Genomic DNA, 72089 nt, shown 5'->3' with positions numbered 1-72089 from the left:
CGGTGGCCATCTCCATCATCCCGACGGACACCATGATGAAGAGGGAGTAGTCCACCCTCGGCGCTGAGGGTTCGTACCAGTAGCTATGTGCTTAATCTCTCGCTCTCTCTCTCTCGTGTTCTTGAGATGTCACGATCTTGATGTATCACGGGCTTTGTTAATATAGTTGAAACATATGGTGTTTTCCCCTCTCTATCTTGTTGTGAATTGAGTTTTCCCTTTGAGATTTCGTTCTTATCGGATTGAATACCTTTATGGATTTGAGAGCACTTGATGTATGTCTTGCTATGAATACCCATGGTGATAATGGGGTATCATATAGATTCACTTGATATGTGTTTTGGCACTCAACTTGCATATTCCAGAGGTGACATTGGGGTAATCTATGCATAGGGGTCGATGCATGTTCTCGTCTTTATTTCTCCGGTAGAAATCTTGGGGTACTCTTGGAGGTTCTTTGTGTTGGATTGAGTATTATGAATCTGAAATTGTTGGATGCATATCGTATAATCAACTCACGGATACCATTGGAGTATCTAGCTGACATTAGAGTTGGTTGATGTGTATCATATGGTGTTATTTTAGTACGAACTCTTGGTTAGATCGATCGAAAAGAATAGCTTGGTATTATTTTAGTACCAACTCTATGATAGATTGATTGGAAAGAATAGCTTTGAGGTGGTTTTGTACCCTACAAACAATTCCTTCTTATGTTCTCCGCTAAATAGGAACTTTGGAGTGATTCTTCCTGCTACCTCTTGAGCTTGCGTTGGTTTTTCCCTTGAAGAGGAAAGGGTGATGCAGCAAAGTAGAGTACATATTTCCCTCAGCTTTTGAGAACCAAGGTATCAATCCAATAGGAGGAAACGCAACAAGCCACCGAATACCTGCACAAACAAACACGCAACTTGCACCCAATGCGATAAAGGGGTTGTCAATCCCTTCATGGTTATTTATAAAGTGAGATCTGATATAGATGGATAAACGGTTAAGTAATATTATTGGTATTTTTGGTTTATGGAATGGAAAGTAAATGATTGCAAAGAAAGTAAATACGAAACTAGAATTATAGATCGGAAACGTATATGATGGAAAATAGACCTGGGGGCCATAGGTTTCACTAGAGGCTTCTCTCAAGATAGAAAATAATATGGTGGGTGAACAAATTACTATTGAGCAATTGATATAAAAGCGCAAAGTTATGATGATATTTAAGGAAATGATCATGAATATAGGCATCACGTCCGTGTCAAGTAGACCGAAACGATTCTGCATCTACTACTATTAGTCCACACATCGACCGCTATCCATCATGCATCTAGAGTATTAAGTTCATAAAGAACGGAGTAACGCATTAAGCAAGATGACATGATGCAGAGGAATTAACTCAAACAATATGATGAAAACCCCATATTTTTATCCTCAATGGCAACAATATAATATGTGTCAGTTCCCCTTCTGTCACTAGGTTCGAGCACTGCAAGATTGAACCCAAAGATAAGCACTTCTCCTATTGCAAGAAAAACCAATCTAGTTGGCCAAACCAAATCGATAGTTCGAAGAGACTTGCAAAGATGTCAAATCATGCATATAAGAATTCAGAGAATATTCAAATAATATTCATAGATAAGCTGATCATAAATCCACAATTCATCGAATTTCGACAAACACACCACAAAAGAGTATTACATCGAATAGATCTCCAAGAACATCGAGGATAACTTTGTATTGAGAATCAAAGAGAGAGAAGAAGCCATCTAGCTACTAGCTATGGGCCCGTAGGTCTATGGTAAACTACTCACACTTCATCAGAGAGGCAATGGTGTTGATGTACAAGCCCTCCATGATCGAATCCCCCTCTGGCGGGATGATGGAAAAGGCCCCTAGATGGGATCTCACGGGTACAGAAGGTGCGGCGGTGGAAAAGTGGTGTCATGGCTCCCCTAGAAGTTTTTGGGATATTTGAGAATATATAGGAGGAAGATCTAGGTCAGGGGGTCACCGAGGGGCCCACAAGGTCGGGGGGGCGCGCCCTCCACCCTTGTAGCCGCCTCGTGGCTCTTCTAACTTGCAATCCAAGTCTCATGGGTGTCTTCTGGTCCAAGAAAAATCATCACGGAAGTTTCATTCCCTTTGCACTCCGTTTGGTATTCCTTTTCTGCAGAACTCTATGACAAGAAAAAAACAGAAACTGGCACTGGGCTCTAGGTTAATAGGTTAGTCCAAAAAATCATATAAAATAGCATATTAATGCATATAAAACATCCAAAACAGATAATATAATAGCATGGAACAATCAAAAAGTATAGATACGTTGGAGACGTATCATTCTTCATCGCACGTTGAGGGATGGTTATATGATCCAATTATATTAGCATTTTTGAGAGATTGCACTAGCGAAAGTACGGACCCTAGGCCTCATTTTCAAGCATTTGCAATACCATTTGTGCTCCGTTTTATCAATTGCTACCTTGCTATTTTTTTATTGTTCCTATTACAAAAACCAATATCTACTATCATTACTATGCTTTTATCACCAGCTCTTCACCAAACTAGTGCACCTATACAAATTACCATTATATCTGGTGTGTTGGGGACACAAGAGACTTTCTGTTATTTGGTTGCAGGGTTGTTTGAGAGAGACCATCTTCATCCTACGCTTCCCATGGATTGATAAACCTTAGGTCATCCACTTGAGGGAAATTTGCTACTGGCCTACAAAACACTGTGCTTGGAGGCCCAACACGAGTCTACAAGAACAAGTTGTGTAGTGGACATCAGCCATTCACGCTTTACTCGCTATTTGACCTTTTTAGGCGACTCATTATGGCCAAAAATGATAAAGCCTACAATTGGGTCAGATGCCAAGTTTCAAAGCTTGTGCTTGATGATCTTGTAGATCACGGTCTGTTACCGGCTCAAGAAGTAATTGGCTGGCGAGCACCTGGAGCAGAAGAAACCCCTCAACCCGGTCCAGAAGAAATCGTTGTGTTTACTGATCATCTTTATAGAGGCTTCTCTCTTCTTGGGTCCAAATTCTTCCGAGACATCCTTAACTTCTACAACATTCATCCTCAAGATATTGCTCCCAATTCTATGACCAACCTGTGCCAATTCCATGTCTTTTGTGAGGTTTATCTTCAGACAGAAGCAACTATCCCTATCTTCAGGGAATTGTTGTACATCAAACCAGCAAACCAAATTTCTAGATGGTCCCAGCATAGATCTTGGTGGGGTTTCTATTCAGAGATGAAAAAGTTGTACCTTTCCAACAACCACTTTGCCAAGTGATCCCAAAGGATGGAACATGACTTGGTTTTATTGCAAGAAGACTGCTCCTGCTGGCAAAAATCCATTGCCGAGTTACTGACTTGATCGACTAAACCCCACTATAGTTTATCCTGGCTGGCCTTCTAAGGAAGAACGTCAAGAAGTCCGCCACATATATTCCAGATTAAGAGCCTAGTTAGCAAACGGCCTTACTGGAATTGATTTTACCCGATGTTGGATTGGTTGGAGAATTCATCCATTAAGTCGGAGGGGATACTTAATGTGCCAGTATGCCGACAGCTTAAACGGTGCACAACGCTTCAGCCAGATTGACTTGTCAACTGATGAGATAAACAAGGCTATGAAAATATTTCTAGGGGAGTCTCAAGAGGCATGCGACAAGACATGGCTTAATCCCTTTTATATTCAGAATCCGATGCCTCTTGTAAGCATAGTCATGTTTATTTATCTGGCTTATTGATTTTCATTTGAGTCAGACTCATTTACTGATCTTGTCAATCATGCATGCCGATTCCATATTTTGGAAAAGGAAGAAATCTACAGCACGCAAGTCTGTTCATGCTCCATCCCCTCGAGTTAATGAGTCAGTTGAAGGAGATAAGCCGGCCGCGGAAAATGAGTCGGAGGTAGACCTTGATTCACTTGGCCTTCTTTTTATGAAACTTGGTGATGCTTATTCTTCCCAGGATAACGCTGAAACAAGTCGGGCTAACAACATTGACGTAATTTCCATCTTGTCCGTCTCAGAAATCTTTGTTCTAGATAGACCAATAAAAGTCGTCGGGAAAGTGCCATTTTCTCACCCACACGCTAACTTAGATCCACAATTTATTTTGAAGAAGTTGCAGCACGCTCACATGTCAAAATGCCAAACTCGAAGCGGTTCCAGAGAACTCATGGCCGGTTTATCTGATGCACCATTCGCCCGCAAGCAACGTACCAAGGTGCCTCACAGTCCAACCTCATTTCTTCCATGAGTCGTCCTTATTAGAAAACATCTTAACCCGTCTAATTCAAATTACCAGGAGTCGCCACCATCATCTGGAGTCTCAAATGCTTCAAAGCTCCCGCCCTTTGTCATCAAGCAAGGGTAACTATGTCAAAAAATTCACATCTCTTCATGAGCATTTCTTTGTTTACTTCAGCATATTCAATGTGATTGCAGGGCCCAAGATAAGAAGAGATAAACTGGCGAATTATCTGTTGTCCCTACTGACACCGAGGCTCAAGATTTGCCACAGGATAACCCGAACATTCCGGTTACTCATTCAAACATGGATAACCCGGGGATGACTCCGGAGCCGGTTATAACTAACAAACCTCCTACAGATGAGGAGGCGACTATTATTGATGAGTAGGTCAGGCCAGACGAGCCGGTCGACAATCTCCAGCTGCCAAGTCCGACTCATGCTCCCAGCCCTCGTCACGAGGCTGAACATGTCAACCAGATGATGGTTGACAAGAGGTGGTCATTACTGGAGAAGGCCAAGGTGCTCTTGATGCCTCAACTATTTTGGCCAAAATCCCGGCCAAAGATGAGCCTGTCTATGAAGACAAAGGGAAGGCCAAATTGGAGCTGACTGGCTTTGATAATACGACCACTAAGAGCTTCATCATGAGTTTCTGACCCGACTGTCTGAAAGCCGAGACATTGGAGCGAACATAGTCAACATGTTGAGGAAAAAACATGAGGTATGAAATAACTCGCCTTTCCCATACTATATACATATATGCATAGCCCCCAAGTCTTAGATGTAGGAAAGCATAACTATGTGTATGACTTGTATGTAGTATCTTGAAACTTTTAGCTGTGGCCCCCAAGCATCGAGTTGTTACGAAAATAACAAGCTGGTTCTTTGAAAAATTGTCCTTTGTGAAAATGACAAGCCGGCTAATCTCTTTGATAAGACTGGGTCTTCCAATGATATGGAGTAAAAAATCTGAACTGTGTATCCCCCAAGGGCCGGGTGATCATGCAAATGATAAGCCGGATCTTCAAGTATAGACCCTTAGCTAATTAATGAAAAATAAACACCATGTAGCCCCCAAGGGCCGGCTTATATTCATGAGATGAGTCAGGTCTTCTTTTGATCTCCTTATTTCAAAAAGAAAATACTTGCATTAGCCCCCAAGTGCGACGTATGTTGCTTGCAACTGCTTGGGAATTAAAATTAGGGCAAATTTTCCTTCTGTAGCCCCCTAGCACCGGTTCGTGCATCCTCGCCGGCTCAGGACTTAAATGACTTGTAAATGAATTTTTTTCCTGTTTTTCGGGAGACTTTGAACACAGCCAAGTCACAGTTAACCAATGTAAATAAAGATTTTGATGCTGAGCAAACTTTGCGAATCAAGACGGAGTCGAGCCTGCAGTCCTTCATAGAAGACCTAGAGAAATTCAAGGCGGATTTGAGACTGAAAGAGCCGCCTTCGAGACTGAGAAGGCCGCCTTAATCAAGCATGTCGAGGATGCTAAGGGCTAGCTCAAGTCTGTTACTGAAGAGCTAGATGGGCTGAAACATCATATTGCCCAGATGACACAAGCTATTTTTGGTAAGTGATTCTGCAAATATGTATTAATAACTCGTCTGGTGACTCCTGATGTAATATGGAAATGTTGTAATCAGACTGTCCAAACTTTGCAGGTAGCATAAGTCATAATCTCCGCCAAGAACCCCTTTTGAAGTTAAATGTCATCTACACTTTCCTGGAGGAGCTGTAAAGCCTATTTACCATCGTGGTGTTGATGGGTGGAAATGAGCCACCTTGGTTCATAAGGGATGTTCTAAATCAACTCTCAACCATCCCCAAGCAAATAGTAGAGTTGAAGAAATCAGCCGCCCGAATGGGCGCAATGACGGCTCTAAGTCGGGCCAAAGCTTACGTGCCAGACATGGATCCTTCTGAGATGGCCGACGGGTTTCTAGAGTTCAACACGGATGGTAGTCAGTTTACTTCAAAAGATTATGCCCATTGCATGAAAGAAACTCGCGTCTTGGCGAGTCAACTAGTTAAGGATCTTGATCTAAAGAAGTATCAAGCGGCTTATGATGAAGAGAATGCACGGGTGAAGCCGCCAACATTTGAGCCTTTTGATCTAACTCTGGCATGGCATAAGCATATCTTTGCTCCTGATGTTGACCCATCAATTATCATGCAAGATGATGACGTCTTTCAAGCCTTAACAACTATCGTCTGGGATTTGAACAACCTTCAGATCGAAGATGAAGAAGAGCCGCCGCATGATAACCCAGAGACATGAACTGCTGGAGATCGCCAAGGTGTCAACCTGGACCAGGTCAACCCAAAGGGTACAGAGGCCGGCTTACAGGTAGATGACTCCAAAAAACTTAGTGACATTTGAACCCAACTGTGGCTATGTAATAGCCTAGTAAGACATTTTGCATAATCTGTGGTGCCTTCATGCATCTTGATACTTGAAAGTTATTTTGCAAAAAAAACTTGAACTGATGTGGTGTTATGTTGACCCGCCCAGTATCTTCTGAAATATCTTCTGTAAGTAAAGGTATGGATAGGCATATTTGTATGAGCCGCCCATAAGTGATGATCAGCATAACCCAGTGTGTTATTAACCGGCGGTTTATAGCCAATATCAGTTTGTGATCAATGGAAATAGTCCTATAAAACAAATAAGTTAAATAAGCACATGAATATAAATATTAAGTATGTTTTCGAGGCTCGATGAAAAGATCGGCTTTCGAGGCTCGAGTCTTGCTTCCATGAAGCTAGCTTGATAGCCTATGTTTTGTCCTAGCTTTCAGCTGTAGGCCGGCTCTCACATGACTTAAGCTGGCGTTTTAACTTTGACAAGTTCAGGGTCCTAATAGATTGATTGTGAAGAGTACGCCGGGTCATCTTGGTGGATGAGCATCAAGCAAACAGGCTGGTTTAACCATGTATTATAATGGCATATGCCGGGTCAAGAGGGATGTTAATAGCTACACTCAATGAGTTGGAAACCCCCAAGTGACATATGATGAAGAAATAAAGACTCATACACAATATATTGGATGGAACAACAGAGGCACCGAGTTTCGGGAATGCCAGCTTTATTAATATTGATCATAAAAGATATATAGAGAGGTATGTACAAAAGCTGGAGCCAATGGCTCTAAGTGTAGTAAGGATGGAGATGAGCAATGTTCCAAGGCATGTTGGTCCCCTCCTCAGATGTACGTGACTTCTTATGTTCATGTATGTCAATCAGATAATATGACCCGTTGTTGAGGTTTTTGCTGATGACAAAAGGCCCTTCCCAAGGAGGCAAAAGCTTATGCATATCGGTTTGATCTTGAGTTAACTTGAGCACTAAGTCGCCATCCTGGAAAGTTCAGTTGCGTACCATACGGTTGTGATAGCGACATAGGTCTTGCTGGTATATTGCTGATTTTGATGCAACAAAGTCACGTTCCTCCTCTAGAGCATCAAGGGAGTCCTGTCGAGCCTGCTTGTTATCTTCTTCAACATAAGCCGCCACTCTGGGGAAATCATGATGAATATCATTGGGTAGCACTGCCTCAGCACCATAAACCATGAAGAAAGGTGTATAACCAGTTGACCTATTGGGGGTAGTATCTATACTCCAAAGAACACAAGGGAGCTCCTCAACCCAACAACCTGGAGTACGCTCAAGAGGAATCATAAGCCTGGGCTTGATACCTTGTAGAATGTCTTGGTTAGCACATTCGGCCTGACCATTGGACTGAGGGTGTGCCACAGAGGTCACGTCAAGCCGGATGTGCTCTTGTTGACAAAACTTGTTCATGGCTCCTTTGGACAAGTTAGCCCCATTATCAGTGATTATGTTGTGCGGATAACCAAAACAAAAGATCAACTTCTTCACAAACTTAACTATTGTTTCTGTGTCACAATTACTGATAGGCTCTGCTTCAGTCCACTTGGTGAGTTTATCAACAACCACAAGAAGATGAGTCTAGTTGTCCTTGGACCGTTTGAACGGACCAACCATATCAAGCCCCCACACTGCAAAGTGCTAAGTGATGGGAATCATCTAAAGTTCCTGAGACAGTACATGAGCCTGGCATGCAAACTTCTGACATCCATCAGATTGATGCACGATATCCTCAGCATCAGCATGAGCCGTGAGCCAATAAAAACCATGTCAAAATGCCTTCTCGACCAAGGATCTTGATCCGGCATGATGGCCACAATCTCCAGAGTGGATCTCATTAAGGATCTCGCGGCCCTCTTAAGGGGAGACACAACACTGAAAAAACTCGGTGATGCTTCTTCTATGCAACTTGCCATGGATAATAGCCATCGACTTAGAATGGTGAACAATCTGTCGAGCGATCCTCCGGGAGTTCGCCTCGAGTCAGATAGGCCAAATAAGGAATCGTCAAGTTCGGGGTGGCACGAAGAGCCGTCACCAACAGTGCATGTAGGTCAGGTATAGCCAGATCTTCCTCGGATGGTAACTTGCGAGTAAGGATTATGAAGGACATCAAGGAAAACATTGGGAGGCACCGGCTTACATTGAGAGCCAAGTCGTGACAACGCATTAGCCGCCTCGTTGAGCCGCATGTCAATGTGATCCACTTGATAACCCTTGAAATGACCTGCAATGTTAGTCACCACCTGCCGATAAGCCGCCATGATGGTGTCTTTGGAGTCCCACTTGCCAGAAACTTGTTGAGCAACCAAATCAGAGTCACCCAGGCATCTGACCCGACTAAGATTCATCTCCTTAGACATCCGGAGACCATGGAGGAGAGCTTTGTACTCAGCTGCATTGTTAGTATAGGGAAACATTATCCTTAGAACATAACAAAAATTATCACCTCCTGGGGAAGATAAGATAACTCCAGCCACTGAGCCCTCCAACTATCTGGAACCATCAAAGTGAATAGTCCAATAAGATTTGTCAAGCTTTTCTTCGGGAACTTGAAGTTTAGTCCAATTGTTGATGACATCCACTAGTGCTTGAGGTTTGATAGATGTTCGGGGCACATATTTCAGATGATGTGTCTCGAACTCAATTGCCCACTTAGCAATCCTTCCCGTGGCCTCCCTATTTTAGATGATGTCTCCTAATGGGGAAGAGATAACCATAGTAATAGGGTGTTCCAGAAAATATTGCTTCAGCTTTCGACTCGCCATGAAGACCCTTAAGACCAACTTCTGCCAATGTGGATATCTCTGCTTGGACTCTGTCAAAACTTCGCTGACATAGTAGACTAGCCGTTGAACAGGATATTCTTTTCCAGCCTCCTTGCGCTCCATGATAACTACAACACTTACCGCTTTGTTATTGGCAACAATGTACAGGAGCATAGCCTCTTTGTCAATGGGGCGGCCAAGACAGGTGGCACGGCCAACTTATTTTTGAGGGCTTCAAAAGCTTTATCCACATCGTCACTCCAAATGAAGTTGTCTGTCTTTTTCAGCATCTGGTACAAAGGACTTACCTTCTAACCGAGGCGGCTTATGAACCGGCTCAAGGCAGCTATATGACCCGACATACGCTGAACATCGTTGATGTTGGCCGGCTTGGCAAGGGAGGTCACCACTTTGATTTTCTTTGGATTAGCTTCAATGCCTCATTCAGACACCAAAAAGAACCCAACAATTTACTTGCTGGTACTCCAAAGATGCACTTGGCCGGGTTAAGCATCATCTTGTACCGTGAAGGCTATCAAAGGTATCCTTGAGATCATCAAGCAAAGTTTCCTTCTTCTGAGACTTGATGATGATATGGTTGACATAAGCATGAACATTACGCCCAATATGATTGTGAAAACAACTCTGCACGGAGTACTAATAAGTCGCCCCTGCGCTCTTAAGCCCAAAAGGCATCGAGACATAGCAGAAAGTCCCAAAAGGTGTGATGAAGGCCGTCTTCTGCTGGTCCTCAACAACCATCTCCATCTGATGATAGCCAGAGTAAGCATCCAGGAAACATAAACCCTGACACCTGGTGGTGGAGTCGATGATCTGATCAATGCGGGGGAGAGCAAACGGGTCTTTGGGACAAGCCTTATTGAGATATGTGTAATCAACAAACATAAGCCAAGTACCGTTCTTATTTAGAACAAGTACTGGATTGGCCAGCCATACAGGATGACATACTTCCACGATGAACTCGGCAGCTAGGAGCCGGGCTACTTCTTCTTCAATAGCCTTGTGTCTCTCCTTGTTAAAATGACAGAGATATTGTCGGACTAGTTTCATCTTAGGATCAACATTAAGGTGGTGCTTAGCGAATTCTCACGGTACACCAGGCACGTCAGAAGGTTTCCATGCAAAGATTTCATGATTTTCATGGATGAAATCGATGAGCGCGCTTTCCTATTTGGGATTCATGCCAGTCCCAATTGTGAACTGCTGAGATGAATTGCCCGGGGTGAAGTCAACTTGTTTTGTGTCTCTAGCCGACTTAAACTTGAGGGGTGGGTCAGATTCCATGGTGGGATTCTTCAGAGACGTCATGTCAGCCAGGTCAACATTGGATGTGTAGAATTTTAACTCCTCCGTTGCGCATGCCGACTCAACATAAGTCGCGTCCCCTTCTTCGCACTCATGTGCGATCTTCCTGTTGCCATCAACTGTGATCGTGCCTTTGGGCCCAGTCATTTTGAGCTTGAGATATACATACCAGGGTCGAACCATGAAACGAGCATAAGCCGGCCGCCCAAACAAGGCATAATATGGGCTCTTGATCTTGACTACCTCAAACGTCAAGAATTCAGATCTGTAGTTGTATTCATCACCAAACGCTACTTCCAACTTAATCCATCCAATAGGATAACCAGACTTTCCAGGAATGATCCCATGAAAAACGGTCGAAGACGGCAGGAGTTGTTTCTCTGACAAATTCATGCATCTGAAAGTATCATAATATAAAAATGTTTGTCGGCATTCTGGGAACCAGGGTACCCAGACTTGCCTGCCTACAATACCATCTACAATACCATCAAGACAAGACCCTCGCGAGGGACCAAGCCTCACGAGGCGGGCGACATCAAGACCGCCGGAGGGAGCGGCCTCCCCTGGCAGCCTCCTGAGGAGCGGAGATTTCTATTCAGGTGCTCAACCTCACGAGGTTGGGGTGACGCAAGCCATGACGACCAAGGCGGCAGTGGGCGCAGAGGAGCCAGTTTCCTATTTGGTGCTAAGGAGGCAAGCGCAGGCGCGGGGTCCCGAGGAATGAGGCAAAGGTTTCCATTCTCGTGCAATGAGACCAAGACCGGCAGGGCGGATGTCATCACTGAGCCCACTATAGCGTCACGGCCAGAAGCTTTGCAGGCGAAGACCACCTTTCATCAGGATAAGATGTACCACTTGTCCCCTTTCTAATTGGCCACTGTGGGATCCCTTCCCACCTACGCTTTGGGGGAAGAGGACCAAGGCCACTATAAATATAGGTTAGACACCACTGAGAGAGGGGACGATTCGATCTGAACCTCATCGACTCACACCCCCACCAGAGCAGACCTCACGAGGTTGTTCTTCCCTTGTACTAGTTCATCCTCAGCCCCTCGTGAGCCTAATCCATCACAAAGTAGGAGTTTGGTCTTACACCACAAGCTGGCCCGAACCTGGGTAAAACTGTTGTGTCCATCTTCTCCCTTGTTCACCGAGCTAGGTCGTGGGGGTGACGAACTGGTTGGCTGAAGAGGTCGAGTTCTTCGCACATGCCCCAGAGTTCGAACCTTTCTTGGGTCTGCGAAGCCCTGAATCCGGCAATGTTGATGCTACTTCTGCCATCCATGAGTACCTTGGTAAGCTTATAACCACCGAATTGGGGCGCCACCACTAGGGCAAGATAACCCGGATTCTCTACCAATGGCATGTGATCTTATCTGCTCCAAACGACTAGTTGCTCTAACCAATTTAAGTATTGAGGGACCGCTGGCTCGAACAGATTGACAACCCATTGTTGCAACTTATGATCGCGCTTGCAAGTGCTGGTGGTAAACACATGATATTTCCCACTATTTAGCTGCTTAGGATTGCTCTGAAAACTTGTCTAGTTGCCCTGGTGCTGAGTACCTTGCCCAGAATGTTGATTTCCACCATGATTGACAGACGCCTGATATCTAGATCCTGAGTCGCCCGAGCCCTGATAACCCGGATTTTTTTAGTTACTAGATGACCCGCCTCCTGGGAAATTTGAACCGTCGGCTCCTGGTTTTCCAGGGTCGCCACCACCGCCGCCTTGATTGTTCTGATGGACTTGATTGTGGTAAGCCTACATGATATGACAGTTTTCCCAGGAGTGACTCACCAGCCTGTCCGGAGTACTATGCTTGGGCACGAACCTTTGAGGGCTTCCTCGAAATTACGGGCTTTATTTGCATTGAATGGCTGTAACGCCCTCGATGCGGCTATATCTCCCATGTGTCGACGCACGACTTAGAGGCATAACCGCATTGAAAGCAGTGTCGCAAGTGAGGTAATCTTCACACAACCCAAGTAATACATAAGGGAAAGAGATACATAGATGGCTTACAATCGCCACTTCACACAATTACATGAATAAAGCATTACATCAACCAGATACAATCAAGGTCCGACTATGGAACCCAAAATAAAAGAAGACTGCCCAAATGCTACACAGATCCCCGATCGACCCCAACTAGGCTCCATTACCGATCAACTAGAACGAAACAACACAAAGGACAAGATCTTCATCAGGCTCCTCCTTGAGCTTGGTTGCGTCATCTCCATGGTTTAACGGCACCTGCAAGCTGGTTTTGGAAGTATCTGTGAGTCACGGGGACTCAGCAATCTCACACCCTCGTGATCAAGACTATTTAAGCTTATAGGTAGGCTATAAGGTATGATGTGGAGCTGCAGCAAGCGACTAGCATATATGGTGGCTAACATACGCAAATGAGAGCGAGAAGAGAAGGCAAAAGCACGGTCGAACAACTATGATCAAGAAGTGATCCTAGAACAACCTACGTCAAGCATAACTCCAACACCGTGTTCACTTCCCGAACTCCGCCGAGAAGAGACCATCACGGTTACACACGCGGTTGATGTATTTTAATTAAGGTCAACTTCAGGTTTTCTACAACCGGACATTAGCAAATTCCCATATGCCCATAACCGCGGGCACGGCTTTCGAAAGTTCAAAACCCTGCAGGGGTGTCCCAACTTAGCCCATCACAAGCTCTCACGGTCAATGAAGGATATTCCTTCTCCCAAGACAATCCGATCAGGCTCGGCATCCATGTTACAAGACATCCTCGACAATGGTAAAACTAGTCCAGCAACACCACCCGAATGTGCCGACAAATCCCGACAGGAGCTGCACATATCTCGTTCTCAGGGCACACTCAGATGAGCCAGACGTCAGGTGGGCCAGCCCAGAGTTGCCCCTGGTAGCTCCGGACATCGCTCAGTTGGACCAATACTTAGAGAAGCACTGGCCCGTGGGGGTCTAAGTAAAGATGACCCTTGAGTCTGCAGAACCCAAGGGAAAGAAAAAGGCTAGGTGGCGAATGGTACAACCAATGTTGGGCATTGCTGGAGGAGTTTTATTCAAGGCGAACTGTTAAGGGGTTCCCATTATAACCCAACCGCGTAAGGAACGCAAAATCCGGGAACATAACACCGATATGACGGAAACTAGGGCGGCAAGAGTGGAACAAAACACCAGGAATAAGGTCGAGCCTTCCACCCTTTACCAAGTATATAGATGCATTAATTAAATAAGAGATATTGTGATATCCCAACAAAATATCCATGTTCCAAACATGGAACAAGCTCCAATCTTCACCTGCAACTAACAATGCTATAAGAGGGGCTGAGCAAAGCGGTAACATAGCCAAACAACGGTTTGCTAGGACAAGGTGGGCTAGAGGCTTGGTTCAACAATATGGGAGGCATGATAAGCAAGTGGTAGACATCGCAACATAGGCATAGCAAAAGAGCGAGCAACTAGCAAGCAAAGATAGAAGTGATTTCGAGGGTGTGGTCATCTTGCCTGAAATCCCACAAGGAAGAAGAACGAGTCCATGAAGAAGACAAACAGACGTAGACGAAAGGGTCCTCACAAACGCGACGTTACCGGAACCAACCCGAAGAAGCAACACCGGAAAGAAGCACACAACATAGTAAACTACCAATACACGAACATGGTATGATATGCGGGATGCGGTATGTGATGCATATGCATGATTTGGAAAGGAATAATAGAACCTGGCCTCAACATGGAAATCCAAGAGTGCCACTGGAAAGGTGAGGTGATTTCGGTTGAAATCGATATAAAGATCACCGGAATCGGATGCACGGTTTCGAAATGGCAAGCAAAACAAATATGACACCAGTCTACGATAAACAGCAAGTAGCCTTCTAAATGCATCAAGATAAATATGCTACAACACTCAAACATGGCAACAAAATACATGGCAGGGATCCACTCATGATGCTTGACAAAAGATGAACACCGAGCTACGGCTAATTCATCCATTAACAGGTTCAAAGAAGCATGGCAAAAGTGCAAACGATAACAGGTTTCAGACTTAGTGAAATTAACACAAGTCTGGAATTTATCATCAGGAAGCACACTTTAGAGCATGAAAACTACATGCTATAGGAACATATCATGGCAAATCAAGGCATGGCATGAAGCTAATCAAAGCACTTAACAAAAGTCCCTTAGTGACCATGAGCCAAAAGGGATCATAAAATGATATGACAAACTAAGGATACACCCATCAAGAAGACATGGCACAGAAGCTATACATGCCAGGAACAACAACATAGCATGCATGGATCAATAGCAACATCCTCGGCAAAATCGCTAAACATGTCAACAATCTGCCAGGATCATCTTATAGCAAAAGTAGAGCTCGATTGACTCACGCTAGGGTGCTCCATAATTGCAAACAAAGACATGGATGGATAGAACACCACAATGTTAACAAAACATCCTTACTGATCATCCTCAAAAGAGGCACAGATCACTAGGAAACAACATGAACATATGGCATTACAACAAAATCAGGACAAGGACTTAGTGAAATTCTAAGTCCCTGAAATCAGCATTACCGATTACGCTACTTTGCAAGCTTGTGCTAGTCACCACAAACATCACAAAATATATGGCAAGCACCTCTGTAAAGATGGCATGGCATATAACAAAACACATGTAGAGCTCAGGGTCATAGCATGCACACATTAATCATGGCAAAAATGACAAAAGGCCATTTACTGAAACAGATCTGACATATTCATCACATAGCCCTCTTCCAATGACATTTTGGGCACCAAGATGAGCTCAAATTAAAATGATGCAATGAGATGAAATGATGTACTTGTCGAGACGAACATTTTGATATGCTACACGCATGAATCGGAGCTACGAGTGCAGAGTTATGATGCGATGAAGAATGCCAAAAATACTAAAATCCTCGGGACTTGGCAGAAAAAATCACCACCTCGGAGCAAAAGTCAATGGCGGCGCGGGAGACGGGGATGGCCGGAGAAGGCCGGGGACGGGCGCGCGTGGCGGATCCGGCTGGATCCCGGTGGGGGAAGGCGCGAGGAGGCGGAGGGGGGCCGGCGGGGCGCCGGAGACGGTGGACGCCGGCGAGTGGAGATGACTGGCGTGGCGAAGGCGAAGGATGCCGGCAAGGCCGTGCGGTGGAGGCGATGGCTGGGCGGCAGCCGGAGACGGTGGTGGCAGCGGGGCGCGCCTCAGCGAGAGGGCGCGGTGGCCGGCGTCGACGGGAGCTGAGCGGCGGATCCGGGTGACGCGTTCGTCCGGCGAACCAAGGCGGCGGGGCAGGTCGCCGGCGGGGAGCGGCGTCGCGGCGGGGCAGCTCACTGTGGTGGTTCGGCGAGGTCGACGACGCTGGACGGCAGTGTGGAGCGGCGCAGGAGGCGGCTCGGCAGCGGGCACCTGGCGGCGGCGACGACGAGATGGGCCCTGCAGGCCCGATCCGGGCCGCGCGGGCCGGTGGCGAGGCTGGAGGGGAGAGAGGCCGGCGGTGGACAGGTGGCACGATGGTAGTGGGTGAGGGTGGCGGCGAGCGCTGAGGTGTCGGCACCGGATTGGTCGGACAACGTGGCGGCAGCGCGGACATGTCCGGGCGATGGGCAGTTTTTGTCCGGTGGCGCGAGGGGAAGAAGCTAGGGTTTCATCTGCGCGGATTTCGGGAGGGGAGCACAAATATATAGGTAGAGGGAGCTAGGAGTGTCCAAATGAGGTGCGGTTTGCGGCCACGCGATCGTGATCGAACGACCGAGATGATAGAGGGGGTTTAGGTGGGCTTTGGGCCACTTTGGAAGGGTGTTCGGCTGCAAGACACACGAGGCTTTTTCGGTCCCTCGGTTAACCGTTGGAGTATCAAACGAAGTCCAAATGGTACGAAACTTGACAGGCGGTCTACCAGTAGTAAACCAAGGCCGCATGACAAGTCTCGGTCCAATCCAAAAACGTTTAACACCCGCACACGAAAAGAGGTAGAAAGGGACACCGGATGACATAGGAGCGCCGGATTGCAAAACGGACAACGGGGAAAATGCTCGGATGCATGACACGGACATGTATGCAAATGAAATGCACATGATGACATGATATGCAATGCATGACACACAAGCAATGACAAGGCCACAACAGCGAATAACTAGAAGACACCTGGCGCATTGGTCTCGTGGTGTTACAACACTCCACCACTACGAGAGGATCTCGTCCCGAGATCTAGAATGGCACCGGAGGGAAAACGGAGGAGGAAGATAAGCGGTAAAACTAAGTTTCTTCTTTGACAAACGAGTGAAACCACGAGCCTTGAAAAGGTTAAACCATTGAAAGAAGAATGCAACAAAGAAGAACAAAGTTGAAAGCACTCCGGTAGGGAAGAGTAACAAGGAAGAACAAATTCGAACAGCACTCCGTTAGAGAAGTTATGCAAGGCTTGATAAAATGAAAGAACTAGAGCAGCGGGCACACACTCCGGTTAAATGGATAAGCATGAAAAGAATAAGGTCCTGACAAAAAGAAGAAGAAGGGTTGAAGAGAGCAACATCACAATGCCTTCGGAACAGAAGAATAGAAGTTGGATCATCGGAACAAAAGAACGGCGAAGAAAACAACATCTTCTACCTCCGATGAGCTTGAATAGCATTTTAAAGAGAAGGGTCACACGGAGTTCTTGGAAAACCAACAACGAAAAGAATAAGCTTGATATGGTCTTAAGGAATACATCTCAAATTATGAGGTGACAACCCGCCACTCACGGGAAAAGAATTGGATTGATAAGAACAAGGAGACGAGAAAGCTATTTCACCGGGAGGATAAAAGAAGAACTTGGGTCATTTATAAGCACCATAATAGTAGCAAACCTTAGGGAAAGCTTTAGGTGAAAAATAACCCAAGATAACTCCAACGAAGGGATTGATGGATTTAAAATACCTCATTCTTAACAACATGTGGAACATGAAACATGAACTCAAATTATCAAGAATGACATGAGACCACCTCAAAAGATATGCATGAAAGAATAGCACTCCAGATTGCAAGATGAAGAATGCTTGAGCTCCTCTAAAAAGAATCTCGATGAACACTTTGAGAAGGAATTAAATCCTTGATGAACCATCATGTAGAACCTCCATGAAGAACTCTGGTAAACAAAAGAATTACGAAAATAAAGAGAAGTTGGGAACACAAGGTGAAACCTTGTAATGATTTAGATGGATCCTCGTGATAATTAGAGCTTGGAACTCCGAGAAAGAAAGACGAGCACTTGAAACCAAGAATATGTATGATGAACCACTCCGGAAAAAAGAAATTGAATAAACTCGATGAAACAAGAATAAGAATTACGTTATGCGTATCCTTCACCGATTAAAATTGATGACAAACAACGGATTTGGCATACTTCTTATTTTCGTAGAAAGTATTAAGATAGATATAGCACAAACTTGGGAAGGTCTTCAACGAATCACCGGTCGGGATTGGAAAGAACGAATGAATTGATATGATAAACGAAGGAAGAGAATCCTGAGTGAAACACCGTAAGAATTGAAAATGAACGAAGTAAGGGTGAATCACCGGTAAGAATTAGCAAATGAACGAAGATATATGAGAGAGTTTAGATACAAGAGGATGAATAGATCATGAACTTTAATAGAGAATATTTCAATGATGCACCGGTAAGATTTGGAGAATGATAGCTGAAAGCTGAAATGAATAAACCTGAATTGATGGACTCCGGATAACAAACTGAGAAGGCTCTTGAATTGCTCCGGATAGGTGAAAAGAATTTTGACAATCGAAAACAAATATAAGAGGATGGGCTCAAACTGGAATCACGAATCTCTGAGAGAACGGATAAGATATGGAGGAAAAGCTCTTCTTCGGTCTTCAAAACCTGAGAACGACGACGAGAAAACACCAACAAAAATTGTAGAGGCACTCCGGAATGAAGAATAGAAAGGTTGATCCAACGATGAAAAGAATTGTGAAAGATCTAGGAGAAGGCATTTGACTGATGATAACTCATACTGACGTCTAACTTTAAGATGAATTTTGAGGGTAGCTTCGGGAACTAAGAAGAGTCAGGTAAGATCCTTGGAAAAGACCTATGGGTTAGGTCCCACTCAAAAGAAACACCGTTGAAATGATTTAAAGAGAGAGATTGCACCGGTTGAATTAAAAGACTTGAATGAGATAACAGCCTCGAGATATCTTGAGCACTCCGGAACAATTGAATAGCGAGAGGTGAATGATTAAGAATTGCACCGGCATGAGAAAACATTGAAATGAGGAAAAGATATGATCAACACAAAAAACTTGAATTGAATCCACCGGAGAAGAAAGAGAACGAACAATGATGAACTTGAAGCTCCGTTAGAATCTTCATGAGAATCACCGGGTAAGAACATGAAGGAAAAGAATGGAGAGACTTCACATGAATCAAAGGATACTTGATTAAGAAATCTGAGTCCTTGAAGAAAAAGGGTGGGTGGGTGGGAAAAACAAAGACAACTTGGGAAGGATGAAACGAACAACGTTGAGAAAGCTGAGATTGAATCTTGCGGATGTTGACAATGAACGGATCCACTTGAAGAGAAGCACACTGGTTGAAAAGGATTGACATGACACTATCGATTATCATGAAGTATTAGTATCCACATAGGAATATGAGAACACTGCTTCGGGAAGGTATGGAATCAACATTTGACATTGAAGCAACTCGAATACCACAACTGAAAACAAAACAAAGGATTTGCTTGCAAAATAAGCCAAAACAAACATATGATAGAGATTTCGTCCGAAGTTTTCATGGTGGGGCCTACACGGGCTCGATCGTACAGCACCATCATGTACAAGGCAGTGCACATGAGATATGAAGCATCCCCGAGTCGGCATAGCCAAGGACTCTTTAAGACACAATAAGACCACTGTAAAACCAACCGTGGATAGGCGGACCACTAGACGTCGAACCCCAATTTCATATCACACATCTGTTGGAAAGATATCCTAGGAGCTACTTGAATTCCCACTTATAAACTCCCGAAATTTTCCGGTTATGCAATCAGGTGTTGGGGATACAGGGGAAGCATAATATCTCACCCAAAACTAGCAAATCGTACATCCAGCTGTATCCATCCTTCAACACATAACCAAGAAACCTTCGGAAATTATCTACCTCAACCTTCGAAAAGCATCCGTTATACGAGTTATGGCAATACTCCCGAACTCCCGCCCCAGTACTGGGTGGCGTCGAGGTTATCTCACCAACAATTCCATAAAAGAGATTTTCGATGTCAGCGAAACTAAACTCAGGTATTCTAGAACCGCAACGATAAAATTGTGACGACAACACCTCGGAGCTCAACTCCCCGGGACACTGCCACAACCCCTAAATGACAGGAGGCACCAAGAACAATGTTCTCGTCACAAAACCATCAGAACGATTCCAAGATACCCGCGTGATCCTAAATTTTTTTAGTGAAATTTGAGAAGAGAAGAGTCAAAACTCTACGTCAGGATGCCTCACCAGAGCGACGAAGGGACTGAGGAGTAAAAAGAATTCCTAACTCTCCGAGATATATAATTCCTAAATGACTCAAAACATTTTTCTAGACTCAACAACGCCAGCGATTCGATCAAGCAGGGGGCTCCTAAAGTCGGGGAAGGCTCTGATACCAACTTGTAACGCCCTCGATGCGGCTATATCTCCCATGTGTCGAAGCACGACTTAGAGGCATAACCGCATTGAAAGCAATGTCGCAAGTGAGGTAATCTTCACACAACCCAAGTAATACATAAGGGAAAGAGATACATAGATGGCTTACAATCGCCACTTCACACAATTACATGAATAAAGCATTACATCAACCAGATACAATCAAGGTCCGACTATGGAACCCAAAATAAAAGAAGACTGCCCAAATGCTACACAGATCCCCGATCGACCCCAACTGGGCTCCATTACTGATCAACTAGAACGAAACAACACAAAGGACAAGATCTTCATAGGGCTCCTCCTTGAGCTTGGTTGCGTCATCTCCATGGTTCAACGGCACCTGCAAGCTGGTTTTGGAAGTATCTGTGAGTCACGGGGACTCAGCAATCTTACACCCTCGCGATCAAGACTATTTAAGCTTATAGGTAGGGTATAAGGTATGATGTGGAGCTGCAGCAAGCGACTAGCATATATGGTGGCTAACATACGCAAATGAGAGCGAGAAGAGAAGGCAAAAGCATGGTCGAACAACTATGATCAAGAAGTGATCCTAGAACAACCTACGTCAAGCATAACTCCAACACCGTGTTCACTTCCCGAACTCCGCCGAGAAGAGACCATCACGGTTACACACGCGGTTGATGTATTTTAATTAAGGTCAACTTCAGGTTTTCTACAACCAGACATTAGCAAATTCCCATATGCCCATAACCGCGGGCACGGCTTTCGAAAGTTCAAAACCCTGCAGGGGTGTCCCAACTTAGCCCATCACAAGCTCTCACGGTCAATGAAGGATATTCCTTCTCCCAAGACAATCCGATCAGGCTCGGCATCCAGGTTACAAGACATCCTCGACAATGGTAAAACTAGTCCAGCAACACCACCCGAATGTGCCGACAAATCCCGACAGGATCTGCACATATCTCGTTCTCAGGGCACACTCAGATGAGCCAGATGTCGGGTGGGCCAGCCCAGAGTTGCCCCTGGTAGCTCCGGACATCGCTCAGTTGGACCAACACTTAGAGAAGCACTGGCCCGTGGGGGTTTAAGTAAAGATGACCCTTGAGTCTGCAGAACCCAAGGGAAAGAAAAAGGCTAGGTGGCGAATGGTAAAACCAATGTTGGGCATTGCTGGAGGAGTTTTATTCAAGGCGAACTGTCAAGGGGTTCCCATTATAACCCAACCGCGTAAGGAACGCAAAATCCGGGAACATAACACTGATATGACGGAAACTAGGGCGGCAAGAGTGGAACAAAACACCAGGAATAAGGTCGAGCCTTCCACCCTTTACCAAGTATATAGATGCATTAATTAAATAAGAGATATTGTGATATCCCAACAAAATATCCATGTTCCAAACATGGAACAAGCTCCAATCTTCACCTGCAACTAACAATGCTATAAGAGGGGCTGAGCAAAGCGGTAACATAGCCAAACAACGGTTTGCTAGGACAAGGTGGGCTAGAGGCTTGGTTCAACAATATGGGAGGCATGATAAGCAGGTGGTAGACATCGCAGCATAGGCATAGCAAAAGAGCGAGCAACTAGCAAGCAAAGATAGAAGTGATTTCGAGGGTGTGGTCATCTTGCCTGAAATCCCGCAAGGAAGAAGAACGAGTCCATGAAGAATACAAATAGACGTAGACGAACGGGTCCTCACAAACGCGACGTTACCGGAACCAACCCGAAGAAGCAACACCGGAAAGAAGCACACAACATAGTAAACAACCAATACACGAACATGGTATGATATGCGGGATGCGGTATGGGATGCATATGCATGATTTGGAAAGGAATAATAGAACCTGGCCTCAACTTGGAAATCCAAGAGTGCCACTGAAAAGGTGAGGTGATTTTAGTCGAAATTGATATAAAGATCACCGGAATCGGATGCACGGTTTGGAAATGGCAAGCAAAACAAATATGGCACTGGTCTACGATAAACAGCAAGTAGCCTTCTAAATGCATCAAGATAAATATGCTACAACACTCAAACATGGCAACAAAATACATGACAGGGATCCACTCATGATGCTTGACAAAAGATGAACACTGAGCTATGGCTAATTCATCCATTAACAGGTTCAAAGAAGCATGGCAAAAGTGCAAACGATAACAGATTTCAGACTTAGTGAAATTAACACAAGTCTGGAATTTATCATCAGGAAGCACACTTTAGAGCATGAAAACTACATGCTACAGGAACATATCATGGCAAATCAAGGCATGGCATGAAGCTAATCAAAGCACTTAACAAAAGTCCCTTAGTGACCATGAGCCAAAAGGGATCATAAAATACAATTGCAAGCATGTGAACATAGCAAAAATATAAACAGATTCAGACTTAGTGAAAAACTGGAGCATGCGAAACAGTTACGAGTAGCGTGTTTACAAGCTCGATGCACTCACTACAAGGCATGACATGACAAACTAAGGATACACCCATCAAGAAGACATGGCATAGAAGCTATACATGCCAGGAGCACCAACATAGCATGCACGGATCAATAGCAACATCCTCGGCAAAATCGCTAAACATGTCAACAATCTGCCAGGATCATCTTATAGCAAAAGTAGAGCTCGATTGACTCACGCTAGGGTGCTCCATAATTGCAAACAAAGACATGGATGGATAGAACACCACAATTTTAACAAAACATCCTTACTGATCATCCTCAAAAGAGGCATGGATCACTAGGAAACAACATGAATATATGGCATTACAACAAAATCAGGACAAGGACTTAGTGAAATTCTAAGTCCCTGAAATCAGCATTATCGATTACGCTACTTTGCAAGCTTGTGCTAGTCACCACAAACATCACAAAATACATGGCAAGCACCTCTGTAAAGATGGCATGGCATATAACAAAACACATGTAGAGCTCAGGGTCATAGCATGCACACATTAATCATGGCAAAAATGACAAAAGGCCATTTACTGAAGCAGATCTGACATATTCATCACATAGCCCTCTTCCAATGACATTTCGGGCACCAAGATGAGCTCAAATTAAAATGATGCAATGAGATGAAATGATGTACTCGTCGAGACAAACATTTTGATATGCTACACGCACGAATCGGAGCTACGAATGCAGAGTTATGATGCGATGAAGAATGCCAAAAATACTGAAATCCTCGGGACTTGGCAGAAAAAATCACCACCTCGGAGCAAAAGTCAACGGCGGCGCGGGAGACGAGGATGGCCAGAGAAGGCCAGGGACGGGCGCGCATGGCGGATCCGGCCGGATCCCGGCGGGGAAGGCGCGAGGAGGCGGAGGGGGCCGGCGGGGCGCCGGAGACGGTGGACGCCGGCGAGTGGAGACGACCGGCACAACGACGGCGAAGGATGCCGGCGAGGCCGTGCGGTGGAGGCGGTGGCCAGGCGGCGGCCGGAGACGGTGGTGGCGGTGGGGCGCGCCTCGGCGAGAGGGCGCGGTGGCCGGCGTCGACGGGACCTGGGCGGCGGATCCGGGTGACGCGGTGGTCCGGCGACCCAAGGCGGCGGGGTAATTCGCCGGCGGGGAGCGGGGTCGCGGTGGGGCAGCTCACTGCGGTGGTCCGGCGAGGTCGACAGCGCCGGACGGCAGCGTGGAGCGGCACAGGAGGCGGCTCGGCATCGGGCACCTGGCAGCGGGGACGACGAGATGGGCCCTGCGGGCCCGATCCAGGCCGCGCGGGCCGGCGGCGGGGCTGGAGGGGAGAGATGCCGGCGGTGGACATGTGGCGCGATGGTAGTGGGTGAGGGCGGCGGCGAGCACTGAGGTGTCGGCACCGGATTGGCCGGACGACGTGGCGGCAGCGCGGACATGTCCGGGCGGTGGGCAGTTTTTGTCCGGCGGCGCGAGGGGAAGAAGCTAGGGTTTCATCTGCGTGGATTTCGGGAGGGGAGCACAAATATATAGGAAGAGGGAGCTAGGAGTGTCCAAATGAGGTGCGGTTTGCGGCCACACGATCGTGATCGAACGACTGAGATGATAGAGGGGGTTTAGGTGGGCTTTGGGCCACTTTGGAAGGGTGTTGGGCTACAACACACACGAGGCCTTTTCGGTCCCTCGGTTAACCGTTGGAGTATCAAACGAAGTCCAAATGGTATGAAACTTGACAGGCGATCTACCGGTAGTAAACCAAGGCTGCATGACAAGTCTTGGTCCAATCCGAAAACGTTTAACACCCGCACATGAAAAGAGGTAGAAAGGGACACCGGATGACATAGGAGCGCCGGATTGCAAAATGGACAACGGGGAAAATGCTCGGATGCATGACACGGACATGTATGCAAATGAAATGCACATGATGACATGATATGCAATGCATGACACGCAAGCAATGACAAGGCCACAACAGCGAATAACTGGAAGACACCTGGCACATCGGTCTCGGGGCGTTACAATGGCCTCCCAGAATTATTCCGTCTCTAGCCCTTATAACCAGCAGTAGTATTAGAACTGAGATCTAAGCCGCCTTCCCAATGGTTGTGCTTGCCACTAATGTTTTGATTGCCATGGTTACCAGCATACCCGGAGTTTTTTTTTCTGCTGTTGTCCCTTGCCAGTGACGGTTTTCTTTCCCTTGGCAGCCTTCTTATCATCCGACATTGGGTCCTTGGTAGTGTCTGACTCGGCGTATCTGGTAAGAACGTCCATGAGCTCGCCCATGTCCTGAACCGTCTGCTTGAGTCGCCCGAGTTTCTGAACAAGGGAGTCAAAATGACAATTTTTCTCTAGTATTAAGACGGCTTGAGCTGCTAGTATGCCGTCTGAGGAATGAATGATGTCCACAACCTGGCGGGACCAGTGATGAGCTAACTCGCCTTCATGCTGAACACAATGCTATAAGTCAACTATGGTCATGGGACGCTTGCAAGTTCCCTGGAAGTGTTTGATAAAGCGCACCTTCAACTCCGCCCAAGTGTTGATGGAATTCGAGGGAAAGTTCCTTAACCAAGTACGAGTAGGCCCCTCCAACATCATAGTCAAATACTTGTGTAGACCACGTCGCTAACATCCAGCATGTCCATAGCAATTTCATAACTCTCAATCCAAGCCACCGGTTCAAGGTCAGGCGTGCAATTTGAAACGTTACGAGGGCCCTTGAAATCCTTAGGCATACACTCATTGTGCAGAGCCGGCACTAGACACGGAATACCTATGGTTATGGTTCTTGACCTAACACCTTGTGAAGCCAAAGGGGTCATGTGGGGCGAATGATGAGCTGCTGCATGAGCCGCTTCTGCCTCCCATCGTGCCTGAGCTGTGTCGACAATATCTTGAGCGTCCAAAGCGCCCTGTCGGGGCAGGTCACGCTACTGATCCTATCTTCTCTGGGCATTGCTAGAGACGGTCGGCAACTCAGCATGGTGACTTCTGCTTCTACTTGGATGTGGGGTGGAGTGGAGGCATTGCTGACAATAAGAATAGTTCGCCAGCTGAGTGACCACGGTTTTTAGCAGCTCGATGGCATGCAAAGCCTCTCTCTACCGGGGTATTCCTTGTGATTGGAAGCGCGGTGAGGTTGGCAGCCGCTACCACCAAGTTAGCGACAGGGTTGGAGAAGCAACCCACGGCGTCACAAAGTGATCTGGGGTCGTCCGAACGGGTGGCGGATGTGGAGCTCGCTGACGAGGCTGAGCCAGAGATGACCTGCCATTGCCGCTTTGAGGTACGTCCCGGTTCAATTGGGGTATGAGCAGCTCCGCGGGGATGCTCGTACTGGCGCCTGGTGTAGGCGTGTTGAACATACGTCCCCCCTCAAAGCTAGGGGGCAAGTGGGTCTCATGACATCTCCTATGAACCGCCTCAGAAGTGTGATGACAGAGGCCCAGGCACCACGCCTCTATCCTCAGGCCTTTTGTCTCGTTATGGATTTGATTTTCTAACTGCGCCACGCGAGTGTTCTCAGTGTTGATGTCCTCGTGAACTTTAGTCATCTGCTCACGGATTTTAGCTGCCTCTACATTGTGCTCTTCCCAGTTCTCCACTGTTAAAGGCGACTCAAGAAGAGTTGTCAATGAGGCGACCAACTCCGAGAGAACTTGAGTTGGCGGCTTGACGGGGCCAGCCGTGCTTGGATCAGTCGCCGATGCACCAGCGCCTCCCACGGTACCTGCAGTGGTGGAATCAAGAGCCGGAGCGGTGCCTGCCATGTAGATGGTGCTCCATCGGGGCGACTCATGGTCGACCAGGGCCGACTGTAGCGCCTCAGAAGTGTGATGACAGAGGCCCAGGCACCACGCCTCTATCCTCAGGCCTTTTGTCTCGTTATGGATTTGATTTTCTAACTGCGCCACGCGAGTGTTCTCAGTGTTGATGTCCTCGTGAACTTTAGTCATCTGCTCACGGATTTTAGCTGCCTCTACATTGTGCTCTTCCCAGTTCTCCACTGTTAAAGGCGACTCAAGAAGAGTTGTCAATGAGGCGACCAACTCCGAGAGAACTTGAGTTGGCGGCTTGACGGGGCCAGCCGTGCTTGGATCAGTCGCCGATGCACCAGCGCCTCCCACGGTACCTGCAGTGGTGGAATCAAGAGCCGGAGCGGTGCCTGCCATGTAGATGGTGCTCCATCGGGGCGACTCATGGTCGACCAGGGCCGACTGTAACGCCCCGGACACACCCGCCGGTGGTCGTTACTCCTGGCGGGATCTAGACTGGCCCCACATATCAATACTAGTCTTTTCTGCGCACTTTGTCCTCACTCGTGCGCACCCGGGAGCAACTTCCCGGTCGGTCACCCATCCTGACACTACTCCAAGTTGAGCACGCTTAACTTTGGAGTTCTGTCCGAATGGGCTACCGGAAAAGAAGGAATTCCTTATTGATATGAGTAGTCTATCATCCCTAATAAGCCAGGCCATCACATACACCCCCACTCAGAGGAACCGACGTCCTCGTCGGGCCACAGGAACGTTCCCTCTTGGCACAACCGTCTGTGCATCCAGTCCGGTACATGTGCCATGCCGTGTGCCATGACGGGTCACAAACGTCATGAACAACATGACCGCGCACCTGTCCGCAACCATCCGTGTAACCACGAGGCTCGGCTCTGATACCAACTTGTAACACCCTCGATGCGACTATAGCTCCCACATGTCGAGGCACGACTTAGAGACATAATCGCATTGAAGGCATATGTCGCAAGTTAGGCAATCTTCACAACATCCCATGTAATGCAAATAATAAAGGGGAGATAACATAGTTGGCTTACACTCGCCACGTCAATCAAGAACATAAATAACATTACATCAACCAACACACTCATGGCCCGACTACGGCGCCAAAATAAAAGAGAACCCAACATGCGACAACGGTCCCAATCACCCCCAACTGGGCACCACTACTGATCGTCGGGAAAGGAAACGTAGTAACGCTGAGAGTCCTCGTCGAACTCCCACTTGAGGTCGTACTTGTCACCTGGAGCTGAATCACCTGGACCTGCATCTGGAGTTATAGTATCTGTGAGCCACAGGGACTCAGCAATCTCGCACCCTCGCGATCAAGACTATTTAAGCTTATAGAAAGGATAGGCAAATATATATGTGGAGCTGCAGCAAGCGACTAGCATATGTGGTGGCTAACTTATACGCAAAAGAGAGCGAGAAGAGGAGGCAAAGCGCGAGCGAGAATCTAGAAGAACAACCTGCGCAAGCATAACTCCAACATCGTGTCCACTTCCCGGACTCCGCCAGAAAGGGGCCATCACGGTAACACACACGATTGATTCATTTTAATTAAGTTTATGTTTAAGTTATCTACAACCGGACATTAACAAATTCCCATCTGCCCATAACCGCGGGCACGGCTTTCAAAAGTTCAATCCCTGCAGGGGAGTCCCAACTTAGCCCATGACAAGCTCTCACGGTCAACGAAGGAATAGACCTCCTCCCAAGACGTTCCGATCAGACTCGGTATCTTGGTAATTCAAGACACTTCGACAGGTTAAAACAAGACCAGCAACACCGCCCGAATGTGCCGACAAATCCCGATAGGAGCTACACATATCTCTTTCTCAGGGCACATTCAGATGAGACATCCTACGAGTAAAACCAACCCCCAAGTTGCCCCGAGGTGGCCCCGCAGTCTACTCGGTCGTACCAACACTCGGAGGAGCACTGGCCCGGGGGGGTTAAAATAAGATGACCCTTGAGTCTGCAGAACCCAAGGGAAAGAAAAGGCTAGGTGGCAAATGGTAAGACCAATGTTGGGCATTGCTGGAAAAGCTTTAATCAAGGCGAACTATCAAGGGGTTCCCATTATAACCCAACCGCGTAAGGAACGCAAAATCCGGGAACATAACACCGATATGACGGAAACTAGGGCGGCAAGAGTGGAACAAAACACTAGGCGAGAGGCCGAGCCTTCCACCCTTTACCAAGTATATAGATGCATTAAGATAACATAGCAATATCTTATTGCCTAGTGTTTTGTTCCACTCTTGCCGCCCTAGTTTCCATCATATCGGTGTTATGTTTCCGGATTTTGCGTTCCTTATGCGGTTGGGTTATAATGGGAACCCCTTGATAGTTCGCCTTGATTAAAGCTTTTCCAGCAATGCCCAACATTGGTCTTACCATTTGCCACCTAGCCTTTTCTTTCCCTTGGGTTCTGCAGACTCAAGGGTCATCTTATTTTAACCCCCCCCCCCCCCGGGGCCAGTGCTCCTCCGAATGTTGGTCCGACCGAGTAGACTGCGGGGCCACCTCGGGGCAACTTGGGGGTTGGTTTTACTCGTAGGATGTCTCATCTGAATGTGCCCTGAGAAAGAGATATGTCCAGCTCCTATCGGGATTTGTCGGCACATTCGGGCGGTGTTGCTGGTCTTGTTTTAACCTGTCGAAGTGTCTTGAATTACCGAGATACCGAGTCTGATCGGAACGTCTTGGGAGGAGGTCTATTCCTTCGTTGACCGTGAGAGCTTGTCATGGGCTAAGTTGGGACTCCCCTGCAGGGATTGAACTTTCGAAAGCCATGCCCGCGGTTATGGGCAGATGGGAATTTGTTAATGTCTGGTTGTAGATAACTTAAACATAAACTTAATTAAAATGAATCAATCGTGTGTGTTACCATGATGGCCCCTTTCCGGTAGAGTCCGGGAAGTGGACACGGTGTTGGAGTTATGCTTGCGCAGGTTGTTCTTCTAGATTCTCGCCCGCGCTTTGCCTCCTCTTCTCGCTCTCTTTTGTGTATAAGTTAGCCACCACATATGCTAGTCGCTTGCTGCAACTCCACATATATATTTGCCTATCCTTCCTATAAGCTTAAATAGTCTTGATCGCGAGGGTGCGAGATTGCTGAGTCCCTGTGGCTCACAGATACTATAACTCCAGATGCAGGTCCAGGTGATTCCGCTCCAGGTGACGAGTACGAGCTCAAGTGGGAGTTCGACGAGGACTCCCGGCGTTACTACGTTTCCTTTCCCGACGATCAGTAGTGGTGCCCAGTTGGGGGTGATTGGGACCGTTGTTGCATGTTGGGTTCTCTTTTATTTTGGCGACGTAGTCGGGCCATGAGTGTGTTGGTTGATGTAATGTTATTTATGTTCTTGATTGACGTGGCGAGTGTAAGCCAACTATGTTATCTCCCCTTTATTATTTGCATTACATGGGATGTTGTGAAGATTGCCTAACTTGCGACATATGCCTTCAATGCGATTATGTCTCTAAGTCGTGCCTCGACACGTGGGAGCTATAGTCGCATCGAGGGTGTTACACCGACTCATCATCGGAGCAGCCCCCAAGCATGCCGTCATACAAGGGGCAGATTGACTCCGTCTCCCCAAATGATGACTCGTCGTCGGAGTAGACCAGGGTGTTGCCGCCAGACGCTGAGTTGTCCGTGAGATCCACCCCCTGGGTGAAGCCAATGAAGACGTGGTTCCGACCGGCTTGCCTGAGTGGGTTGCGTGCGCTGATCCGGCTCGACGATGTCGATGCAGATGTCCGGTTCGTGTCCTGACTCGCTGATTTTGCCGATGAAGACGTGAATCTTGCCGAAGGGGACCCGGTACCTGTACTCGATCGAGTCAGCCTCGGGGCAACAGCCTGAGTCGTTGATGTAGAGCTTGCCATGGCGACTCTTGTTCATGCGGACAATTGCATATCCATTGATCCCTGGGAGAGCTCCCTCCAAGAACTCAACACCACCGAGCGATAGCCCCATGGTGGGCGCCAACTGTCGTGGTTTTGTCATGGCAGATGTCCTCATGAAAGGACTTAGTCGTAAAGCCATCGCCACTAGGTGATTGCTTGAATGGGGTTGACAGGAATTGAGAAACAAGGGTTTACCCATGTTCGGCCCCTCACGGTGGAGGTAAAACCCTACTCCTGCTTGATTGGTATTGATGATGATGATCTCGATTACAAGGGTGCAACTTGGCTAACCTAGTACTCGAGAGCTTGTAACTTAGTCTTTCTGCATCAAGGGCTCCCCTTTATATAGAGGTGGATGCTCTGGGCTAGCTTACAGCAGAGTCCGGGTCATACTACGATCCGTGACCTAGTATGCTTCCTATTTGCCTATTTCCTAAGAAACTTCCTCTAACATCATAACTGACACTGGCGGCTTGTGCCTCTGGGCCATGAGTCGACCCATGGGGCGACTTATGTCTAGAGCCTTGAGCTCATGGTCATCTCATCCATCATCATGCTATATTCTGTTACATCGCCAAAGGATGACCTGGCCCTAAACGGCGAGTCATGTCGTGGGATTATATCCCCAAAACTACCGGTGACCCTAAAACGCTTCCGGTTCCTCCTGAAACTATTCTGAATATTAATGAAACAATTCCACAAATAAATCCTCGATACTCTCATCCTACTAACAGTCAAATGATCATGATTACCTTAAGCTTGTAACCCCGTAGGTTCGGTAAATCATAGATATGAACGAAACTCCTTCGTTCAACGACCGATAGCGGAACCGTGGACGTCCATATTGATCCCTATCATTACACAAATGAATTTCGACTGAATCTTTGGTTATCATGTGATGTTCCTTTTGCTTCGTGATACTTTACAAAACCCAATGTGTGTCGGTATCCTCTGTTGGAAATATGCCCTAGAGGCAATAATAAATTAGTTATTATTATATATTTCATTGTTCATGATAATCATTTATTATCCATGCTAGAATTGTATCGATAGGAAACTCAGATACATGTGTGGATACATAGACAACACCATGTCCCTAGTAAGCCTCTAGTTGACTAGCTCGTTGATCAATAGATGGTTACAGTTTCCTAACCATGGACATTGGATGTCGTTGATAACGGGATCACATCATTAGGAGAATGATGTGATGGACAAGACCCAATCCTAAGCCTAGCACAAAGATCGTGTAGTTTGTTTGCTAAAGCTTTTCTAATGTCAAGTATCATTTCCTTAGACCATGAGATTGTGCAACTCCCGGATACCATAGGAGTGCTTTGGGTGTGCCAAACGTCACAACATAACTGGGTGGCTATAAAGGTTCACTACAGGTATCTCCTAAAGTGTCTGTTGGGTTGGCACGAATCGAGACTGGGATTTGTCACTCCGTGTAAACGGAGAGGTATCTCTGGGCCCACTCGGTAGGACACCATCATAATGTGCACAATGTGATCAAGGAGTTGATCACGGGATGATGTGTTACGGAACGAGTAAAGAGACTTGTCGGTAACGAGATTGAACAAGGTATCGGGATACCGACGATCGAATATCGGGAAGTATCGTACCGCTAGACAAAGGGAATTGAATACGGGATTGATTGAATCCTCGACATCGTGGTTCATCCGATGAGATCATCGTGGAACATGTGGGAGCCAACATGGGTATCCAGATCCCGCTGTTGGTTATTGGCCGGAGAGGTGTCTCAGTCATGTCTGCATGGTTCCCGAACCGGTAGGGTCTACACAGTTAAGGTTTGATGACGCTAGGGCTATAGGGAAAGTATGTACGCAGTTACCTGATGTTTTTCGGAGTCTTGGATGAGATCCCGGACATCACAAGGAGTTCCGGAATGGTCCGGAGGTAAAGATTTATATATGGGAAGTCCTGTTTTGGTCACCGGAAAAGTTTCGGGTGCTATCGGTAACGTACCGGGACCACCGGGAGGGTCCCGGGGGTCCACCAGGTGGGGCTACCTGCCCCAGAGGGCTGCGTGGGCCAAGTGAGAGGGGACCAGCCCCAGGTGGGCTGGTGCCCCCCCACCAGGGCCCAAGGCAAAGAGAGAAGGGAAAAAGGGGAAACCCTAGGCTCAGATGGGCCTAAGGCCCACCTAGTGGTGCGCCCCCCTCTCTCCCCCCTTGGCCGCCCCCCTAGATGGGATCTAGGGGTGGCGGGGTGGCGGCCACCCCTAGGGGTGGAAACCTAGGTGGTGGCGCAGCCCCTCCCCTTCCCCTATATATACTTGAGGTATGGGGCTGCCCAACGTGTGTGATTTGCTCTCCCTGTTGGCGCAGCCCTACCTCTCTCCCTCCTCGTCTCTTGTAGTGCTTGCCGAAGCCCTGCTGGAGTCCCGCGCCCCTCCACCACCACCACGCCGTCGTGCTGCTGCTGGATGGAGTCTTCCCCAACCTCTCCTTCTCCCCTTGCTGGATCAAGGCGTAGGAGACGTCACCGGGCTGTACGTGTGTTGAACGCGGAGGTGCCGTCCATTCGGCACTAGGATCATCGGTGATTTGGATCACGACGAGTATGACTCCATCAACCCTGTTCACTTGAACGCTTCCGCTTAGCAATCTACAAGGGTATTTAGATGCACTCTCCTTCCCCTCGTTGCTAGATTACTCCATAGATTGATCTTGGTGATGCGTAGAAAATTTTGAATTTCTGCTACGTTCCCCAACAGTGGCATCATGAGCTAGGTCTATGCGTAGTTTCTATGCACGAGTAGAACACAAAGCAGTTGTGGGCGTCGATTTTGTCAATTTACTTGCCGTTACTAGTCTTATCTTGATTCGGCGGCATCGTGGGATGAAGCGGCCCGGACCGACCTTACACGTACTCTTACGTGAGACTGGTTCCACCGACTGACATGCACTAGTTGCATAAGGTGGCTAGCGGGTGTCTGTCTCTCCCACTTTAGTCGGATCGGATTCGATGAAAAGGGTCCTTATGAAGGGTAAATAGAAATTCGCATATCACGTTGTGGTTTTGGCGTAGGTAAGAAACGTTCTTGCTAGAAACCTATGGCAGCCACGTAAAAACTTGCAACAACAATTAGAGGACGTCTAACTTGTTTTTGCAGCATATGCCTTGTGATGTGATATGGCCAAAAGGATGTGATGAATGATATATGTGATGTATGAGATTGATCATGTTCTTGTAATAGGAATCACGACTTGCATGTCGATGAGTATGACAACCGGCAGGAGCCATAGGAGTTGTCTTAATTTATTTATGACATGCGTGTCAACTTAAATGTCATGTAACTACTTTACTTTATTGCTAAAGTGTTAGCCATAGTAGTAGAAGTAATAGATGATGAGACAACTTCAAGAAGACACGGTGATGGAGATCATGATGATGGAGATCATGGTGTCATGCTGGTGACAACGATGATCATGGAGCCCCGAAGATGGAGATCAAAAGGAGCAAAATGATATTGGCCATATCATGTCACTATTTGATTGCATGTGATGTTTATCATGCTTTACATCTTATTTGCTTAGAACGACGGTAGCTTAAATAAGATGATCCCTCACTAAAATTTCAAGAAAGGTGTTCCCCCTAACTGTGCACCGTTGCGAAGGTTCGTTGTTTCGAAGCACCACATGATGATCGGGTGTGATAGATTCTAACGTTCGAATACAATGGGTGTAAGCCAGATTTACATAGAAGAAACACTTAGGTTGACTTGATGAGCCTAGCATGTACAGACATGGCCTCGAAACACAGAAGACCGAAAGGTCGAGCATGAGTCGTATAGGAGATACGATCAACATGAAGATGTTCACCGATGTTGACTAGTCCGTCTCACGTGATGATCGGACACGGCCTAGTTGACTCGGATCATGTTTCACTTAGATGACTAGAGGGATGTCTATCTGAGTGGGAGTTCATTAAATGAACTCAATTATCATGAACATAGTCTAAATTGTCTTTGCAAATATGTTGTAGATAAATAGCTCACATTGTAGCTCCCTGTTTCAATACGTTCCTAGAGAAAGACCAAGTTGAAAGATATTGTAAGCACTGATGCGGACTAGGTCCGTAGTCCGAGGAGTGTCCTCACTGCTACACAGAAGGCTTACGTCTTTGATGCACCGCTCGATGTGCAAATCCCTACAACGTCGTCTGTGGATGTTGTGAACACCTGACAGACACATCCTGATGACTACTTGATAGTTTAGTGCACCATACTTTACGGCTTAGAATCGGGATTCCAATGACGTTTTGAACGCCACAAAACATATGAGATGTTCCAAGAGCTGAAATTGGGATTTCAGGCTCATGCCCGTGTTGAGAGGTGTGAGACCTCTGACAAGTTCTTTTGCCAACAAGATGGAGGAGAATAGCTCAGCTAGTGAGCATGTGCTCAGAATGTCTGGGTGCTACAATCACTTAAATCAAGTGGGAGTTAAACTTCCAGATAAGATAGTAATTGATAGAGTTCTCTAGCCACTATCACTAAGCTACTAGATCTTCGTGATGAACTATGACATGCAAGGGATGGAGTTGATCCCGGAGCTGTTCGCGGTGCTTAAGACCGCAAAAGGTAGAAATCAAGAAGGAGCATCAAGTGTTGATGGTTTAATAAGACCACTGGTTTCAAGAAGGGCAAGGGCTAGAAGGGAAACTTCATGGATGGCAAATCAGTTGCCGCTCCGGTGAAGGAACCCAAGGTTGAACCCAAACCCGAGACTAAGTGCTTCTATTGTAAGGGGAACGGTCACTGGTAGCGGAATTACCCCAAATGCATGGTAGATAAGAAGGCTGGCAACTTCAACAAAGTATATACGTGTTATTAATGTGTACCTCGCTAGTACTCCTGGTAGCACCTGGGTATTGGATACCCGTTCAGTTGCTATTACTTGTGACTTGAAGCAAAAGCTACGGACTAAATGGAGACTGGCTAAGGGCGAGGTGACGATGTGTGTAGGAAGTGTTTCCAAAGTTGATGAGATCACCATCGCATGCTCCATCTGCCTTCGGGATTAGTATTGAATCTAGATAAATGTTATTAGGTGTCTACGTTGAGCATGAATATGATTAGATCATGTTCATTGCAATATGGTCATTCATTTAAGTTAGAGAATAATGGTTATTCTGTTACATGAATGATACCTTTCATGGTCATGCACCCTATGTGAATGGTTCATTGAATCTCAGTCGTGGTAATACACATGTTCACGCCAAAAGATGTAGAGTTAATAATGATAGTACCACTTTCTCGTGGCACTGCCGCTTAGGTCATATTGGCGTAAGATGCATGAAGAAACTCCATGTCAATGGATGTTTGGAGTCACTTGATTTTGAATCACTTGACACATGCGAGCCATGCCTCATGGGCAGGATGACTAAGACCCCGTTTTCAGGTACAATGAAACGGGCAAGTGAGTTGTTGGAAATCATGCATGCTGATGCATGTGATCCAATGAGAATTGAAGCGTGCGGTGGATATCGCTATTTTCTCATCTTCACTGACGATTTGGGTAGATATAGGTATATCTACTTAATGAAGCACAAGTCTGAAACGTTTGAAGACTTCAAGCGATTTCAGAGTGAAGTTAAGAATCATCATAACAAAGAAGATCATGTTCCTACGATCTGATCAAAAGGGGATTTTCTGAGTTATGAGTTTGGCAATCACTTAAGACATTGTGGAATTGTTTCGCAGTTGAAGCCACCTGAACACCACAAGGTAATGGTGTGTCCGGATGTCGTAATCGAACCTTATGAGATGTGGTGCGATCTATGATGTCTCTTACCAATCTACCATTTTCATTTTGAGGTTATGCGTTAGAGACAGCTGCATTCACTTTAGATAGGACACCATCTAAGTCCATTGAGATGATGTCGTATGAGCATTGGTTTGGCAAGAAACCAAAGTTGTTGTTTCTCAATGTTTGGGGCTGCGATGCTTAAGGCTTTAGCCGGAGAAGCTCGAACCCAAAGCGGACAAACACATCTTCATAGGATACCCAAAGGTGACAGAAGGGTATACCTTCTATCTCAGATCCGAGGGCAAATTGTTTGTCACTAAGAACGGGTCCTTTCTCGAGAAGGAGTTTCTCTCGAAAGAATTGAGTGGGAGGAAGATAGAACTTGATGAGGTTGTCGAACCTTTACTTCAACCAGAGAGTGATGCAACACAGAAAGATATTTTCTGTGGAGCCTACGTCTATTGAAGAGGAAGTTAATGATAGTGATCATTAAGCTTCGGATCAAGTTGCTATCGAACCTCGTAGGTCGACAAGGATATGTACTACTCCTGAGTGGTACGGTAATCCTGTCTTAGATATCATGTTGTTAGACAACAATGAACCTACGAGCTATGGAGAAGCGATGGTGGGCCCGTATTCCAACAAATGGTTAGAAGCCATGAAATACGAGATAGGATCCATATATCAGAACAAAGTGTGGAGTTTGGTGGACTTGCCCGATGATCGGCAAGCCATTCAGATAAATGGATCTTTAAGAAGAAGACGGACGTGGGCGGTAATGTTACCGTCTATGAAGCTCGACTTGTGGGAAAGAGTCTTTTCACAAGTTCAAGGAGTTGACTACGATGAGAATTTCTCACCAGTAGCGATGCTTAAGCGTCGGAATCATGTTGGCATTAGATGTATTTTTCGATTATGAAATCTGACAGATGGATGTCAAAACAAGTTTTCTTACCAGTTTTCGTAAGAAAGAGTTGTATGTGATACAATCAAAGTTTTGTCGATCCTAAGGATGCTAAAAGGTATGCTGGCTCCAGCGATCCTTCTATGGACTAGAGCAAGCATCTCGGAATCAGAATATATGTTTTGATGGAGTGATCAAAGCTTTTAGGTTTATACAATGTTTGCTAAAAACTTGTATTTACAAGAAAGTGAGTGGGAGCACTACAACATTTCTGATAAGTATATGTGGATGACATATTGTTGATCCAAAATAATGTAGAATTTCTGGAAAGCATAAACGGTTGTTTGAAGAGTGTTTTTCAAAGGAAGACCTGGATAAAGCTGCTTACATATTGGGCATCAAGATCTATAGAGATAGATCAAGATGCCTGATGGTACTTTCAAAGAACGCACACCTTGACATGTTTTTGAAGGAGTTCAAAATAGATCAGTCAAAGAAGGGGTTCTTACCTGAGTTGTAAGGTGTGAAGTTGAGTAAGACTCAAAGCTTGACCACGGCAGAAGAAAGAGAAAGGACGAAGGTCGTCCCCTATGCTTTTGTCAAATGCTCTATATGGTATGCCATGCTGACGTACCGCACCTGATGTGTGCCTTGCCACATGTCTGGCAAGAGGGTACAAAGGTGATCTAGGAGTAGATCACCAGATAGGGGTCAAAATTATCCTTAGAGGAATAAGGAAATGTTTCTCGGTTATGGAGGTGATAAAGAGTTCGACGTAAAGAGTTACGTCGATGCAAGCTTAACACCTATCCGGGTAGCTCTGAGTAGAGATACCAGATACGTATAATGGAGCAACAATTTGGAATAGCTCCAAGTGGAACATGGTAGCAGCATCTACGATATGACATAAAGTTTTGCGAAATACATAGGGATCTGAATATGGCAAGACCCGTTGACTACAACCTCTCTCACAAGCATAACATGGTCAAACCCAGAACTCTTTGAGTGTTTATCACATAGTGATGTGAACTAGATCATTGAGTCTAGTAGACTCTTGGATGTTGGTCACATGGCGATGTGACCTGTGAGTGTTAATCACATGGCGATGTGAACTAGATTATTGACTCTAGTGCAAGTGGGAGACTATTGGAAATATGCCCTAGAGGCAATAATGGTCCGGAGGTAAAGATTTATATATGGGAAGTCCTGTTTTGGTCACCGGAAAAGTTTCGGGTGCTATCGGTAACGTACGGGGACCACCAGGAGGGTCCCGGGGGTCCACCAGGTGGGGCTACCTGCCCCAGAGGGCTGCGTGGGCCAAGTGTGAGAGGGTACCAGCCCCAGGTGGGCTGGTGCGCCCCCCCACCAGGGCCCAAGGTGAAGAGAGAAGGGAAAAAGGGGAAACCCTAGGCTCAGATGGGTGTAAGGCCCACCTAGTGGTGCGCCCCCCTCTCTCCCCCCTTGGCCGCCCCCCTAGATGGGATCTAGGGGTGGCCGCCACCCCTAGGGGTGGAAACCTAGGTGGGGGCACAGCCCCTCCCCTTCCCCTATATATACTTGAGGTATGGGGCTGCCCAACGTGTGTGATTTGCTCTCCCTGTTGGCGCAGCCCTACCTCTCTCCCTCCTCGTCTCTCGTAGTGCTTGGCGAAGCCCTGCTGGAGTCCCATGCTCCTTCATCACCACCATGCCGTCGTGCTGCTACTGGATGGAGTCTTCCCCAACCTCTCCTTCTCCCCTTGCTAGATCAAGGCGTAGGAGACGTCACCGGGCTGTACGTGTGTTGAACGCGGAGGTGCCGTCCGTTCGGCACTAGGATCATCGGTGATTTGGATCACGATGAGTACGACTCCATCAACCCCGTTCACTTAAACGCTTCCGCTTAGCGATCTACAAGGGTATGTAGATGCACTCTCCTTCCCCTCGTTGCTAGATTACTCCATAGATTGATCTTGGTGATGCGTAGAAAATTTTGAATTTCTACTACGTTCCCCAACATCCTCCTGAGTCATGCACATGCTCACTATACCGTTCTTCTCGTTAACGGTTTTCTTCTCCTTTCTCGTTGAAGTGTTCTAGCATCCCCATGACGTAGTCACTTGTGTCTGGTCAAACGATGATTGATGTAATCACACCGAGAGGGCCTTAAGAACATCTCTCCATCATCGGAGGAGAAAATCCCTCTCTTGATCTATCTAGTTCCTTGTCAAACTTCCCGATGAACCAATAAGTTATCATTATGATCACCGTGTTACATATGGCATTTGAGGAACACCAAGGTTCACCGTATGATAGGAAATGACTATGTGATGACCCAAAAGTATATGGGATCAATTTTAGTCCTTTCGATAAATAAGAGTGTCGAACCCAATGAGGAGCAGAAGGAAATGACAAGCGGTTTTCAGCAAGGTATTTTTCTGCAAGCACTGAAAATATCGGTAACCGATAGTTTTGTGATAAGATAATTCGTAATGGTTAACAAGTTAAAAGTACAACAAAGGTGCAGCAAAGTGGCACAATCCTTTTTGTAGCGAAGGATAAGCCTGGATGAACTCTTATATAAAGCAAAGTTCTCCCGAGGACACATCGGAATTATCATCAAGTTAGTTTTCATCATGCTCATATTATTCGTGTTTGCTACTTTGATAATTTCATATGTGGGGGGCCGGTGCTTGGGTGTTGTCCTTACTTGGACAAGACTCCCACTTATGATTAACCCCTCTCGCAAGCATCCTCAACTACGAAAGAACAATTAAGATAAATCTAACCATAGCATGAAACATGTGGATCCAAATCAGCCCCTTACGAAGCAACGCATAAACTAGGGTTTAAGCTTCCGCCACTCTAGCAACCCATCATCTACTTATTACTTCCCAATGCCTTCACCTAGGCCCAGATCATGGTGAAGTGTTGCAGCGATCCAACCTCAAACGGTCGAATCTCTGTGCATAAGTGTCATCCCTGGATCGATAATGCTGACACACACAGTACTTGAAGGATTTATAGCAGAGCGCAATCACACACTTATTACATCAAATATCTCAAAGAGAGTACTTATTACAATACTATGGCTGAAGGCCATCTAATGAAGATAACAGCAGAAGGCTTCGAAGGCAAAAGTGAGTCCATCAACTCCAATGGCATAGCTGAGTGCAAAACAATGACCTAGCGCACCTTACTCTTCGTCTGAAAAGTCTGCAACATAATACATTGCAGCCCAAAATGGGTCAGCACATGGAATATGCTACCAAAATAACACTATAGAGTAATGAACAAGAATAACTACTATCACTACATGCATATATGGCTGGTGGAGGCTCTATGGTTATCATGTTTGCGTAAAGGCAATTTTTCCCTATTGCAAAGGAATAAATTCTATTTAACTATCAAGTTGGTTGATAAAACATTGAGAAGGTTCCTCCAACTCAATCCCAATTAAAAGTAATTAACAGCCCAACAAAATTAATTAAGATAAATGAGATCAATATAAAAATTCAAGAACCAGATACTCAAGATTGTCCATAATCGGGGACACGGCTAACCATGATTAGTTTGTACACTCTGCAGAGGTTTGCGCACTTTTTCCCACAAGACTCGATCTCCTCCATTGTATTTCTCGCACTGCATGGTGTTTGAAAAATGGATGACCGAGACGCAATCTTTCCGAACAGGTCCCCTTAACCGATAGATAGGCCGGTACACCTACAATCCCCTACATCTACTAGCCCATCATGGAAAGGATTCCCACAACTTACTCAACTATGCCAAAGCCCATATTGGCTTGTGGCTGCACATGAAAGTTTCTAGCATGAATAATCTTATGATCCCTTTGAGCCTGGGTGGCATTCCATAGGATGATCACACAGGTACTCCGGGATATCCCAGGACAGCTCTAGATTGCTCCAGGTGCCCAGACAACCACTGGGTGCTCCAGGGTGCCTCAACCAATCCACCCAGATGTGTATTAAAGTAGCCACCTTAAGTTAACCATTATTTAACAACTCTCACATCTGTCATGGATACACTCAACAAAACCACGTCTACGAGCATAGCATAGCAATAAGCATAACGTAGAAGTAACTCCCAAGGTTTGCATAAAAGGGCAATAGGTTCTACCTTATCAACTACTTCCCAATACCCACATGTTAAGCAGATCCTACTCATGCAATGTTTGAGGGTTCAAACTAATGCATAAAAACTAGGTAATAAGGGATATGATCAAAGTGGTACCTACCTTGTTGTCGATCTGCAAACCCTAGTGACTCGTAGTAGCACGCTTCGCACTCCGGAAACTCTATCGCAAACAAACAATAACATACATAAGCAATCAAGCAATAGATGCAAGGGTAAAACTCAGATGAGAAAGTACAAATTGAAAGTTCAACTGAAGAGCTTCGATTTGCAAAAAGAATCAATCAAATCGAAGCTACGAAACTCAAACTACAATCAAAAGAAATTCGAATCCAAATCTGCTTGAAACCAAATTGGAAATTGTCAAAATCATGTTCAAGTTGATTAACTGGAAATAGGGGTTCGAGACAAAGATTTTGGCGTTGGTTTCAATGGATTTGGACGAACGGTTAAAAAGTTGCGAGGGTTTGAAAATCATGGGCTAATCTGTGATAAAAATAATCGCGGATAGGTCCCTGGCCGAAAAATAAAATAAAAAGAAAAAGACTACGGCGCGAACGTTCGCTAACCGAACTAATCCGACGAAAATTGTTCGTTATCAATCTAAACGAATGGGCGTTCGTTAATTAAACAACCTGGTAAAATAAACCGATCTAACCCTAAAAACCGAAAGAAAAACCGAAAATAAAAAACGGGACGGGTCGGCGGTTATACCGGTTAAACGGAAAAGACCGGTCAGCGGCGGCGGCGGGCGGCGCGGCGAGCGGCAGCGGCGTGCAGCAGCAGTGGCAGCAGGCGGCGGTGGAGTCCTACAGCGGCGTCTGCGCTCGACGAACGGCGACAGTGGATGCGGGGCGAGGTGGGGAGAGATGGCGGGGCGGCGGTGGTATTTAAAGGCCTCGGGGGGCTCCTACTTACGCAAGGGGCACAGAAGTCGAGGCCGACCCGGACTCCGGCGGGAGTCCGGCGCTCGCACGGCGGTGGCGGTGGGAGGCGGTGCCGCGTCGGCTGGGTTGGCTGGGCTTCGGCCCAGTCCGTCAGCCCGAAGAGATTTTTTTAATTTCACCCAAGAAAATCCTAATAAATATAAAACAATCTAAAAATGCCAAAAACAATTTTCACCATCTAAGTAAAATATTTAGAACAAAGTGAACATTTTTCTAGCCTAAAAAAACAATTTTCAAAAATGCATATTTTTCTAATTCAAATACAATAGCAAATAAAATCCAAATAAAATATTTATTTGATTTTAAAAAATTTCCTCCAATATTCCTCTCTTGTTGAAGAAGTCATATTATCTTCTCTCTTTAAATTTAAAATATTGGAAATAATTGGAGAGAAAAATGTTTAAAACCAAATTGATCCTCTTTTCAAATTTGAGAAAATTCAGATATGAAAATAAGTGAAATCCCCAACTCTCTCCTTGGGTCCTTGAGCTGCTTAGGATTTTCCAGGATCACAACAAAAATGCAAATAAAATATGATATGCATTATGATGACCTATGTATAACATCCAAATTGAAAATTAGGATGTTACAAACCTACCCCCCTTAAGATGAATCTCGCCCTCTAGATTCGGGTTGGCTAGAAAATAGGTGTGGGTGGTCTTTTCGTATATCTTCTTCTCGTTCCCAGGTGCCTTCATCCTCAGTATGGTGGCTCCACTGAACTTTGCAAAACTTGATAACCTTATTGCGGGTAACTCGGCTGGCAAACACGAGAATCTTGACGGGTTTCTCCTCGTAGGTTAAATCACTGTCCAACTGAATTGCCTCGAGAGGCACTGTATCTCTTAGAGGAATATCGGCCATCTCTGCATGGCACTTCTTCAACTGGGAAACGTGAAACACATCATGCACTCCTGAAAAAACTTTAGGTAACTCCAACTTGTAGGCAACTTCTCCCATACGTTCAAAAACTTGGTATGGTCCTACAAACCTCGGGGCTAAATTTCCCTTAACTCCAAATTGTTTAACACCTCACAGTGGTGACACTCAAAGATACGCTCGATCTCCAATTTCATAGACTACCTCCTTGCGTTTGGTATCAGCATAACTCTTCTGCCTGGACTGAGCTACCTTCAGTCTATCTCGAATCAACTTAACCTTCTCTTCGAATTCTTTGATCAAATCTGGTCCAAACAACTGACGGTCTCCAACTTCATCCCACATTAACGGTGTCCTGCACCTGCTTCCATACAAGGCTTCAAAAGGTGCCATCTTCAAACTAGCCTGATAACTGTTGTTGTATGAAAACTTTGCATAAGGTAAATTGTCATCCCAACTAGATCCATAAGCTAGCGCACAAGCTCTCAACATGTCTTCCAGAATCTGATTGACTCTCTCTGTCTATCCATCGGGTCTGCGGATGAAAGGTTGTACTGAACTCTAGCCGGGTACCCAAAGGCTGGTGCAATTGAATCCAAAACTTTGAGGTAAACTGTGTCCCTCTATCTGATAGGATGGTCCTCGGAACTCCATGCAGACATATGATCCTGGTCATATATATCTTGGCTAACTTCGCGCTTGTATAGGAGGTTTTCACCGGGATAAAGTGAGATACCTTGGTCAAGCGATCAACTACTACCCAGATTGAATCATATCCTGATCGGGTCCTGGGTAATCTGGTGATAAAATCCATGCCAAGCTTGTCCCACTTCCACTGGGAATCGGCATAGATTGTAATAATCCTACTGGCTTCTGATGTTCTGCCTTCACTCTCTGACATACATCGCATATTGCTACATACTCGGCAATATCCTTCTTCATACCTATCCTCCAGAAATGCTCCTTCAAATCCAAATGCATCTTGGTGTTTCCGGGGTGAATCGAGTATGGCGAGTCATGAGCTTCCTGAAGTATTAACTTCCTAATCTCCACATTATTGGGCACATAAATGCGATCCTCAAACCATAAAGTCTCGTGCTCATCCTCATGAAAACCTTTGGCTTTTCCTTTGCTCATCTTCTCCTTTATCTAAGCAATTTTCTTATCTCCCTGTTGAGCTTCTCGAATCTTTCCCAATAATGTAGACTGAACCTCCACTGTTGCCACAAAACCTCTTGGAACTATCTCCAAGCGAAGTTCCTTGAGATCGTCAATTAACTCCTGCGGTAGTCCTCTTACGAGGGTATTGGCATAACTTTTCAGCTCAAGGCGTCGGCTACGACATTGGCCTTTCCTGGGTGATAGTGCATCTTCATATATAATCCTTTATAAGCTCCAACCCTCTCCTTTGCCTGAAATTCAGATCCTTCTGCGGAAAAATGTACTTCAAACTCTTGTGATCCGTGTACACATCACATCTGTTTCCAATCAGAAAATGTCTCCAAGTCTTGAGTGCATGCACTACGGCTGCTAACTCCAAATCATGTGTGGCATAATTCAACTCATGAGGTCGAAGCTGACGTGAAGCGTATGAAACAACTCTTTCGTCCTGCATAAGTACACCTCCAAGTCCTAAGCGGGAAGCGTCGCAATACACTTGGAAATCCTTGCGTATATCCGGAAGAATCAGTACTGGGGCTATAACCAAACATTTCTTCAGCTCCTGAAAACTGGCCTCACAATCTTCAGTCCATTTGAACTTGGTTTCCTTCTTCAACAATTTGGTCATGGGTTTCGCAATCTTGGAAAAAATCTCAATGAACCTCCTATAATATCTCGTGAGTCCCAAAACACTGCGGATCTCTCCAACTAAGGTGGGTGCCAACCACTCAGTGACAGACCAAACTTTGGTGGGGTCTACTGCTATACCTTCTCATGATATAACATGTCCAAGAAATCCAACTTCCTTCAACCAAAACTCACACTTGCTAAACTTGGCATACAACTGATGTTCCCTGAGCTTCTCGAGAACTAAACGCAAGTGTTCCTTGTGTTCCTCTTCATTCTTCGAGTATACCAAAATATCATCAATGAACACCACTACAAACTTATCCAAGAACTCCATGAACACCTTGTTCATCATACTCATGAAGTAGGCAGGGGCGTTAGTCAATCCAAATGACATACCCGTGTACTCATATAGCCTATACCTTGTGGTGAAAGCTGTCTTAGGTATATCCTGCTCTCGGATCTTCAGCTGGTGGTACCCTGATCGCAGATCGATCTTGGAGAATACTTTAGCTCCTTGCAGCTAGTCAAACAAATCATTGATCATCGGTAGGGGGTATTTGTTCTTGATCCTCACCTCATTCGATGCGCGATAATCAACAACCATTCTCAGAGATCCATCCTTCTTCTCAACCAAGAGCACTGGGGCTCCCCACGGTGACGAACTTCGTCGAATATAACCTTTCTCCAATAGATCCTTAATCTGCTTCTTGATTTCCTCCAGATCATTGGCGGTCATCCGATATGGTCTCTTCGATATTGGTCCAATTCCTGGCAATAGGTCTATCAAAAACTCAATGTCTCGATCTGGTGGCATTCCTGGTAATTCCTCTGGAAATACATCCGGGTAATCCTTCACAACAGGCACATCTTCCTGAACAACTCCTGAGAGAGAATTTACTTGGGTCCTCCTTGGCGCATGTCTAGACACATACTTGATCCTTTTTCCTTCCGGAGTGGTGAGTAAAATTGACTTACTAGCACAATCGATGTTTCCTCCATACTTCGATAAACAATCCATACCTAACATTATATCCAATCATTGGGACTCCAAAATTATTAGGTCTGAGGGGAAAACATGCCTACCTATGGTCAATGGCATCTGAAAACATCCACTGCTTGCCATATACTCAGCTCCTCACGAGCTTACTAACATAGGTGTCTTAAGAACTTTGGTGGGCAGCTTATACTTATCCACAAACCCCCTCGAAATGTATGAATGCGATGCACTAGTATAAAAAAGAACGATTGCAGTAAATGACTCAATCAAAAACTTACCTATAACTGCATCAGGTTGTTCTTCAACCTCCTCCATGTTAACGTGGTTCACCTGTCCCCTGTTGAAAGGGTTGGGCTTCTTCCTAGAGCTTCCATTGCCGTTTCCATTCTTTGCTTCGGGGCATTCGGTGGTGTAGTGTCCAGTCTTCCCGCACTTGAAACAAGTAATGTGACTTTAATCCTTCCTGGCGGGTGTTGCTGGGTTGGAACGGTTATGTCCGTTGCTTCCTCCATTTCCATTCCCATTCTTGGGGCCACTGTGGTTATGCGAATTGCCTCCATTGTGGGTATGGCCTCCATGATTATGAGTGTGTCCTCCCGAGTTCAGGGTAAAGCGAGGCTTCTGCTGATCTCCAGAATTGTACTTCCCTTGTCCGTACTTCCTTTTGCGGCTCTCTATTTGTTGTTGCTTCCCTTCAATCATAAGGGCCCTATCTACCAACTCCTGGTAGTTAGTGAATGTTGCCACCATCAACTACATACTCATCTCATCATTCAACCCTTCCATAAACTTCTCCTGCTTCGCGGCATCGGTGGCCACATCATCTAGGCATAGCGGGCTAACTTGCTAAACTCATCCACGTACTGCCCCACAGTACGGTTTCCCTGGCGTAAGTTGCGAAACTCACGCTTCTTCATGCTCATTGCTCCAGTTGAGACATGTGCAGTGCGCAAAGCTTGCTGAAACTGATCCCAAGTGACATTTGCTATGGGAAACGTGGCTGTGTAATTCTCCCACCATGAGGCTACGGGTCCATCCAATTGGTGCGCGGCAAAGCGCACCTTCTCATCATCTGTGCAACCTGTGGTGGTCAACTCCCTTCCAATCCTGCGTAGCCAGTCATCAGCAACAATCGGCTCGGTGCTACTGGAAAACACCAGCGGATTCAACCTCAAGAAACGGGCTAAATTGTCAACTGGAGGTGGTGGCGGTGGGTTGTTGTTATTGTTGTTGTTGTTGCCTTGGTTCTGAACTAGTAGCTGCATCAAGGCATTTTGCTGCTGGATCAACTGAGTGAGCTCCGGTGGGAAGACAAATTCGGGGTCACGTCTCGGAGGCATCTGATAGGTTTAGAGGGAAGAGATTAGAATAGAGTGAGGTCTAGAGGGAAATCACTACCCATATGCACATGTGACAAACACAATCAATTCACATCACTCAATTCAATCAAGGGCATACAATCGATCTAATCTACCGTTACAAAATACTCGGACTATTACTATATACATGGGGGAATACTACTGATAACATGGTGGTCGGCTAGAAATTTTGATCGGAAGAAGATTCCATGATATCTGCACCAGCTTCGTCTTCATAGTCATCATCAATGCCGGGGTCGGAGTCGGTGTCATCGATGATGATGTAGTCTCCGGGATGGTCGTCACCTCTAGGCGCAGGGTCTCCCATGAATACTCCTAGCTTCTTCTTCAGGTCTTCATTCTTCTCCAGTAGTACTGCAATTTCCTCTTCATATCCATCGCGTGTAGACTTGAGTTCCTCCTCTAACTCCATGTTCCTTGTCAACACCTTCTTCAGATCTATCATGCTGGCGCACATCTGGTTCTCCTGTCGATGAATGTGTTGATTCAACTCCTGGATGTTGGCTGCAATGGACTTGTCCCTCCTGGTGTTGATCATCTCCCATTGCTCATCTCGACGTCCACAAATCTGGTAGATGGTGTCCTTAAGATCCTTGTGGTAGACTTCGCTGATGCGTCCCATGGCGATGTGAGCTGCCATGCTCTTTCCTAGACTCCAAGTTGGTGCATCAAAGGAAAACTCTATGGGCTCAGTAACTGGGGTGAATGTCCTTCCTAGAACATGTACTCGAATGGTCCAACGCTCTTCTTTAGGTAGAGTGGCGGTGTAGGTCCCAGTGAAACTTGGAATTCCGATGTTCAGATATCTGGTGGCTTCCTTAAAATGTTGTCCTAAAGGGTGTCTTCATCCGGTTGCGAACATGTTCCTTGGGTTCGCCATCTATAGAGTGGAAAGTGGAGAAGAGTCAGAAATGAGTAGAGAAGAGTGACCTGAGGTTTATCTTAGTGGTCACGAACTACAGTCAGCGTGTGCTCTGATACCATCTTGTAGCGATCCAACCTCAAATGGTCCAATCTCTGTGCATAAGTGTCATCCCTGGATCGGTAATGCTGACACACACAGTACTTGAAGGATTTATAGCAGAGTGCAATCACATACTTATTACATTGAATATCTCAAAGAGAGTACTTATTACAATACTATGGTTGAAGGCCATCTAATAAGCATAATAGCGGAAGGCTTCGAAGGCGAAAGTGAGTCCATCAACTCCAACGGCATAGCTGAGTGCAAAACAACGACCTAGCGCACCTTACTCTTCGTCTGAAAAGTCTGCAACATAATACGTTGCAGCCTGAAACGGGTCAACACATGGAATATGCTGGCAAAATAACATTGTAGAGCAATGAACAAGAATAACTGATATCACTACATGCATATATGGCTGGTGGAGGCTCTATGGTTATCATGTTTGCATAAAGCCAATTTTTTCCTACAGTAAAGGAAAAAAATTCTATTTAACTATCAAGTTGGTTGATCAAACATTGTGAAGGTTCCTCCAACTCAATCCCAATTAAAAGTAATTAACAGCCCAACAAAATTAATTAAGAGTGATGAGATCAATATGAAAATTCAAGAACTAGATACTCAAGGTTATCCATAACCGGGGACAAGGCTAACCATGATTAGTTTGTACACTCTGCAGAGGTTTGCGCACTTTTCCCCACAAGACTCGATCTCATCTATTGTATTTCTCTCTCACTGCATGGTGTTTGAGAAACGGATGACCGAGACACGGTCTTTTCGAAGAGGTCCCCTTAACCGATTGATAGCCGGTACACGTACAATCCCCTACATCTGCTAGCCCATCATGGAAAGGATTCCCACAACTTACTCAACTATGTCAGAGCCCATATTGGCTTGTGTCTGCACATGGAATTTTCTAGCATGAATAATCTTATGATCCCTTTGAGCCTGGGTGGCATTCCATAGGATGATCACACGGGTACACCGGGAAATCCCAGGACAGTCTGGATTGCTCCAGATGCCCAGACAACCACTGGGTGCTCTAGGGTGCCTCAACCAAACCACCCAGATGTGTATTAAAGTAGCCACCTTAAGTTAACCATTATTTAACAACTCTCACATCTGTCATGGATACAATCAACCAAACCACGTCTACGAGAATAGCATAGAAGTATAAGCATAACATAGAAGTAACTCCCAAGGTTTGCATAAAAGGGCAATAGGTTCTACCTTATCCACTACTTCCCAATACCCACATGTTAAGCAGATCCTACTCATGCAATGTTTGAGGGTTGAAACTAATGCATAAAAACTGGGTAATAAGGGATATGATCAAAGTGTTACTTGTCTTGTTGTTGATCTGCAAACCCGAGTGACTTGTAGTAGCACGCTTCGCACTCCGGAAACTCTATCGCAAACAAAAAATATCATACATATGCAATCAAGCAATAGATGCAAGGGTAAAACTCAGATGAGAAAGTCCAAATTGAATGTTCAACTGAAGAGCTTCGATTTGCAAAAAGAATCAAGCCAATCGGAGCTATGAAACTCAAACTACGATTAAAAGAAATTCGAATACAAATCTGCTTGAAACCAAATTTTAAATTGTAAAAATCATGTTCAAGTTTATTAACTAGAAAGAGGGGTTCGAGACGAATATTTTGGCGTTGGTTTCAATGGATTTGGACAAACGGTTAAAAAGTTGCGAGGGTTTAAAAATCAGGACTTAACCTACGATAAAAATAATCACGGATAGGTCCCTGGCCAAAAAAAAAATACAAAAAAAAAAGACTACGATGCGAACGTTCACTAACCGAACTAATCCGACGAAAACTGTTCGTTATCAATCTAAACGAACGGACGTTCGTTCATTGAACAACCTGATAAAATAAACCGATCTAACCCTATAAACCGAAAGAAAAACCGGAAATAAAAAACCGGGACGGGTCGACGGTTATACCGGTTAAACGGAAAAGACCGGTCGGCGGTGGCGGATCCGATCGGCGGGCGGCGGCGGGCGGTGCATGGCAGCGGCGTGGGGCTGTGGGAGGAGGGGGCAGCAGCGACGGCAGCGCGGCAAGCGGCGGCGGCGACGTCCTATGGCGGCGGCGGCGCTCGGCGAACGGCGGCGGTGGCTGAGGGGCGAGGTGGGGCGAGACGGCGGGGCGGCAGCGGTATTTAAAGGCCTCGGGAGGCTCCTGCTTGCATAAGGGGGCGCGGAAGTCGAGGCCGACCCTGACTCCGGCGGGAGTGCGGCGCTCGCACGGCTGCGGTGGCGGGAGGCGGTGGCGCTTCGGCTGGGCTTCGGCCCAGTTGGTCGGCCCAAATAGATTTTTTTTTAAAATTCCGCCGAAGCAAAATCCTAATAAATATTAAAAAATTCTAAAAATGCCGAAAACAATTTTCAACGTCTAAATAAAATATTTAGAACAAAGTGGGTATTTTTCTGGCCTAAAATGCAATTTTCAAAAATGCATATTTTCTAATTCAAATAAAATATTTATTTGGTTTTAAAAAATTTCCTCCAATATTCCTATCTTGTTGAATAAGTCACATTATCTTTTCTCTTTAAATTTAAAATATTGGATATAATTAGAGAGAAAAATGTTTAAAACCAAATTGATTCTCTTTTCAAATTTGAGAAAATTCAAATATGAAAATAAGTCAAATCCCCAACTATCTCCTTGGGTCCTTGAGTTGCTTAGGATTTTTCCAGGATCACAACCAAAATGCAAATAAAATATGATATGCATTATGATGACCTATGTATAACATCCAAATTGAAAATTGGGATGTTACAAGTGTCATGTAGTCGATGTTCACATAACACCACTAGAGTAAAGACAACATACATCTCATCAAAATATCAAACGAACACCAAATTCACATGATTATTTATAACAAGACTTCTCCTATGTCCTTAGGAACAAAAGTAACTATTTACAAAGCATGCTCATGTTCAATATTAGAGGGGTAATAAATATCATCAAGGATTTGAACATATGATCTTCCACCAAATAAACTAACTAGCATCAACTACAAAGATTAATCAACACTACTAGCAACGCACAATACCATGGTTATGAGGCAAAGATTGAATACAAGAGATGAACTAGGGTTTGAGAGAAGATGGTGCTGATGAAGATTGACCCTCCCATGAGGAGAGGATCGTTGGTGATGACAATGGCTTCGATTCCCCCTCCTAGAGGGAAGTTTCCCCGACAGAATCGCTCTGCCGGAGCCCAAGGTTGCTTCTGCCCAAGTTCCGTCTCGAGACAACGATGCTTCGTCCCGAAAACTTCCTTCTTCTTTTTTCTAAGTCAAAACCTTCCATATACCAGAAGATGGACACTGGGGGCTGGCCAGGGAGCCCACAAGCTCAGGGGCGCGCCCTGGTGGTAGGCTGCAGCCCCAGGCTTGTGGTGACCTGGTGGGTCCCCTTCTGTTATTTCTTTGCCCAATAGTTTTTATATATTCCAAAACAATTCTCCGTAAAGTTTCAGGACATTTGGAGTTGTGTTGAATAGGTATCTCAAATTTGCTCCTTTCTGGTCCACAATTCCAGCTACCAGCATTCTCCCTCTTCATGTAAATCTTGTAAAATAAGAGAGAAAAGGCTTAATTATTGTACCGTAATGTGAAATAATAGTCCATAATAGAATAAATATCAACATAAAAACATGATGCAAAATGGATGTATCAACTCCTCCAAGCTTAGACCTCGCTTGTCCTCAAACGAAAGCCGAAATCGATAATCATGACCACATAACTATATATATATATAGGATGGGTCTATTATGATAACATCCCTTAAGAGTCTTATTCTACACACAAATCCCTTATTCTGCTAAAACTTCGGCACTGCTCGACTTATAGAGAATACACCCCAAAAAACAAAAAACAAACTTCCCCCACCCTATCCGACCTTCTTCTCTCTCCTCCCAACTCCCGCACCACCCCGATCCCCAGTTCCCTCACCTTCTTCTCTCTCCCACTCACGCCTCACACAGCACCGCCCCGACCCCCCCCCCAATCCTTGGGGATCAAGTCAAGGACTCCTCTCCACCGGCGTATTCGACTAGGACTCTTGTTATCCTAGGCCTCTGGTACATTATATAAGTCGAGGCCAGCCTAGTCGGTAGATTATTATGACATTACTCATCATACCTGTAGGGTTTAGACCACAACATATGATCTCGAGGTAGATCACCTCTTGTAACCCCTATACTCATCAAAGTCAATCAAGCAGAAAGTAGGGTATTACCTCCATCAAGAGGGCCCGAACGTGGGTAAACATCGTGTCCCTTGTCTCCTGTTACCATCGATCCTTAGATGCATAGTTCGGGACCCCCTACCCGAGATCTGCCGGTTTTGACACCGACAATGGTGCTTTCATTCAGAGTTCCATCGTGTGATCGGCAAAGGATCAATGGCTTGCCTGCAGATCAACTACGACGCCGGCATATTCGTCATCGGCTCGACTAGTCACCTTGGCTCGATCGAGGACCGCGCTCCATCTCCGATCGTCATGTTCGGATGGGGGCCTTCATCAACATCAACTCCGATCTCTATCAATATCATGGAGGAATCATCCATGGAGCTCGGGGGCTCAACATCAACATTGCCCTCGGAGGACCGTGCTGGTTTTCCGAACGGCGAACTTGTATCCGCTACCACCACCTCCTCGAGCATCGCTTTGACGATTCCTTTGGTGAATTGTGCGGAATTGAGCCTACAACAACCATGCAAAACTTCGTCGAGTTCCGATGGAGGAATCTCCGGCAATCTACAATATACTAGAGCCCTGTCAAATCTAGATGGGGATCTGGACGAGTTTAGGGCGTGGTCTCCAGCACCTAGCTCGGACGTCCTTTGGAAGATCCAACCATTGATCGGTTGCGGAATTCCTATATGTACCACCCCTCAAAATTCAGCTCGATCCGACCGTCCAAACTCCGGGAACCTTCCGATTAGTGCATCACTTTTCGGATTTGTTTTCTGCGCGAATACAGATCCGACCAGAATTCATGTTTCTTTATGAACGTGATATTGGACAACCATTTTAAAGGAATTTTCTTCTATGGTATTGTGCGTTGTTTTTAACACGTGCCCATAAAATTTTAAGCCTTCTTTGAGGCACTCTTCACCATCGCGCTGGTGTCACAACAGTCCGGTAACATTGCTCCATGTCCGCCGACCTGCGCTAGACAGATCGTCGCTTCATCGAGCTGAGCCTAACCTTATCGGATCATCAGCTCGGCAAGCCGAACAAGAGTTCAGCATCACGAAGAATAAATCATCACCAACACCATCGCCCCACGGATTGCACGGGTCAGGTGCCGACATCTCCGCTCGGTCACTTCATCAAACCGGCATTGACCGCGTCACAAGTTATGACCAGCGTCGGCATGGCCACACTATTGCTTCTTCAAGCCGATGTCCATCACGCCGAACTACTTCAACACCTCGGCTGACGTGGCAGCTGCAACATCTCCTTACTGACCCGCTTCGTCATCTCGACTAGACCGGGGACTTTGCTATTTCTTCATCAACATACTTCGGTGACTTCGGCGTCACTAGCCGACCAGTTTCATCACGTTAGCTGGACCAAGGGCTTTGTCTCAGCAATCCTACCTTCGCCAGCATCGCCATGCTGTCGCTTTATCGCCATCAGGCAATGGGTATGCGGATCGAGTCCCAATTTTGGGAGTAACCTTTCTTCATATTGCTACAACAGATAAACCAGGTGCTATTAATCCTAGTATTTTTTTTCTTGCTTGGGTTTATTTTTTTCCAAGGAATTATTACTCTGGTTTGTTTCATCATCCGTACACAGGTCTATCAAATGGTGGTCGCACTAACAACGGCCGTGTGGTGGTTCGGTCAGATTCCGTATACAGTTCGGCGAATGCCGCATCCGGAACTCAGACAGGCCTGCGAATTCAGGCTTGGCCACGCCACCACCGCGTCACGCCGACGTCCTGCATCGACATGACTTCGGCGCCAGGCCACATCTCTTTCAATAAATTATTTTTGCGAAAAGCAATTATCCTTTTTGGACCGCACTATTTTATGTGTGTAGGTGATCGACTCCGACTGTGTCATGCGGTCACTTTGGCAAGCCGACATCGTTGTCCCAATCGGCTCGCGTGATCACCTTGTTAGTTGAATCGCCATACCGACATGTTCAGTTGCCTCGGGGACTTCGGCATCGCTAAGAGAGCTCTACCTCATTGAGTGTTCGGCACACGGGCCATATTTCTTTTATTACTCACTTTGCGTAAATTGTTAATTATGCAATAATTTTTATTATTATTATTATTCCTATTATCTCCGACTTGCACTCTTTTCTATGCATAGGTAAAGGATCCGAGTCGGGCAGCGCTGTCACCTCGGCGTACCGACGTACCACGTCACCTCAGCTGGACCGAGGGCTTCGTCATTACTTCATTAAGCCACGCCGGGGACTTCGGCATCACACTGTCGGCATGCATTGGCCGTGCTATGTCGCCACTTCGGAGTGCCAAGCTCTTCGCTCTGCCACCTCGGGACCGGCTTGGAGGCTGGGACCTTGTCCCGCCGTAAGCTCGGGCCGTGCATCAACACCGAGCACATTAATCAGCTAAGTTGCTTCCATGCTTAAATACCTTCAGTTTTAAATTTCATTCAGTTCGACCAAGCATTGTGCTTTTTTTACAAAAAGTCATTTGCAAAAAACTTTCTTTGTCGAAACCTTGTTTGTTGCAAGCAAATTCAAATACTCCGTTTACTTGGGGGCTTCCTTTATGAAGCCTTTCCTCTTGCATATGATTATACTTGTATGGCTTCATTCCTTGTTCGTGTATTACGCCACAATATGCACCATGTTGACTTAAGTGTTCTGCAAGTTGGGTTGCCTGGCTCCTGTGCTTACCCCTACGTTCCTGATTGTTCGGCTAGGGAGTAAAGGGAGCACCTCTGCGATTGTCACGATCGGGTCATCTGAGCTCGGACCTCAGACTGGGTGAAGCCGAAAGCTAGCGCTCTTATTGTTTTCAATCATGCGGCACACAACGGAACTCATGAGTACAAAAAATCTATTGCACAAGTCTCATAGTAAGAATGAGCAACCGAAGAAAGGTATCGGTGAGGGTACTATTTTCTTCGAAGCTGCTTCTTACACTTCGTCGGTAATATAGCATAAGTTCCCTAAGCGTGCTTTGTCTGTTATAGCCTTATGGCATGATTGCCTGGTTATCGGAAACACCGTCGATATTCTCGACAGGTGGAGTACATAACACTTTTCAGCCCTTGACCGAAGAGGGAGAAGCCGGCGGTCGGTTAAGACGCGTTTAAAGTTCGGGGGAACACATATATGATATAAGTACTTCGGTACATACAATCATTATACATAAAATTCTTTTACCCCAAGTCACTTGGGGGCTCTTAAAATTTATATGAGTTGTTTTATAGTAAATGTGTTTTCTTCTTGGTCGTTGCAAAGTCTTTTTCTACCGCTCCTTTTTCGACTCGAGTGTATGGTCAATAGCCGGATAACCTGTCTTCTCTTTAAAAAGCCGCTCGAGTTTAGTTTGCTAAAGTGGCCTTGAAGAAGTACTCCGCCTTTGGGATAAGGAGCTTGAAGCCATAGGCTAGCCCGCTTGAAGTGTTGAGATCGGATGTGTCATGTTAAAGCACGGCAGAAGCATATTTTTTTCTTTTTTCCAATTTTCGGATTGGCACCGAACACTTGATCTTGTTCGGACGTCAAATTTTTACTGATGCTTTTTGATTTTCCAAGATTATGGCACTTTTAAACTATTTGTGTGTTTTCAGCATAAGTATCATAGTGCAACGCCGGACACCTTTAGAGATTCGGCAAAAACATTCTCGAATATTGCTATATATGCATCGGTTTCAAATTGTGTCTTCGGTCAAATAGTTGGGTTGCCCGGCTCCTGTGCTTGCCTCCTACATTCCGCTTTCTTCGGCTAGGTGTGCAAAGGGAGAACCACTGCGATTGTGCTTCCAGCTCGCATGGTTAAGCACCTCAGTGGAGAAAGCCAAAAACTGACTGTCACAATAAGCGTAAACTGGTGAGCGATCCGATGAGTATGTTAAATGACGAACCGTTCATAATGTTGGCCAAAGTGTTTACGGCTCGACCTCGGATGTCGCCGAACACTAACTGGGGGCTCATAGCTAGCTTCCCTGGTTTAAAGCTCCTATGACTAAGTAAAAGTTATAAAGCCCGCATATCTGATTGCCTCGTTTCCGCTAACACAACCGACTTCGGGCACCGAGACGTCGGCTAAGGGTTGTCTTGTTATTGCGGAGACACCCTACGTAGTATCTACAAAGGGGTAGAAGCTGACGATGGGCCACTTTCAACTGATAAACGGTTGCAACAGAGTGAAAATAAACATATCATCATTATTTGTATTTAATATACAAGGGCTGCCCCTGACATCCCGCAGTGCCCCGCCCCACCATGCCCCGACTCATTCCCTGACCCGCCGTCGCCCTCGACGCCAGCCAGCGAGGCCACCTCCTTCCCCGCGCTACACTAACCTCCAGCTATGTCGGTGATGGATCAAAGCAGCCTCGCCTCCCCCGTCATCAGATCTAAGAGGCCCTGACGAATCCGGTGAGATCCACCGTCACCTCTTCTCTAGTGTCCCATTGTGCCGTGCCCCCACTCCCCGACGCTTCCCCAATGATGGATCCGGCTAGATCCAGCCCCTAGCCACCTTCCTCCCTCTCAAGGATGGGCCGCAACCGGCACCGCAGTGGTGCCCCACTCCGTCGACCAGCGCGAGGTGCTCACTGACAGTGTCCTGGACTAGGGGGTACTCACCATGTCGTCTCCCAGTCAGTTGGGTTGGGCCGAGGACCCCCATGGCCGTATGCTCATGGGCTAGTTCGGACAGCCGATGTATACACAAGGAAGATTCCACAAGACTTGGTGATTAAGACAAGGACTCCTCTCCACCGGCGTATTCGACTAGGACTCTTATTATCCTAGGCCTCTGGTACATTATATAAGCCGAGGCCAGGCTAGTCGGTAGATTATTATGACATTAGTCATCATACATGTAGGGTTTAGACCACAACATACGATCTCGAGGTAGATCAACTCTTGTAACCCCTATACTCATCAAAGTCAATCAAGCAGGAAGTAGGGTATTACCTCCATCAAGAGGGCCCGAACCTGGGTAAACATCATGTCCCCTGTCTCTTGTTACCATCGATCCTTAGATGCACAGTTCGGGATCCCCTACCCGAGATCTGTCGGTTTTGACACCGACACTCACCCGGCGTGGTAGCCGGCAAGGCTTCCCCTCATATGGATCCGCCGGCCATGGCCTTTGCTGACTCCTCTGATGCTTCCCTCTATTTAGTTCGACAGAGCTCCAGTGGCTCTCCGTCCACGAATTCGGCCATCCCCCGACCACCGAACCACTGATGGCGAGTTCCTCCGATCAGATCTCCTCCGACGGCCGCCACTCCACCGCTGCTCCCGTGTGTGTGCAGTTCACGAAGAGCGCGCGTGCAGTTTCTTTGGCATCGTAGCGCCGCTCTCTTCTTCATCCTGAGTAGGTCCCCCGTGCCCTACCTCTGACTATACCATGATTAGGGCGATGGGCATCCCCGCCGCCAGTACCTCCCCATGCTGCCATCGGATCTGGGCGCCTCCATTCGGCAACTTCCCTCCCTCAAGCCCATCTCGACGCCCAACCACTGGCTCCTCTTGCCTTTCCTGGGACGCCGATAGGTGGTATCCCTGGATCCACGTGCTCTGGCAACAAGTATCTTCGCCCCCCCTATAAAACAATGAATGGATGTATGTGTCAATGAGCATCATTGGCGTCCATAGACAAAGGCGCAAAACAAAATGTGCGCGTGCAGTTTGCTTAGCTCGGTCATGCAGTACATTGTTTTTGTTTTGTGCGGTCCGTTTGTCTGTTAAAAGAAATCAAATAATGTTGGTTGGAGGTAACATTCTTTTGATGCAAAATGTAATTTTTAAATGCAGTACACTCATCCCATTCATGCAACTCACTAACATTGACCATGTAGTCGAGATAGAATTTACTTGACCGTCGGATGCAGTGCGGTTTCAAGTGTGTTGTGGATTAGTCTCAAGTGTTTTGTGGTTCAGTTATGCCTGATGTGAAGCACACTTCACTTGCTTGTTTGCGAAAAAAATTCGTCTGAGAAAAGAAACCATGAAGTTCACTTGACCATCTAATGCAGTGCGGTTTTTAGTATGAAGCAGTGCGTTCTTCTGTCTGATGAAGTGCGCACGTAGATTTTAGTGCTTGTTTGGGGAAAAATCGTCTGCGAAAAGAAAACTTGAAGTTCACTTGACCGTCTGATGCAGTGCGGTTTTTAGTCTGAAGCAGTGCGTTCTCTGTCTGATGAAGTGCACACATCGATTTTAGTGCTTGTTTGGGAAAAAATTCGTCTGAGAAAAGAAACCATGAAGTTCACTTGACCGTCTGATGCAGTGCGTTTTTCAGTCTAAAAGCAGTGTGGTTTCTCTGTGATGCGGTACATACGACGATTTGGTGTCACGAAAAACAGAGTCTCCGCATTTCGTTAAAATCAAAATTGCTCTTAAACTGCAGGGAATCGAAGAGAGTGTTCTACATGAAAAAGTTGTGTCTCATCGATATATTTCCAACGGCGTATAATTTGAATTATTTCGACTAGCGGTTTGTAAAAAAATTGTGAGAAACGGCCGCTGTCTCTCATCGTCTACCGCATGATTTTCAAAATTAACTAAAAACTGTAAAGAATCTCAAAACCATTTCAACATATTAAAGTTGCGCCTCGTCCGTAGCTTTCCAACGGCATATCACTCATCTCGTTTCGACAAACGGTTCAAAAACTGGAGCAAAAACAGTACGAAAGTTGTAAAAAAATCTTAAAAACAAAATTCCACGATTTACTAAATTTAAAGCTGCTCTTAAACAGTAACGAATTAGAGAAAATAATAGATATGAAGAAGATGCACCTCGATGATATCTTTTCAACGGTGTATCATTTGCTTCATTCCGACAAAGTGTTTAGAAAAAATCGTGAAAATCCGCTCGCTGCCACTCGTCATCTGCCGCACCGTTTTTGAAACTGCTCTTAAACCGCGAGGAATCTCGAAAACTGTTCAACATGGCGAAGGTGCGCCTAATCCATAGCTTTCCAATGGTATATTATACGCCTCGTTCCGATAAACGGTTAAAAAGGTAGAGTGAAAACAGTACCGACAAAACATTGCATGTAGTTTTTTCTGACACAAGGTTCACTAGTCTGTAGTGCCCTTGCTAGAGAAAGTGCAGTGCTCTCGTGTTGAGCATGCAGTGCGGAAGTGTTATCAGAATAACAATTCTGCTAATATTAGCAGAATAGACCAGCTCTATATATATATATATATAGAGAGAGAGTGTGTGTGTGTGTGGCACTATTCTAATACTGGGATTAGAATAACTATTTGGATCACGGGGCCCTATATAGGGACGTTGGATGTTCCTGAGATCCGAGAAATCCACCGGACTGATAGAGAAAATGTCCACCCAGCCCACCCAGGTTGCCCCGATCCCCACCCTTGAGCTCCCCTGATCTCCACCCCCGAACGCCGCCACCACCATCTGGATCGCATTGCCACCGCCATCCTCCTTGGATCTCGTCGCCGAGCCCCCGCCCCCCGACCAACTCGCTCCGGTGCCCCACCCCGGACCCCCCGCCACCAGTGCCGAACTCCGCCCTGAACCTCCTCGCCATCGGTGCCCCTCCCCACCTCTCCCGCCTCGGCCCGGAGCCCCTGCCGCCAGTGCCCTGCTTGCCACCGCCCCAGTCAACACCAGGCAACACCGTCCCTGCCAACCCCAGGTGCCGCCGCCGCCCTGGTAATCCCAGGCCCCGCCGGGATCCTGCTATGATGCTGCTCCCGCAACGTGATGCCTGCCTCCTCTAGCGATGATGTCGCCGGCCCGTGCCACCACGTGCAGTCGCGGCCCCTGTCCGCCGCCACTGCCGCCCCAACACCGATGATGCCCACATCTCCTCTTCCAACTCCGGTATGGCTTCTTTCCTTACCTCAAGATCCTCCCAAGATGGAGATCCCCGTCCCTGCTCCCCATCCTGGCCGCCATCGCCTCCACAGCACAGCTCCGACATGCAGCTCCGAGTGCCTCTGTCTCTGCTCGCTCTAATTTCCTCCGCCCAACGTCAGGCTCTGTAGGTCGGCTGTTCTTCTTCACCTAGGCTGACTGCTTCCTTAGATTTTGCAGAGCACCATTCTGTGCAGTAGAAAAATGGCTGCAGTCCAAAGTGTCAATTTTCAGCAGGGCAATCTGTTCATTGACTAGTTTTGTGCGTTCAAAAATAGTAGGACAAAAGTTGATGAATCAATTTTGTATAGTATAAAAACAACATGCCACTTGATTCGTACTTGTGTTATTTGATTTTTGAATAACAGAAGTTATCTTCTTTGTTTGTAGAAAACCCTACTGTATCACATTTGTTTGTCGTTATCCTCTGAAAATGGCATTATTACAGGTTAGTTTCGGCCGATGCATCAGTTCAGTTGCAAAAAAGAAGAGCGTTATACCTTGTTGTCTACTTCACTGACTTCTTTTCCTATACTATATAGGTTAGCTTTGCCTGATGCGTAAGTTCAGTTTCATAGTGCACGATAGGCATGATTCAGTAATAGTGTGGCTTCAATTAGTTCGTAGCCATCCTTTAGAAAGATCATACCTTGATATTCCATTGTTTTCTCCTTTGTCCTGTGCATTTTTAAGAACTAAAGTAATGAAAGAATTATATACCATTGCATCATACCAACATGGTTACCATACTTGTGTGAATAGGCAAGAAAGGTCCAACTAGCAAAAGCGATATACTATGAGTTTATAGCCACATGAAAAACAAAATATGTATACCTATTTGCTATGTTGATGCATATATTTATCCTTATTTACTTATGCACTTTTCAATGATCCACCATATCTGCAATCGTCAAACTGGAAGACATATTATTTAAGGCCTAATTTGCAGGTTACTTGCACTGCTTATCTTTCTTTGTCAGCGCGCCTCTTTCCTCCAATAATATGCTGAAGCTACTCCTTACAGCAAGGAAACGGTGGATGAATCTTCACCAGTTACAAATGTATGTTGAAGCTACTCCTTACAGCAAGGAAACGGTGGATGAATCTACACAATTTACAAATGTATGCTGAAGCTACTCCTTACAGCAAGGAAATGGTGGGTGAATGCCTTCTGTATTCAGATATTTGGTTCATGTCGGACGTCGACGGCGATATGTGCAGAAATCTTCTAGTATCTCTTTTGCCTCCCCTTTTCCCTCTTCCATTTTGTTGTTTGGAAATCTATGGTAGGCCTTTGATTCACAAAGACTTCGGCAATTATTTGTACAATATATATGCATAGGAATTTTGTTCTCCATTTTGTTTATTGGTACATGTGTGATGATTTTCATGTTATGAATATATTGGTTTGTGTGAAGTTCATGTACGACTACCCAAGGAGTTCAACAATCACTCACCACGAAGGAAGAAGAGGTGAGCAACGCCCAGGCTATTCAACTTCGCCGCATTAGGCTGTGCAATTTCGCTCGTGTGAACAAAGGGCGAGCAGTTTCTTCTTAACTGTTGATTATGCACTTGTATCGTGCATTTTTTCTCAGCTTTTAGGTGAATTCATTGCTTCCCTTACATTGTGTTCAACAGGGTACAAAAAGTTTGCGTGCAAAATGTTTGTGTATGTCTGTAGGAGCTGCTGTTGTGCTAGTGCCATGAGAAAATGGAGCTTTTTCCGAGTTATTTTTTCTGTAATACATGTGAAGACTTTGGTATGAACAAATGGAGCTTTTTTCATAGTGAACAAAGTGGTATTTTTGGTGGAGTTTTGTTGTTGCTCTAATCGGCATGTATGAAAATTTGCGCAGATGTGCATAATTAAAAAGCTACTTTTTGAGATAAAACTAGTAGGTAACGAGTGGTAAAAAGAACACATAGTTTGCAAAAAAATCAACTTTGGGGTAGAGAGACACATGGTGGAAAATTTCTCCTCGCCTCTACAGTGTCCTTCTCAAGCACCATGTGCCCAGGGATGGAAATTCTCAAGCACTATGTGCCTAGGGTTGTCATTGTGTGCTCCTGTTCCAGTGTGCGTTGTAGAAATGAGGAAGTTCAGCCTTATCCTTGTGAAAGGTTCAATGTGTGCCCAGTTGCAGGAATTCGCAAATTTCAAAAAGGATATTTTAGTTGTGTGTGCCATGTGTGTGGGGTGTACTAAAAACGTTCTACGGAGGATAAGTTCATAGTTTCCGTCGCTGATAGTTGAAAAAAAATCACTTTCGAAAAAAAAACACCTTGGGTGTCTAAGAAAAGAGAGTTGAACACATGAAAAATATCAGCTGACAAGTGAACCTTGTGAATACAGGGTTTAAAAAAATGTTCCATTGTAAAACATCATGTAACTAGTGAATAGTAAAAATGAGAAAAGGCAAAAATTGAACACTTGTTTAAAAAATAGAAGTTAAAATTAAAATAGCGGAGAAGTTCTTTGTTAATTTTAAAACTGGGATTTTCGCCTTTAATAGAAATAAACCAAGAAGTTCAAATTAAAAAAGCAGACCGATTCAAAAATTATACACAAAATGGTATTTTCCCATTTCAATAAAAAAACTAGAGGTTCATATACTAAATGGTATGTGTTTAAATATGAGAAATGAATTAAAAGCCAAGGTCCAAATTTTTGTTGTAATAAGTTCAAGTCCTCGGTCAGAGAAAGTTAAAAAAATTATTGTGAGAGAGGTTTGTACAAAAGGAATATCATTTGTGTAACATTAACAAATGTATGAGGAAATTATAAATGAAAATATGTCACAGAAGTTCAACATGAAAACAGCAGGAAGTTCAACTACTACATTGAATGAATTTCACATTAACAACTTTTAAAACCACCGCGAGTATGAAAAAATAATCAACACGGGAAAGTTGCGTGTTTACAACAGCTTTCCATCGGTATATCACTTGCTCAATTTCGATGAGTGGATAGAGAGCTACAAGCATTGGATGGAGATCTACAAGCAAAAAAAGCACATGAAAAACAGAGTGAAGTTCAAGTAGACAGCCCGAGAAGTTCAGGTTCTTCACGTGGTGCATTTTTAAAAAATCTGTTTAGCGATAAAGGCAGAACGAATGATCTCACCATTTTCGAAATTACTTGAAAATGGCTAGGAATCACGGAAAATCATCAACATGAAAAAGTTTCGCATTTTCCTTAGATTTTCAACGGTATATTATTTGCCCCATTCCGATAAAGTTTGTAGAAATTATGGCAAAGATACGTTTTTAGCCATTTTCAAATTTGACTTAAAACAGTAAGGAATTGGGAGAAACAATACATACCAAAAAGTTTCGCATATCCTCAAGCTTTCCAATGCCATATCAGTTGCTGCATTCGGACATACAGTTAAAAAATAGATCGAAAATACAAACTCGGTGGAACTTCTACTGTTTTCTAAATTACTCTTAAACCATTCAAAATTAGAAAAAACTTCCTACATGAAAAAGTAGCGCATTTTCATAAGCTTTCCAACGCCATATCATTTGCCTCAATTGGATTAGCCGTTTAGAAATTACATCGAAAATACGAACTCGGCTGTTCGGTTTGCGAAATTTTACGATTTTCCAAATTACTCTTTAACCGTAGGGAATTAGAGAAAACTTTCAACATGGGGAAGGAGCGGTTTTGCAGCAGCTTTCCAACGACATATTATTTGCCTCATTCCGATAAACGGTTTAGAAATGTGATCGAAAATACGATTCACGTTTTTTGTATGAAGAAAAAGCGGTTTTCAAAACGGCTCTTAAACCGCTTACATTTTGCCAAAAATTTAACTTGGGTCATGATACTGGTGTCCATAGCTTTCCAACGGTATATCGCAAGCCCCATTTGGGCAATGTTGGCGGAAGTTCAACCTAGCACTGGGAGAAGTTCAGGTCAAACAAACCAGGCAGTAAAATTGCAAAAAACGCAATTTCATCATGACACGATAGAAAAATCCGCCAACGAGCGAGATTCCTATTTAAAACCGGTATTTAGTTGCTAAACAACATTTCTAGATTACACTAACATCATATAGAACATGACTAACAAGAATAATTCGCGGGGGAAGCCACGGTTGCGAAGATAGCCCGAAGGCCGTGTTCGTACAGAGGGAAGTTCAGGCGCGTAACTCGGGAAGTTCAGGTTGTGATCAGAATAGTGTTTTGTGTTATATATTCATATTCATATAACTTCTGATGCTAAAGTGATAATTCGTTCACAAGGTAAAGTATGAACCCAAGCACTTTTATTGAAAACTAGCAAACTATGATCTCGGTCATTGAAGCAATTTCAATTTATCATAACATCGAAAAGACTCAATGTAAGAGCTATTATTTAGCAAGTTCACATACTGAACCATCATTTAATATTTCATAATTTCTAACACTCACGCGATATCTATGAGATCACAGTTTCAATCAGACACATAGGAAGATAGGGGCTTATAATTTCGCCTCCAAACCATTTACCTCAAGGGTAATATCAACAATAATAATTTATTATCACCTACATTTGAGTGAGTATATATGTCTGGATCTTTCCCCAACACATAGTGCTTGCCAAAAAGAGAAAATATAAAAGGAAGGGTGAAAATCACCATGACTCTTGTATAAAGGTAGAAAGTGAAAAAATTAAAAGATAGGCCCTTCGCAGAGGGAAGCAAAGGTTTTCATGCGCTCTTATGGTTGGATGCATGAAATCTTAATGCAGTGGAACGTCACTTTATATTGCCGCTTGTGATAGAGAACTTTACTATGCAGTATGTCGCTTTTATTTCTTCCACATCACAAGTTCGTATAAAGCTTATTTTCCTCACACTAAAAGATCATACATATTTAGAGAGCAATTTTCATTGCTTGCACCGATGACAACTTACTTGAAGGATCTTACTAATCCGTAGGTAGATATGGTGGACTCTCATGGCAAAACTAGGTTAAAGGTTTATGTATGCACGAGTAGTATCTATACTAAGTGCGGAAGTTTTGGCTAGCATAGGATGAGAAACAAGTTCAACATGTGGGAGGATCCATGACATTATAACTTCTATTCGGATATAAGAAAACATAACCCATTATGTTGTCTTCCTTGTCCAACATCAACTTATTAGCATATAATATTTTAATGAGTGCTCACAATCACAAAGGATGTCCAAGATAGTGTATTTATATGTGGAACCCCTCTTTGTTTATTACTTCCTATTAATTGCAACAACGACCAAAACTATGTTTGTCAACCCTACACAAATTTCATGCAACATACTTCTTATATGTGAAGTCATCACTCTCCATAAGATTATTATATAATCTTTTTATTTCTTTCATTCTCTTTTTCTTTTCCAAGATGAAAGCAAGAAAGCAAAGCAGTCAACTCAAAACTACTCTTTATCATATAATTCTCACACTCGATTACATAGACAGATCACAAAGCAAAAAAACTCAAAGACTAGATCTTACTAAAACTTTTATTCTACTAGATAATGATATAAACCAAAAGGATCGAACTAAGATAAATGATAATGATAAAGTGATGGTGATACGATACCGGGGCACCTCCCCCACGCTTGGCACAAGCCAAGGGGAGTTCCCATACCCAGGCACTCAAGTCTCCTTCTTCGGAGGTGGTGATGATGAAGTTGATGATGTGGCGGCGAGCTTCTCTAGCTTATGTTTGACGATGAACCTTTCCTCCCTCAAGTCATCATTTTCTTGCTCAAGCTTCAATATCCTCTTGCATAATGCCGCCTTACTTTCCTACAGAAAATGGGATGGGACAAATTGAACCTTAATGCTTGGTCTGTTTGGCAGGCTTGACTTCTTGAACTCCATGTGCATATCCCCTGGTTGAGGCAGGGGGACATCGTCTTCCTCTGAGCTCGCATATTTTGCCTCCTCTGGGTTGGAATCTTGCTCTTCATCTATGGACCATAGGTAGGGATAAATCTCCCCAAAGATCTTTAGATCTGCAATATAATGGGAGACATAGCTCTCTCCATCTGAATATTGCGACAACATGTTGCCCTAAATCTGTTTTAAAAATAGCTCGAAACAAGAACAGAGGATATTGTCGTGATACGATGGTCAAAACCTTCGGGATATTATTTAATGAATTTTTACCATGTAAAACAAGTATTCTTGGAGAAAACACAGTTCGGAGGGCACGCGAGCTGGCCACAAGCTCAGGAGGCGCGCCCAGGGGGTAGGATGCGCCCTCCAGGATTGTCGCCTGCTCGTGCACTTTCTGTACTGCTTATTATTTTCCTAACTTTTTAAATATTCCAAAATGGAGTAAAATTGCTTCTGGAAAACTTTTGGAGTCAGTTTACTTACTATATCACATACATGTTCCATTTTAGGGTTCTGGAGCGTTCTGGAAGGTTTCCCTTATGTACTCCTCCGGTGTTATTATATGAATAATATTAGTTTCAACATTTATCGGCGTACCTGAGATATAATGTTTGATTCTTTGCCCATTCACCACCTTCGGGTTATTGCCTTCAGCATTGTTGATCTTGATGGCACGGGAGCGATAAACTTCCTCGATAATGTAAGGACCTTCCCATTTAGAGAGAAGTTTTCCTACAAAAAATCTTAAACGAGAATTGTATAGCAAGACTTGGTCACCTACATTAAATTCACACTTTTGTATCCTTTTGTCATGCCATCTTTTAACCTTTTCTTTAAACAACTTGGCATTTTTCATAGGCTTGAGTTCTCCATTCATCAAGTGAGCTAATGTCAAATAACCTATTTTCACCAGCAAGTTAGAAGTCATAGTTGACTTCTTTAATTTCCCAATAAGCTTTATGTTCTAATTCGAGAGGTAAGTGACATGCTTTTCCATAAACCATTTTGTACGGAGACATACCCATAGGATTCTTATAAGTAGTTCTATAAGCCCATAATGCATCATCGAGTTTCATACATCAATTCTTTCTAGATCTTTTAATGGTCTTTTGCAAGATCAATTTTATTTCTCTATTACTTAATTCTACTTGACCACTAGCCTCAGAATGATATGGAGATGCAATTCTATAGTTAACATCATACTTAGCAAGCAATTTACGGAAAGCACCATGGATAAAATGTGAACCACCATCAGTCATCAAATATCTAGGGCCTCCAAACCTCGGGAAAATAACTTCTTTAAACATTTTAATAGAAGTGTTATGATTAGCACTACTAGTTGGAATAGCTTCTACCCACTTAGTAACGTAATCAACAACAACTAAAATATGTGTGTACCTGTTAGAGGAAGGGAATTGCTCCATATAATCAAATCCCCAAACATCAAATGGTTCAATAACAAATGAATAATTCATAGGCATTTCCTTATGTCTACTAATGTTACCAATTCTTTGACATTCATCACAAGACAAGACAAACTTACGACCATCCTTGAAAAGAGTAGGCCAATGAAAACCAGATTGTAATACCTTGTGTGCGATTCTATCTCTAGCATGGTGTCCTCCGTATGGCTCAGAGTGACACTTATGTAGGATTTGTTCCTATTCATGCTCAGGTATACAACGTCTAATAACACCATCTACCCCTTCTTTATATAGATACGTGTCATCCCAGAAGTAATGTTTTAAATCATGGAAAACCTTTTTGTTTTGTTGGTATGTACAACTAGGTGGTATAAATTTGGAAACAATATAGTTAGCATAGTCTGCATACCAAGGAATACTACGAGAAGCATTTATGATAGCTAATTGTTCATTAGGAAAGCTATCATCAATAGGTAGTGGGTCATCAAGAATATTTTCTTATTTTCTAACCTAGACAAGTTGTCTGCTATGGGGTTCTCAACCCCTTTCCTATCAGCACTATGTAAATCAAATTCTTGTAGCAAGAGAACCCACCTAATAAGTCTAGGTTTAGCATCTTTCTTTTCCATAAGGTATTTAATAGCAGCATGATCAGTGTGAACAATTACTTTGGAATCAACAATGTAAGATCTGAATTTATCACAAGCAAACACAACTGCTAAAAATTCTTTTTCAGGAGTAGCATAATTTCTTTGAGAACTGTCTAGAGTTTTACTAACATAATGGATAACATTTAATTTGTTATCAACTCTTTGTCCTAGAACAGCACCAACAGCAAAATCACTTGCATCACACATAATTTCAAAGGGTAGATTCCAATCAGGTGGTTGAACAATAGGTGCAGAGATTAAGGCTTTCTTAAGTATTTCAAAGGCTTCTACACAATCATCATCAAAAGAAAATGGAATATCCTTTTGCAAAAGATTAGTAAGAGGCCTAGAAATTTTAGAGAAGTCTTTAATAAATCTCCTACAGAAACCAGCATGACCAAGGAAACTTCTTATTCCTTTGATATCCTTAGGACACGACATTTTTTCAATGGCATCAACCTTAGCTTTATCAACTTCAATACCTCTTTCAGAGATTTTATGCCCCAAGACAATACCTTCATTAACCATAAAGTGGCACTTCTCCCAATTCAAGAAAATATTAGTTTCTTCACATCTCTACAAAACTCGATCAAGGTTGCTTAAACAATCATGAAAAGAAGTTCCATACATGGAGAAATCATCCATGAAAACTCAACAATCTTTTCACAAAAGTCGAAGAATATAGCAGTCATACATCTTTGAAAGGTAGAAGGTGCATTGTATAGACCAAAAGGCATACGTCTATAATGAAAAGTACCCAAAGGGCATGTAAAAGTACTTTTTTTCTTGATCCTCTTGTGACACAGCTATTTGGGAAAACTAGAATATCCATCTAGAAAGCAAAAATGTGTGTGTTTTGATAGTCGTTCTAGCATTTGATCAGTAAAAGGCATAGGATAATGATCTTTCCTATTAGCTTTGTTCAATTTTCTAAAATAAATTACCATTCTATAACTTGTGATAATTCTTTGTGGAATAGATCATTTTTATCATTAGGAACTACAATAATACCTCCCTTCTTAGGGACACAATGAATGGTACTTACCCACCTACTATTAGCTATAGGGTAGATTATACCTGCTTCCAGAAGCTTTAATATTTCATTTCTTACCACTTCTTTCATCTTTGTATTTAATCGTTGTTGATGATCAACAACTGGTTTAGCATTAGGTTCCATATTAATTTTATGCTGACATAGAGTTGTTGGGAAACGTAGCAGAAATTCAAAATTTTCCAACATGTCACCAAGATCTATCTATGGAGAAACCAGCAACGAGGGGAAGGAGAGTGCATCTACATACCCTTGTAGATCGCTACGCGGAAGCGTTCAAGAGAAAGGGGTTGAAGGAGTCGTACTCGTCGTGATCCAAATCACCGGAGATCCTAGTGCCGAACGGACGGCACCTCCGTGTTCAACACACGTACAGCCCGGTGACGTCTCCCATGCCTTGATCCAGCAAGGAGAGAGGGAGAGGTTGAGGAAGACTCCATCCAGCAGCAGCACAACGGCGTGGTGGTGGTGGAGGAGCGTGGTACTCCAGCAGGGCTTCGCCAAGCACCGCAAGAGACGAGGAGGGAGAGGGGTAGGGCTGCGCCAAGAAGGAGGGGAACTCGTGTGTCTTGCAGCCTCCAATACCTCAAGTATATATAGGGGAAGGGGAGGGGCTGCACCCCCACCTAGGGTTCCCTCCCTAGGGGTGGCAGCAGCCCCCAGATCCCATCTGGGTGGCGGCCACAAAGGGGAGAGGGGGAGGCACACCTGGGGTGGGCCTTAGGGCCCATCTTCCCTAGGGTTTGCCGCCCTTCCCTCTTGGAGGCGCCTTGGGCCTTGGTGGGGGGTGCACCAGCCCACCTGGGGCTGGTCCCCTCCCACACTTGGCCCATGCAGCCCTCCAGGGCTTGTGGCCCCACTTGGTGGACCCCCGGGACCCTCCCAGTGGTCCCGGTACGTTACCGATAAAACCCGAAACTTTTCCGGTGACCAAAACAGGACTTCCCATATATAAATCTTTACCTCCGGACCATTCCGGAACTCCGCGTGACGTCCGGGATCTCATTCGGGACTCCGAACAACATTCGGTAACCACGTATATCTATTCCTTATAACCCTAGCGTCATCGAACCTTAAGTGTGTAGACCCTACGGGTTCGGGAACCATGCAGACATGACCGAGACGTTCTCCGGTCAATAACCAACAGCGGGATCTGGATACCCATGTTGGTTCCCACATGTTCCATGATGATCTCATCGAATGAACCACGATGTCAAGGATTCGATCAATCCCGTATACAATTCCCTTTGTCTAGCGGTACGATACTTGCCCAAGATTCGATCATCGGTATCCCGATACCTTGTTCAATCTCGTTACTGGAACGTCTCTTTACTCATTCCGTAACACATCATCCCGTGATCAACTCCTTGATCACATTGTGCACATTATGATGATGTCCTACCGAGTGGGCCCAGAGATACCTCTCCGTCACATGGAGTGACAAATCCCAGTCTCGATTCGTGCCAACCCAACAGACACTTTTGGAGATACCCGTAGTGCACCTTTATAGCCACCCAGTTACATTGTGACGTTTGGCACACCCAAAGTATTCCTACGGTATCCGGGAGTTGCACAATCTCATGGTCTAAGGAAATGATACTTGACATTAGAAAAGCTTTAGCATGCGAACTACACGATCTTGTGCTATGCTTAGGATTGGGTCTTGTCCATCACATCATTCTCCTAATGATGTGATGCCGTTATCAATGACATCCAATGTCCATGGTCAGAAAACCGTAACCATCCATTGATCAACAAGCTAGTCAACTAGAGGCTTACTAGGGACATGGTGTTGTCTATGTATCCACACATGTATCTGAGTTTCCTATCAATACAATTCTAGCATGGATAATAAACGATTATCATGAACAAGGAAATATAATAATAACTAATTTATTATTGCCTCTAGGGCATATTTCCAACAGTCTCCCACTTGCACTAGAGTCAATAATCCAGTTCACATCGATATGTGGTTAACACTCAAGGTCACATCCCCATGTGACTAACACCCAAAGAGTTCTGGGTTTGATCATGTTATGCTTGTGAGAGAGGTTTCAGTCAACGGGTCTGCAACATTCAGATCCGTATGTACTTCGCAAATCTCTATGTCATCTTGTAGATGCAACTACTACGCTACATTTGGAGCCATTTCAAATAACTGTTCTACTTGGAGCTATTCTAAATTGTTACTCCATTATACGTATCCGGTATCTCTACTCAGAGCTATCCGGATAGGTGTTAAGCTTGCATCGACATAACTCTTTACATCGAACTCTTTATCACCTCCATAACCGAGAAACATATCCTTATTCCTCTAAGGATAATTTAGACCGCTATCTGGTGATCTACTCCTAGATCACCTTTGTACCCTCTTGCCAGATATGTGGCAAGGCACACATCAGGTGCGGTACTCAGCATGGCATACCGTATAGAGCCTATAACATAAGCATAGGGGACGACCTTCGTCCTTCCTCTTTCTTCTGCCGTGGTCGAGCTTTAAGTCTTAACTTCATACCTTACAACTCAGGCAAGAACTCCTTCTTTGACTGATCCATCTTGAACACCTTCAAGATCATGTCAAGGTATGTGCTCATTTGAAAGTACCATTAAGCGTTTTGATCTATCCTTATAGATCTTGATGCTCAATGTTCAAGTAGCTTAATCCAGGCTTTCCATT

The sequence above is a fragment of the Triticum aestivum genome, chromosome 1A (assembly GCF_018294505.1).
Source record: "Triticum aestivum cultivar Chinese Spring chromosome 1A, IWGSC CS RefSeq v2.1, whole genome shotgun sequence".
In the NCBI taxonomy this organism is placed as follows: Eukaryota; Viridiplantae; Streptophyta; class Magnoliopsida; order Poales; family Poaceae; genus Triticum; species Triticum aestivum.
This window is presented reverse-complemented; position numbering follows the sequence as displayed.